Here is a 71,622-nt window from a genome sequence, read left to right as displayed (position 1 = left end):
GGATATTGTAGACTTGAACAGCCCTACTAACCTATTGGACCTGACTGACATTTTGAGAACACTCTTCCATATAGCAACAGGATGCATATTTTTTTCTAGTGCTCCTGGAACATTTACCAAGATAGACTATCTGGGCCATAAAGTGAGTCACAATAAATTTTAAATGATTCAAATTATACAAAATATATTCTCTGGTCACAAGAGAATTTAATTAGATAATAATAGAAAGATATCTGAAAAATTCCCAAGTATTTGGAAACTAAGCAACACACTTTTTAAAAAGCCGTATGTCAAAGAAAAACTCACAGGGGAAATTAGAAAATACTTTAATCTGAACAAAACATGACACATACAATTACATGGGGTATAGCTACAGTAGTGTCTAGAGGAAAATTTGTAGCATTAAACATTAATATTAGAGAGGTAATACCAGATTTATTTTCAGTGACTTCAGCTTCTACCTTGGAGAATTATGAAAATGTACAAATTAAAGTCAAAGAAAAGAAATAAAGATAAGAGCAGAAAATAATTAAACTTTTAAAAATAGAAAAAAATTAATGGACCCAAAAGTTAACTCATGGAGAAAATTAATAAAATGATAAATCTCTGGCCAGATTGATTAGGGGAAAAATAGAGAAGACACAAATGATCAATATCAATAGTGAGAAAGAAGGCAGCACCATAGATCCTACAGACCTTAAAATGGCAATAAGGGAATATTGTGACAACTTTATGGCAATAAATTCAACAATTTGGTCTTAACCAATGCAATAAGACAAGAAAAACAAACAGATGCATACAGATTGGAAAGAAGGTAGTGGTAGTAAAACTGTCTGTATTTTCAGATGACATGATCTTCTATGTAGAAAATCCTAGGGAATCTACAAAAAAGAATACTAGAGCTTTTGAGTGAGTTTAACAAGATTGCTTGATAGAAGGTAAAATCAAGTGTATTTGTATATACTAACAATAAACAACTGGACATTGAAATGTTTTAAGTACCATTTTTAACAGCATCAAAAATAGAAAATAGAATAAATTTGATAAAAGATGTGCAAGACTTTTACACTGAAAAGCATAAAACATTGTTGACAGAGCTCAAAGAGGGCCTAAACAAATGGAGAAATATTTGTGGATCTGAAGAGTCAATACTGTTTTTTGTTTTTTGTTTTTGTTTTTGTTTTTGTTTTTGAGATGGAGTCTCACTCTGTCACCCAGACTGGAGTGCCATAGCACAATCATGGCTCATGGCAAGCTCCGCCTCCCAGGTTCAAACCATTCTCCTGCCTCAGCCTCCCTAATAGCTGGGACTATAGGCGCCTGCCACCACACCCGGCTAATTTTTTGTAATTTTAGTAGAGATGGGGTTTCACCTTGTTAGCCAGGACGGTCTCAATCTCCTGACCTTGTGATCCACCCACCTTGGCCTCCCAAAATGCTGGGATTACAGGTGTGTGACACCGCACCCGGCCAAAGAGTCAATATTGTTAAGATATCATTTCTCCCCATATTGACCTACAATATTACACAATCCCAATCAAAATCCCAGTAATCTTTTTGTAGATATTTGTATGTAAAGGGAAAAGACCTAGACTAGTCAAAATAGTTGGGAAAAACAAGAACTAAGAAGACTTACACTACCTAATTTCAAGATTAATTATAAAGCCACAATAAGCAAGACAGTGTGGTATTTGCATTAAAATAGGCATATAAATCAATGGAACAGAACCCAGAAATAGAGCCATATGTACAGTCAATTGATTTTCAAAAAAGACACCTAAATGACTGAATGAGGAAAAGGAATCTTTTCAACAAATGGAGCTGGAACCATTGGAAACTAAATGAAAAAAAAATTATTTCATATCATATACAGAATCAACTCAAAATGGGTCATAGACCTTAATATAATAGCTAATATATAAACTTGTAGAAGAAAACAAAGGAGAAAATCTTAGTGACCTTAGCTTAAGCAAGCAGAAGCAGCACAAACTATAAAGGGGAAAACTTGGGTCGGGCATGGTGGCTCACACCTGTAATCTCAGCATTTTGGGAAACCAAAGTGGGAGAATTACTTGAGACTAGGAGTTCAAGACTATCCTGGGCAATATATTGAGACCCCCATATCTACACACACACACACATAACAATTAGCCAGGTGTGATGGTGCACACCTATAGTCCTGGCTACTTGGGAGGTTGAGGCGGGAGAATCTCTTGAGCCCAGGAGTTCGAGGTCACAGTGAGCTATGATCACACCACTGCACTCCAGCCTGGGTGACAGAGCGAGACCTTGTCTCTAAAAAATAAATGAATAAACATTTTTTAAAAAATTTAATTTAAAGATCAGTATATTGGACATCATTGAAATTGTATTAGTCGCCTATTGATGTCACAAATTATACAAACGTAGTGGCTTTTAAAAACCTCATAAATTTATTAACTTATAGGTCTATAGGTCAGAAGTCTGACATATAGCTCCCTGTACTAAAAGTCAAGGTGTTAGCAGGGCCAAATTCCTTTCTAGAGGCTATAGGGGAGAATCTATGCCCTCGCCTTTTCCAGTTTCTATAGGCTTCCTACATTCCTTGGCTGTGACCCTCTTCCTTCCTCTTCAAAGCCAACAATGGCTAGTTGAGCCCTTCTCATATTGCATCATTCTGACCTTCTCTTCCTCCTTCTTCTTTTGTTTTTCAGGACATTTGTGACTAGTTTGGGCCCACGCAGATCATCCAGGATAATCTCTCTATTTTAAAGTCAACAGATTAACAATCTTAATTCCATCTGCAATCTTAATTCCTCTTTGCCATGAAAGGTAATATATTCACAAGTCCCAGAGATTCGGTTGTAGAAATATTTGGGGTGGGGCATTATTCTGTTAAGAAGAAAATTTAAAATTTCTGCTCTTCAAATGACATTGTTAACAAAATTAAAAAGTAAGCTGCAGACTTGGAGAAAAGATTTGCAAAACATATATTGAAAAAAGACTTGTATCTAGAAAATACAAAGAACCCTTAAAACTCAATAAGAAGACAAACAACCCAATTAAAAGATGGGAAAAGATTTGAAGAAACAACTCACCAAAGAAGATATATGGATGGCAAATAAGCACACGAGAAGATGCTCAGTATCATCAGCCAATAGGCAAATGCATTTAAAATCACAAAGAGATACTACTACACACCCTAGAACCAGAAATACCATTTGACACAGCAATCCCATTACTGGGTATATACCCAAAAGATCATAAATCATTCTACTATAAGGACACACGCACATGTATGTTTATTGCAGCACTATTTACAATAGCAAAGACTCAGAACCAACCCAAATGCCCAACAGTGATAGACTGGATAAGGAAAATGTGGCACATATACACCATTGAATATTATGCAGCCATAAAAAAGGGTGAGTTCATGCCCTTTGCAGGGACATGGATAAAGCTGGAAGCCATCATTCTCAGCAAACTAACACAGGAACAGAAAACCAAGCACCGCATGTTCTCATTCATAAGTGGGAGCTGCACAATGAGAACACATGGATACAGGGAAGGGAACAACACACACTGGGGCCTGTCGGGGGATGGGGGCCAAGGGGAAGGAGAGCATTAAGACAAATACCTAATGCATATGGGCTTAAAACCTAGATGATGGGTTGATAGGTGCAACAAACCACCATGGCACATGTATACCTATGTAACAAACCTGCACTTTCTGCACATATATCTGGAACTTAAAGTAAAATTAATTTTTTTAAAGTAAATACTGTATGAGTCCATTTATGTAAAATTCCAGATGATTAAATTATAGTAGCAGAAAACAGACAAGCAGTTGCCTGGAGATGGAGTCGGGGGGAAAAATGTGTGGTGGATTACAAAGAGGCATAATAAAATTTTTTGGGAGTAATTTATATTGTACTGGTTTTTATTGCTGCATAACAGATTACTACAAATTTGTTTAAAACAACACACAATTGTCATCTCAAAATTACTAGGGGTCAGCAATCTAGGCATGGCTTAGCGGGGTGCTCTGCTCTAGGGTTCCTCACAAGGCTGCCGACTCATCTCAGCGCGTTCCTGGGGAAGGATCTGCTTCCAAGGTCACATGATGGTTGGCAGGGTGCAGTTCCGTGTGGGTTGTTGGACTGAGAGCCTCAGTTTCTCACTGGCTATTGGCCAGGGGCCATGCTCACTTCTTTGCCATGTGGGCATCCCCACAGGGCAGCTCACAGCATGCAGCTTGCTTCGTCAAAGCCAGCAAGGGAGAGAGTCTACTGGCAAGATGCAAACTTCACTCTTACATAACACAATCACAGCAGTGATTTATTCTTTTGGTTAGAAAAAAGCCATGGAGGCCGGGCGCGGTGACTCAAGCTTGTAATCCCAGCACTTGGGAGGCCGAGACGGGCGGATCACGAGGTCAGGAGATCGAGACCATCCTGGCTAACACGGTGAAACCCCGTCTCTACTAAAAAATACAAAAAACTAGCCGGGCGAGGTGGCGGGCGCCTGTAGTCCCAGCTACTCCGGAGGCTGAGGCAGGAGAATGGCGTAAACCCGGGAGGCGGAGCTTGCAGTGAGCTGAGATCCGGCCACTGCACTCCAGCCTGCGCGACAGAGCCAGACTCCGTCTCAAAAAAAAAAAAAAAAAAAAGCCATGGGTCCTGCCCACACAATGGGGTTCACAGGGCATGGATACCAGGTGGAGTGGGGGACAACTGGGGGTCCTCTTATAGTCTGTCTGTCAGAGGTATGGTCATTTACATGATTGTACTGATGATTTTATAGGTATATATTAACGTCAACATTTATCAAATTGTGCATGTTAAAAATGTGCAGTTTTTGTCTGTCAATTATACTTCAACACAGTTGTAAAAAGCTAAGAAACAGGACGGACATGGCGGCTCACACCTGTAATCCCAGCACTTTGGGAGGCCGAGGTGGGTGGATCACTTGAGATCACGAGTTCGAGACCAGCCTGACCAATGTATAGTGATACACCATCTCTACTAAAAAATATAAAAATTAGCTGGGCATGGTGGCGGATGCCTGTAGTCCCAGCTACTTGGGAAACTGAGGAAGGAGATTTGCTTGAACTGGGGAGGCAGAGGTTGCAGTGAGCTGAGATTGCACAATTGCACTCCAGCCTGGGTGACAGAGTGAGACTCCTAAGAAACAAAAAGCTTGACAAACTGATTATAGAATAATATGGAAACGCAAACAGCCAAAGCTAGCCATGACAGAGAAAGGGAGTTTTGCCCTATCAAATATGAAGACTTGTTATAAAACGATTTTTGTAGTTAAGAATGTGGTATTCATACAGGGGTAGACAAACAGTCAAGCAGAACAGATTAGAGAACCCAGAAACAGAGCCACACATATGTGGAAACTTGATAAACAACAGAGATGGCATTCTTAAACCAACGGGGAAAGGATGGACTTCTAAATAAATGAGGCAGCGACAATTGGGTATCCATATGGAAAAAAATAAAATTAGATATTTACCTCATAGCATTCACAAAAATAAATTTCAGGTGGAGTGGACACCTAAATGTTTCAAAAGCAAAACTTTAAACTTTTAGAAGAAAATATAGATTTATCTTTATGCCTTTTGTGTAGGGAATACATTTTTAAACAATATATGGAAAATGTAAGTTATAAAAGAGCAATCAATTTGACTGACTTAAAATTATAATCTTCTGTACAACAAATTACCATCTACTAAATGAAAAGACAAGCCACATAAGAGGGAAAATTATTTGCAACTGAATAAAAGATTTGTACTCATATAAAAAACTATTCAGAATCAGCCGGGCATGGTGGCTCACACCTGTAATCCCAGAACTTTGGGAGGCTGATGTGGGCAGATCACGAGGTCAGGAGATTGAGACCATCCTGGCTAACACGGTGAAACCCCATCTCTACTAAAAATACAAAAAAAAAAAAAAAAAAAATTATCCAGGCGTGGTGGCGGGTGCCTGTAGTCCCAGCTACTAGGGAGGCTGAGGCAGGAGAATGGCGTGAACCTGGGAGGCGGAGCTTGCAGTGAGCCAAGATCATGCCACTGCACTCCAACCTGGGCGACAGAGTGAGACTCCATCTCAAAAAAACAAAAAACAAAAAACAAAAAAAACCCACAACCTATTCAGAATCAGTAAGAAAAGCATACATCCAGTAGACAAACTGATAAATAATATAAACAAGTGATTCACAAAAGAGAAAACTCCAAATCCTGTATATTAGCAGAAAGATTCTTAAATTTACTATTAATCAGGAGCATGTAACTCAGAATATTAATGAGTCTTTATACCCATCATACTGAAAAATTTTTAAAGTCTGACAGTACTGGACACTGGGAAGAATGTGAAAAAATATGAACTCATTCACCCCTGGTTGGAATGTAAACTGGTAAAACCATTTTGGAAGAGAAATTTGGCTCTATCTAATAAAGCTGAAGATGCACATAGCTTATTCTTCTGTTAGATAGATATTTTAAAGAAAATCATACAATTGCATAAGGAGACAAAAAATGTTTATTTCAAATGCTTTTAATAGTGAAAAATTGTAAAACTAAAAGTTCACCAACAAGAATGTAATTATATTGAGGTATATTCATACAATATTATACTGTACAGCAATGTAAAAGAATAAGCTAAAGCTATACATTGAAATATGGATAAAGCGCAAAAAGAATCCAAGTCCTGGTTCCATCGCTCATGAGCTGTGTGACCTTGGACAAGTCACTAAACTTCTTTGTGCCTCAGTTTCCACACCTATGAACAGCGATTATAATTATACAACTTCCTACAGAGGCTGTGAAGATTACACAAGCTCAGTTTAAAGTGTCTACAATGCCTAGTACCTAGTAAGCACCAAGAGCATTAGCAATTATTATTTCTTAAAAAAATCTGAGTAACTATTTCAAAATACAATTTTATTTTATTTTATTTTATTTTTGAGACGGAGTCTCCCTCTATCACCCAGACTGGAGTGCATTGGCACGATCTTGGCTCACTGCAACCTCTGCCTGCTGGGTTCAATCTATTAATTATACTACCTCAGCCTCCCAAGTAGCTGGGACTACAGGCAGGTGCCACCATGCCGGGCTAATTTTTGTATTTTTAGTAGAGACAGGGTTTCACCATGTTGGCCAGGCTGGTCTGGAACGCCCAACCTCGTGATCTACCCACCTCGGCCTCCCAGGCATGAGCCACCACACCCAACCAAATTATAGAGATTTTTAAAAGTAGCCTTTCCCTGGCCGGGTGCAGTGGCTCACCCCTGTAATTCCAGCACTTTGGAAGGCTGAAGCGGGCGGATCACAAGGTAAGAAGATGGAGACCATCCTGGCTAACATGGTGAAACTCTGTCTCTACTAAAAATATAAAAAAAAAATTAGCCGGGTGTGGTGTCGGGCACCTGTAGTCTCAGCTGCTTGGGAGGCTAAGGCAGGAGAATTGCTTGAACCCAGGAGGTGGAGCTTGCAGTGAGCCGAGACTGCACCACTGCACTCCAGCCTGGGCAACAGAGCTAGACTCCGTATCAAAAAAAAAAAAAAAAAAGTAGCCTTCCCCTTCCTGAAGCCATTAGGAAGGCAGAGGAAACTTGGCATCCACAGAGAGGGATGGTTTGTAATGGTGAGTCACAGCCTGAGCAGGGCAGGGCCATTCACACAGGGGAGAGTAGATTGTCATGGAGTGTGAGATGCTAAGGCATCTACATGGGTGTAAAAGGGTGGCTTGCACCTTTTACAGAGCCTCCACGGGGAGACAAGATGTCCACATACAAGAGTGGCCCATTGGAGGATATCAGAGCCCAAGCCAGATGAGGAGGCCATCAACATGGTGCAGGGGCAGTAACAGGGATGGGAAATTGGTTACTTACAGGGGAAATAGATTGAAGAAGAAAGCATTTTTCTTTTCTTTTTCTTTTTCTTTTTCTTTTTTTTTTTTTTTTTTTTTTTGAGACAGAGTTTTGCTCTTGTTGCCCAGGCTGGAGTGCAATGGCGTGATCTCGGCTCACTGCAACTTCTGCCTCCCAGGTTCAAGCCGTTCTCCTGCCTCAGCCTCCCAAGTGGCTGGGATCACAGGTGTGCACCATCACGCCTAGCTAATTCCTTTTTTTTTTTTTTTTAGGGGGTGGTGTCTTGCTCTATCACCAGGCTGGAGTGCAGTGGCACAATCTCGGCTCACTGCAACCTCCACCTCCTGGGTTCAAGCGATTCTCCTGCCTCAGCCTCCCAAGTAGCTGGGACTACAGGCACGTACCACCACGCCCAGCTAATTTTTGTACTTTTAGTAGAGACAGGGTTTCACCATGTTGGCCAGGCTGGTCTCAAACGCCTGAGCTCAAGCAATCCACCCTGTCTTGGCCTCCCAAAATTACTGGATTACAGGCGTGAGCCACTGCACCCAGCCAAGAATGGTTTTTATGGAGGAACATTCACAATCAATTTGATAATAGGGAGCACTCCCTTTGAACCCAAATTAAGTCAAATCTTACCCTCACAAAAGAGTTCCTCTCTTATTAGTAGACCTGCATTAAAAAAAAATTTACTCGGTAATTATTACAGTTTTAATTTCATCAATAACAATTTTGCAAATTTTTTAAAATTTTTTGTTGTAAAAGTACCTATGTACTATCCTTGATTTTGCCCCCTGGACTACAAACCTAAAATATTTATTATCTGAACCTTTACACAAAACAGCTGACCCCTGGTCTCAACTAACCTAAATAAATAAATGAGTAAATTCCACGGTTGATGAGAAGTGGGATATTTGAATAGTTTTGAAGTACTGCCCTGCAAGATTCTTTTTAGTTACAAAGGGAAAAGGAAAATGTTACAGTGAGAAGCCCAGCAGACACCAGTTTAAGTAATCAAAGCAAACATCTTCAGTAATGGAACAAACTGGAATTGAGCTCCACCTGCTAAGATGCAATGGGAACCCAGACCACTCCTGTGATCGTCTTTCCAAAGAGGCACAACCTGAATCTAATCAGAAGAAAACAAACAAACCCACACCAAGGGACATCTATTATATAAAATAACCGGCTTCTAATCTAAAAGTGTCAAGGTCATGTCAAGGAAAGACTGAGGAACTGTTCCAGACATAACATGGCAACCAAACGCTATACAGAATTCCAAACTGGATACTTTTGCTATAAAGGAGATCCTTGGGACAAATGGCAAAACAGGAATGGGCTCTGGGGATTAACAGGTAATACTATACCAGTGTTAATTTCCTGATTTCCATGGTTGTATTGCAGCTATGCAGCATGCACGAGAACATCCTTGTTTGTAGGACATACACATAAAATTTTTCAGGGGTGCTGGGGCATTGGTTGGTGACTTACTCTCAGCCGTTCAGGGGGAATAAAGATTTTTGTACTATACTTGCAACTTTACTACACATTTGAGATTATCTGAAAACAAACGAAATGGAAGGCTTTGACAAAGTTAGGGAGTTTTCTATTATTCTCACTTTCCTAGACTCCCTTAGAGCTAGGGATGCACGCACAGTTCCGGTGAATGAAACACAAGCAGAAGAGTGCTGGAAATTTATGGTGGAAGCTTGTGCTTTTCTGACACAGACTCCACCCCTTCCTCTATCTTCCTTCTTTCTGCCCAGAACATGGACGTGATATTCAGAGGAAGAGCATTCTGGATTTTATAACACCAAGATGACAAGTATGGAGAGTAAAACCCTTACACCAAAGATGGCAGAGAGCGTGCTCAAAAGATGCTGGCTGCCCCCAAGCAAGACGACTGCCTACTGCAGAAAGCGCTGAGTGGGACTGCAGGGTGACTCAGGAGGACAGCAGGGAGGGGTCTGTCATTCCGCTGTGCAGTGTGGCCTCTTCCTCCTGCCATCATCCCTGCACCCACCCTTCATGCTGGCTATTACATAAACAAATCATAAAATAAAATATTAATTTTAAAAAAACAGAGGAAGAGAAGAAAAGAAAATTACAATGAAAACTTTAAAGTCAGGAAGAGGGCTGGGGGCAGTGGCTCACACCTGTAATTCCAGCACTTAGAAGGCCAAGGCAGGTGGATTGTGTGAGGTCAGGAGTTCAAGACCAGCCAGGCCAACATGGTGAAATTCCATCTCTACTAAAAATCAAAAATTAGCCAGGCGTGGTGGTGCACACTTGTAATTCCAGCTAGTCAGGAGACTGAGGCAGGACAATGGCTTGAACCCAGGAGGCAGAGGTTACAGTGAGCCAAGATCATGCCACTGCACTCCAGCCTAGGTTCAATGAGTCAGGGGTGCTGGAGGAACATTCCTAGAGAGAAGTATTTGGTGAAGAAGCCAACCAAATTTGTGGGTTGTGGAGATAGCCATGGGTGGATATGGACGTGTGAAACAAGATGCTAACACACAACTCTTTCTTTCTTCCTCAGTTTTGAAGGAGAGTCCAAAGGCTTGGCACAAAGTAATAGGTGCAAAATGAGCCCGCATTCCAGAGTTAGGGTTAAACATCTACAAAAGACACACAATTGAGATATCAAAAAACCCACTTTACAACCCTGAGCACATCTAGCACTTAAGGGTGTTAAAGGTTGAGACGGAAAGTGGGGAGTAGGTGGAGAGAGACAGAACTTGATTTCCTTGGAGAAAGATGGAGAAATGTTGTGGGGAAGAAGCCTGCCCTTCACATGAAAACAAGTGATTGGGGCTTTAAGGAACCACTTGGTCACCATAATAGAAATAAGCGACTGGAGCTGGACCCATGCCTGCAAAGGTAATGAAGGCAAGAAGCTGTGGCTGGTTGTCTGCCTGGGCACAGCCAAGTAAAGACTGCTGTGTTGGGAAGTAGCCGTAATCCCATGACAGTAGGACCAAATTGCTGATGAGAGCTCAGCAAGGGATAGTGGCCTGGGGATGCTGTTCATATAGCCTGCCTGGAGGAACAGTGGGGTCCTAAAAAGAGTCTGTATGCTGTGGACTAAAAGATGCCTAGGCGCTAAGGAGGGAGTGATGAATGGAGAGCAGGAGGAAAGGCAGGGTCAGTATCAAGGAAGTTGCCAGCAGAGGAGACCAACCCCTGTGTAAGAAACTATGTAAGACCCAAGAGAAGAAAGTCAGCTTTAAACACTGGCCACAGCCAGAAAACTCTGTACTATCCTACAACAGTACCAGCCAAGCAAGACCTTTCCTGCTCCTTGCATCTCCTCCCTCTCCCAGAGCAGCAGCCCCAGAAGACGAGAGGCAGCCTAGTGAGAAGGGGAGGAGGAAGAGATGCACACAGCCGGGAAACAGACGAAGTTCATCACCATCCATAATTCCCCACTGCAGCGCCTGGCCTGATGCAGACAAGGGCTGAGAGAGAGGAGAAGTTTAAATGTCCTAAGAAATTTGGAGTTTTGATTCAGTGGAAAGGAAATAACTGACGTTTCAAGAGGGAGAGGGGATATCAGCAGGACCAAAGGTCCTAAGTAGACAGAAATAGATGGGATCCATCCAATGTTTAAGTGGGGGTGGGGGGTGGGGGAGCTGCCTCAATAGGAGTAGGGGCTGTTCGTCCACTGTAGCTGGGGATCGAGGGTGTGGATTGACTAGGGAAGTGTAGCTGGACTTACAGGCAGTTCTGAGCCTCGTTAGAGCCTAAATCTCCCATGATACGGCCTGGGCTTCTCAAGGGAGTGATTTTAACACTTGCACATTTATTCTCTAAGTAAAATCATCTTGTATTCAGGGTAGAATCAGTCCACACGGTTGTGGTTTTCCTCTGGCCACGTTTGCTTGCCTGGAATGGTACAGAATGAGCAGAGAGCTGGATCTACATAAGGTTAGGGTTTTGCTGGGAAAGTATGTTGGAGGAAGACCAGGATATGCCCAAAAGGGTGGTTATGAAGGGCCACAGAATCTATACTGGGTTGGAAAGGAAGTGAAGACAGGAGGAAAATTTCAGGGCTAGGGCAGCAAAGGTCTTAATAAGTAGGAAGAATTGTAGGTGTGATTGTGACTATAGGCAGCAATTACAGAATAACCCTAAAATGGGAGAAACAAATCTATCAACACCATTCACTCCCACTTTCCCACCCATTGACCTCTTCATTTCTGGTTATCTGTTGTTCTGACCCTCTGGTCCCTGGTGTGTCCTGTTCATCCTTCAGCAAACTAGTACAGCCGTAAACCCTCCCCCAGTTCTTGGCATTGCAACAACACTAAGAGGGTTTCCCCTCCAAGTTTCATTTCCTATTTTCCTTTGTCCTATAAATTTCCACTTCTGGACCTGTGTGCTTTTGATAAAGCTCAGTGATTTTTCAGAAGCTCAGAGGTCAGATGCGTAACTTTCCCTGACTCCAGTTGGGTAAAATGTTCTCTCTCTCATATAAGTGTTTTTCCCATGAGAGAGTTCTGGGAGACAAGAAATATCCCAACTCCTCTAGACGGGGTGTAGGAAATAATGGAAAATCTTATGCCCACAGACCCTCTGGCACCATCCTGCTAACCTGGTCAAGAGGCTGGAGCTCAAGACCTGGAAAATGCCAGGGAACTGCAGCCAGAGAACTATCCTTAGAGCACAAGGGTCCCAGAGGAACCAAGCTAGATGCTGCCAAGTTGTTTTGACTCTATAAGCTGAAGCATATACAGTCAGGAGCTACCCAGGCAAGGCAGAACCTGCAACTTGTGTACCTTGTTGTCTTGGTCAAGTACACATGGTGGGTAGAACCAAAAAAAAAAAAAAAAAAAGTTCATGGTGTTTTTCAACCTCTGTTCTTTCCCAAGCAGGTGTCTATTCCGCCTTCTGAAGACAGAATCTCCTTAAGGAAATAGAGCCCTCACTAAATCTCTCATGATACGGCCTGGGCTTCTAAAGGGAGTGATTTTAACACTTGCACATTTATTCTCTAAGTAAAAGAGGGACTCCAACAGCAGTGCTCCAGAGCCAGCCCATCCTGTCTCGCAAGAACTGACAGTGAAATTTTCCAGAACTCTGAGAGTCAGTTGTTAGAGGCATACGTCATTTGAAAATAAATTATATAAATTTAAAATTATACCACACTAAAAATAAAGGTAATAAATACTCAAAACTCATCGCTTGCTAATTATTTTACTGTATTGATTAGTATCTTCCCTCTTGAGGTTACATACCCCCTACTGCATGTACATGGTAGAAATACTATGAAATGGGGTGCTCCTGGGCATCTCCTCCTACCCCCACACTCAGTGACTTCACTTAGGTAGTTCCAAACAGGTCATGGAAATCAGCAAACACTGCAAGGCAATGCCCCACCCCTACCTCCCAGACAGCTGATTGTTAAACCTTTACCAGCATATCACTGGACTCCAGGGGCCCAGAAGGGTCAGTTGGAATAACCACAGCTTCAGCCCACCCTAGGAGCCTGCCATTTTCCCTGTCCAGGGCATGCCCCCTCCTCTGTGCAGGGAGAGGGCAATACTACATTTACTCACTTGAAGGGCATCTTGGCCAGATGGTTTCCCTCAGACAGCAGTGCTAAGGAGCTGGCTAGGAAAATATTTTCCCAACCCTGCCTGGCTTCCTTTGAACAGGAATAAAACTGGTTCTCAGAAATGCAGCCAGTAGGTAAGTAAATAAAGCAGCTGTGCTGTGAGTTCCAGCTGAAATAAAGAAAACTTGAGTCTGGTTTGCATAAAGCGAAAGCTTATGGATTCAGATTTTCCTCCCTTCCTGCCCTCCGGTCTCTCTCCTACAACAGGACCCCATCTGTGCCTGCATCGCCCTCCCCGCTTCCCCAGGGATGTGATCAGCACCTGGTGGTTCATTGGCTCTAGTACAGGATAAACTTGCAGCTTTCTGGACACTTGTTTCCAATGGTGGAGCTATTTATTTCTCTTTTCGTAGTAGACATTGCCTAGCCTCATGGACCCTGTCAAGGGCCCATGTTCAAGGATCTCCTGTTCTGAGCTGGAATAACCCCCACCCCTGAGTCCATTTGAAGTTAGGTCATTTCACTTGAGGGCCAAGGACAGAAGAAGGAGATGGGGAACCTAGCAGGTTTAGGAATTCAGCTAGATTTCTGACATGCCCTGAAAATAGGTGTTTGTCTACCCTAAAATCTGATGGTGAATTAACCACAAGCAAGATGCACTTTGCACATGCACTTCATGTTAGTATATGCCGGGGGACACTGCGGAAATAGCTCTATTCACTAGTTTCTATTTATTCACATTATGTGTTACAGTGTGGTGTGTATGTGTATGAACGTGTTAGGGTGTGGTCCGTTGTGAACCCAGATGCAGGTATACATGTACGTGTGTAGATGGGCATACGTGAGTGTCATTTTCTAGATGCCTGGTTTTAAACGTGTATGAAATTATGTGTGAGTAGCTGTGTATGTTTCTCTGTCTGTGTCTTTGTATAGGCAGATGTGATTGTGTGCGTGCAGGACTGAGCCTCGTGACTTCTGAAAACCTGGTTGAAATGCTGGGAGAATGTCATCGTCTTCTAAAAATAGAGGAGCTGAAATATTTGAAGAGAGGATTGAACACACACACACATACACACACACCCAAACACATTTCTGTTTTGAGATTCCCTATGTTCCCTTAAGCCCTGTGTGTAATGGAAAAACACCAAATATTTGCAGTTTTCTGTCATGATAAGGATTGTTGACTTCATCCAGGGACAGAATTTTATCACTCAGTTGTCAGGGGAAGGGTGTAGGAGGGGGCCCTGAAAGGGACAGATTTAGACGAATCAAGTCTAACCTTGCTTCTCTGCAGCTGATTCCATCTGTCTTTAAAACATCTTAGCCTACTTCCCACCGTTCAAAGGGAAGGAGCTTGTCTCTAGCTGTGGATCCGTTTGGCATATAGGCGAGGGAACAGAGGGGCCGTGGTCATCTTCCTTTTGAGGACAAGAAGACACAAAGACATGAGATCCTGTTGTAGCATAATGGGATTAGAAACAACAGAAAATGTCTACTTCTTTATGGGTTGTGAGATATGATAAAGGCTTTCTGAAGTGTTTATGAAGTTTGTTCCAGGTGATTCTAAGAGAAGACTCTTAGTTTTCTGAGATGAATTAGAATCAGAATCATGGAGGTTCATACAATCATCAGAACAACCTCTGGAAGTTTGTTTGTTTATTTGTTTGTTTGAGACAGAGTCTCACTCTGTCACCCAGGCTGGAGTGCAGTGGCGCAATCTCGGCTCACTGCAATCTCTACCTCCCAGGTTCAAGCGAGTCTCCCGCCACAGCCTCCCAAGTAGCTGAGACTACAGGTGTGCGCCATCATGCCCAGCTAATTTTTGTATTTTTAGTAGAGATGGGGTTTTGTCATGTTGGCCAGGCTGGTCTTGAACTCCTGACCTCAAGTGATCCACCTGCCTCAGCCTCCCAAAGTGCTGGGATTACAGGTGTGAGCCACTGTGCCTGCCCAACCTCTGGAATTTGTAAGAATCTTATGTTTATTGGGGATTTATTATAATAGCATAGATCACTGGCTTTGTGTTCATCAACTTACTTAATTTCCACCACAATCATGTAAGGGTAATTATTATCCTATTCCACAGGTGAGAAAAATAGCACACAGAGGTGGAGACACTTGTCCAAGGCCACAAAGCTAGTAAATGATGAAATAATTTTTGAATTTTAAAACACAATAAAGAGTTTAAGTAGAAGATTAAACATAGCTGAAGAGAAAATTAGTAAACCAGAAGATAAATCTGAAGAAATTATTAAGACTAACAGTTAGAATATGTAAAGGCATGAAGCAATAATGGAGGATGGAATGAGAAATTGAATAAACATCTAATCAGAATTCCAGAAGGAGAGAAGACAGTGAATATTTGAAGATAATTTCTCAGAGGAGAAACACAAGTCCACAGATAGAGGATACAACATATACCAAGCAGAATAAACAAAACTAAATTCATTACTAGACACATTTCAGAAAACCTGAAAAATAATAGAGTCAAAGAGATCTTATAACTAGTAAGACAGAAAAGAGAAATCACCTGCAAAATAATGGCATAGATTTATTGTATAATCCCCAGTAGTAATAATGGAAGCTCGAAGAAAGTGGAACCATATTAAGAGAAAGAAAAAACAAACCTCTCAACCTGAAATTGTGTACCTAGAAAAATCTGTTCTTTCTAAAAGAGGGTGAAATAAAGATATATTCATAACTCCAGGATTCCAGAACTCATGCTTTTTCCTCTACGTTATACTGTTGCTACCAGTTCTCAGATAGTTTAGATCTGAAGTTTTATAGTCAGTCATGCCTCATTTTATTGTACTTTGCTTTATTGCACTCTGCAGACATGACTTTTTTAAAAACTTGAAGCTTGGTGACAACCCTATGTCAAACAAATGTATTGGTGCCAATTTTCCAACAGCATGTTTTCCAACTTTCTGTCTCTGTGTCACATCTTAGTAATTCTCACATGATTTCAAACATTTTTATTATTATCATACCTGTTACGGTGACCTGTGATCAGCGATCTCTGATGCTACTACTGTAATTGTTTTGTGGTGTCATGAACCGCACCCATGTAAGATGGCAAACTCAGTTGATAAATGTGTGTGTTCTGACTGCCCCCACCAGCTTTCCCCCATCTCTCTTCTTCTCCTTTGCCTCCCTATTCCCTAAGACACACAACATTGAAATTAAGCCAACCAATAACCTTACGATGGCCTCTAAGTGTTCAAGAGTCACGTTTCTCACTTTACATGGAAAGCTAGAAACTGTTAAACTTAGTGAGGAAGGTATGTCCAAAGCTGAGATAGGCCAAAAGCTAGGCCTCTTATGCCAAACAGCCAAGTTTTGAATGTAAAGGAAAAGTTCCTGAAGAAAATTAAAGGTGCTATTCCAGTGAACACATGAATGATAAGAAGGAAAACAGCCTTACTCCTGATAGAGAGAAAGTTTTAGTGGTCTGGATAGATCAAACCAGGCACAATACTCCCTTGAGCCAAAGCGTAATTCAGAGCAAGGCCCTAACTCTCTTCAACCCCATGGAAGAAGGCTGAGAGAGGTCAGAAAGCTGCAGAAGAAAAGTTTGAAGCTAGCAGAGGTTGGTTCATTACGTTTAAGGAAAGAAGTCATCTCCATAACATAGAATTACAAGATGCAGCAGCAAATGCTGATGTAGACACTGCAGCAAGTTATCTAGAAGATCTAGCTAAGATAACTTATGAAGGTGACTACACTAAACAACAGCTTTTCAATGTAGATAAAACAGCCTTCTTCTTTAAAGAAGAAGATGCCATCTAACACTTTCTTAGCTAGAGAGGAGGAGTCAATCCTGGCTTCAAAGTTTCAGAAGACAGGCTGACTCTCATGTTATGGGCTAATGCAGCTTGTGGCTTTAAGCTGCAGTCAATGCTCATTTACCATTTTGAAAACTCTAAGGAATTACGCGGCTAGGAGCAGTGGCTCACGCCTGTAATCCCGGGTCTTTGAGAAGTTGAGATGAGAGAATCACTTAAGCCCAGGAGTTCAAGACCAGCCTGGGCAATAGAGCGAGACCCCATCTCTACAAAATTAAAACAAACAAACAAACAAAAAACTTTAGCCAGGTGTTATGGTGTGTACCTGTAGTTGCAGCTATTTTGGAGGCTAAAGCAGGAGGATTGCTTGAGACCAGGAGTTCAAGGCTGTAGGGAGCTATGATTGTGCTACTGCACTCCAGCCTGGGCAGTGGAGTGAGACCCTGTATACTCTGTCTATGCTCTATAAATGGGGCAACAAAGCCTGGATGACAGCACATCCGTTTCCAATGTGGTTTATGAACTGTTTTAAGTCCACTGTTAAGACATACTGTTCAGAAAAAAAGGTTCCTTTCAAAATATTACTGCTTGTTGACAGTAAACCTGGCTACCCAAGAGCTCTGATGGAGATGCACAAGGAGGTGAATATTGTCATGCCTGCTAACACAATATCCATTCTGCAACCCATGGATTAAGGAATAATTTCAAGTCTTATGATATAAGAAATACATTTTGTAACGCTATAGCTGCCATAGATAATGATTCCTCTGATGAATCTGGGCAAAGTTAGTTGAAAACCTTCCGGAAGGGATTCACCATTCTAGATGCCATTAAGAACAATCAAGGTCAAAATATCAGCATTAATAGGAATTTGGAAGAAGTTTATTCTCACCCTCATGGATTACTTTGAGGGGTTCGAGACTTCAGTAGGGGAAGTCATTGCAGATGTGGTGGAAATAGCAAGAGAACTAGAAGCAGAGCCTGAAGATGGGACCAAACTGCTGAAATCTCATGATGAGGAGTTGCAGCTTCTGGATGAGCAAAGAAAGTGGCTTCTTAAGATAGAATCTACTCCTGGTGAAGATGCTGTGAACGTTGTTGAAGTGACAACAAAAGATTTAGAATATTCCGTAAACTTAGTTGATAAAGCAGTGGCAGAGTTTGAAGACTGACTCCAATTTTGAAACAAGTTCCACTCTGGGTAAAATGCTCTCAAACAGCATCACATGCTACAGAGAAATCTTTCATGGAAGGAAGAGTCAATCAATGTGGTAAACTTCATTATCATCTTGTTTTAAGAAATTGCCACAGCCACTTCAGTCTTCAGTGACCACCACCCTGATCAGTCAGCAGCCATCAACATTAGGCCAGACCTTCCTCTTGCAAAAAGGTTATGACTTGCTGAAGGCTCAGATGTTCATTAGCATTTTTAGCAACAAAGTGTTTTTAAATTAAGATATGTACAATGTTTTTTAGACATAATGCTATTGCACACTTAATAGACCCTAGTATAGTATAGATATAATTTTTATATGCACTAGGGAACCAAAAAATTCATGTGACTCACTTGATTGAGATATTCACTGTTGCAGCGGTCTGGAACGAAACCTGCAATATCTCCGAAGTATGCTTATATTACAAATAATTATCTTCCAGGAAATTCTTCTTGCTTCCTCTGTTTCCTCCTGCCTCCACTATTCCTTTTAAGGTCACAGCATTTCTAGGGGGAAAAAAAAATGCCATTTTCATTGGCTTGTATTTAAGGGAGCTCCAGGGTCTAATCCTTTGGAAGTTCTCCTTCATAAAAGGCTCTGGGGAGTCAAAACAGCACTGCAGACTGTCGCTGGACCCCAGTGACAGTCTACAGACAAGAGAGGTGGTGGGATCAAGCACGGAGCATACCATGAAGGCCCTGGAACCCTTTCTAGAAATCTTTTGCACTCCCTTAGAGACCATAACTTGGTAAACACTGCACCTTTAAATATCATTTTATTAGAGTGAACAGAGCCTGCAGGCATAGCATTAATCAACTCAGCGTTCCCTTCAGGCCTGGGGGCTGGCAGAGTCTTGCCTTCCCTTTGTCCCAAGGTCAGAAATTACTTTGCAGTTCACTTGGCTCAATTTCCCTTTGGATTAGCACTAAGATAGCTTTTAACTAAAGGTTTTCTCCCCCTTGAAATGCACCAAACTCTCAGCTAAGACTGCTGGCCTCAGATCACAAATTCCTCTTCTGTTCCCTCCCCTGAGAACTAACCCTGAAGGGTGATTGATTTACTTAACCTTTGTTGGTACAAATATGAAAGGCAGCTGCCTCTCTTCAGCTAACATTTGAACCAGTTTATGTTATTTTGCTCTGAGAGCTGGCATTTCTTGAAGGTCTTCTCTGACCTTACTCCAGAAAAGTGGTAAGGCCCTCGTCTTGGCAGAAAATGGGAGGAAATACAGAAGGGAAAAGGGGGCCAAAGTGGAGAGGTTGTGAAGAGGAGGAAGGGGAGTGGTCAGCAGTGTTGGCATTCAGGAGACCAGAGACGCCAGTAGAAGAGCTGCGGAGTCCCTCCTGGAGTCTGTGCCTCAGCCTCCCCAGCGGTCCCCTTTCCTTCTTCCCTTTCTCCTCCCCACTCCAGGATGGCCTATGCCTCCACTCTGCCCCCAGTCCTCTTCTTTTCCTGGACCTCAGGACAAGAGAGGACTTTCTTCCTGGGGTCTAAAACTGCCATATTGTCCCCCCTCCAACCTTAATCAAGGTCTCTCAGCCATGGGCCTCTGCAAGCCCTACCCTTCCACCTTGTATTAGTTAAGACAACACTAACTGCTATGATAAACCTAAAACTCTCTATGGATCAAATACGATAGAAATCTAGTTTTTGGCCAGGCATGGTGGTTCACGCCTGTAATCCCAACACTTTGGGAGGCTGAGATGGGAGGATCTCTCAAGCCCAGGAATTTGAGACCAGCTTAGGCAACATAGTGAGACAAAGGAAGGAAGGAAGGAAGGAAGGAAGGAAGGAAGGAAGGAAGGAAGGAAGGAAGGAAGGAAGGAAGGAGAGGAAAGAGAGAAAGAAAGAGAGAAAGAGAGAAAGAGAGAGAGAGAGAGAGAAAGAGAGAAAGAGAGAAAGAAATGCATTTATTGCTCCCATAAAGTCCAAAATGGGTTTTCCTGACTGGCAGGCAGCTATCCTCTGAACCGTGATCTGTATCTGGGTTCCTTCTATTCTATGGTTCCACCCTCTTCATCCACTGGCTCCCAGAGTGGGAGGGGAAAATGGCAAAGGACTGTGTGGGGGAGACTTATGCACCAGGCCTGGAAGAGGCTCGTGGCTTCTCCTCACATTCCATTGGCTGAAGTCCAGTCAAATGGCCACAAGGGAGGCTGGGAAATGTAGGGTAGCTGTGTTCCCAGGAAGAAGAGGAGCCAGTCTCTGCTCACCCCTGCCCCTTTCTTACTTTCCTATTTTGCCCGTGGTGAAGATATCTTCACCAGGTGTCTGTTAGGGCTGGTTTTTTACTATTTGGTGAAGTTCAGCTGCTTCACTTATTTTTCTACACAGGGATGCCCACTAAGTGTTACCTTCACATCAATCCCCAAACATGGTGGTGGCTCCCTCAGGCACTCCATTGAGAAGCATTTGCAGCTGCCCTGGGTCTTGAGTGCCAGGATTGACTGATGCAGAGTGGGTGTGGTGGCAAGGGTACCATTTTTTGGCCATCTTGCTCCAACAGCCCTTTGGGGGTTTATTTCCCCAGCAGTTGTGTGGTCCCAATGGTTGGGACCATCAGCCCAGAGGCCCATCACTTTTTTTTTTTTTTTTTTTTTGAGACGGAATCTTCATCTTGTCGCCCAGGCTGGAGTGCGATGGCGTGATCTTGGCTCACCACAACCTCCGTCTCCCAGGTTCAAGCGATTCTTTTGCCTCAGCCTCCCAAGTAGCTGGGGTTACAGGCACCAGCCACCACGCCCGGCTAATTTTTGTATTTTTAGTAGAGATGGGGTTTCACCATGTTGGCTAGGCTGGTCTCGAACTCCTGACCTCAGGTAATCCGCCTGCCTTGGCCTCCCAAAGCCTGGCCAGCTCATCACTTTTTTTTTTCCCCTCGAGACAGAATTTTGCTCTGTTGCCCAGGCTGAAGTGCAGTGGCGCGATCTCAGCTCACTGCAACCTCCGCCTCCTGGGTTCAAGCGATTCTCCTGCCTCAGCTTCACAAGTAGCTAGGATTACAGGCATGCGCCACCACGCCTGGCTAATTTTTTGTATTTTTAGTAGAGACGGGGTTTCTCCATATTGGCCAGGCTGGACTCAAACTCCTGACCTCATGATCCACACACTTTGGTCTCCCAAAGTGCTGGAATTACAGGTGTGAGCCACCATGCCTGGCCCTATCACTTTTATATCACTTCCTTTCAATGCCCCCAGGATGATACACCCTCCTTTTCATTTTGCACCTTTAACTTCTCTGGGCCAGTCTGTGTTCTAGTTAACCTCAGCCACTTGCAGAGCAGAACTGACTTGTATAAGGCTAATCGGAGAGAAGGAGCAGATTATGAAAGGCCTTCAGAGACAGCCCTGTGGCCCAGGAGACATGGAGAAATGCCGTGGATGGCATGATGCAGGAAGCCACCTGCTGGGGTGAATGAGGAAGACTGTGGACCTGTGGCAGAGGCTGAGGGCAAAGACGGCAGCCAAAGCCCTGGGCCAGAAGGTGGTGCAGGTGTTGCCAAAGTGACAAAGAAATTTGGCCCTGAGGTCCCTTCTCTATACCCTGCCCTCCCTCAGTTCCACTGTAGCTAGAGTGCTGGAAGCTGAGTTGCAGTGTCAAGCACATGTGTGCGTTTGTGCCTGTCCACCTGCTCACACCACTATGGGGATCTTCATCATTGGCACTGACCCCCTCTCCATTATACCAGATTGTCCACATCCCTTCCTGATGGCTAACAAGATGCGAATACATTCACATCCCTCCCCCAGGTGTGCTTCTCTAAGGTAACAAAGTCCCTCAATTAATCCAGCCCTGAGGGACAGGAGAGATAGGGGAAGATCTTCAAGTCCCTAAATCTGAAAAGGAAACAAATGGCCCAACATTGCAGTCCTTGGTGTTCATGAGAAAGATCCGGGGAGACTTAAAATTACAGACTCCTAGGCCCCTATGCAGAACCACTGAATGCGAATCTCCAGAGGCTGAGTCTCCTTGGCTGCCTCAGTGGCACCACAGGGAATCCAGATGCACACCAAAGTTTGGGAACTACTGGCTTCAGGAGCCAGTTCTGTAGAGTCTGAAATAAGAGATGCTCCAGAGAGAATCCGAGGTATCATAATTCTGTAACATTAGCCATCAAAATGGGATTAGTAAAGACCGCTAGCACTTACTAACCATTTCCGATATGCAAGTGCTATTCCTATGTGCTGTACATGGATTATTTCCTTCTCACAGTAAACTTACGAAGTAGGTTCTGCTGTTGTCTTCATTATACAGATTAGGAAACAGAGGCGCAGAGAGGGTGTTCTAAGATCACATAGCTAGTAAGTATGAAAGCCTAATTTGATCTCAGGAAGTCTTACTCCAAAGTCTCTGCTCTTAACCATTATGCCGCACTGTCACCCTTTTTCCTCTTTTAATAGGTGTGAGAGTTGAAAGGGGAGAGGTGGTCTAGAGAAGAACTGAGAGGAGGATAGGTTAGCTGAGCTCCATCTTTCGCACTTACCACCCATCCCCTCCACGCTAAAAGGAAGATAATGAAGGGGTTCAGAGAAGAGATTATGAGAAAGAAAGGCATCTGCCATTTGCATTTCAGTCTGGTCACTTAGTTAATAACTTCCCGTGGGTGCCTCCACGCTTCTCAGGAATGAGAAAATCTGTTCCCTTTGTCTGCCATAATTCTTTCTCTTCATTAACACCTGACAAGGTCCTACTGACCCTTCAGGTCTCCCTGGGAAGCCTTAGATAACTCTCCACCCTAACAGAGTCTATCATGACTTTTGATCTTCTTCTGCAATTATGGGTGTTCACATCTTCCTCTAGTCATCGTTCCTTGAAATCAGGGACTCCACAGCCCTTTTTGTCATTGTAGTCCCCATGCTTGGCACAGAGAGGCACTCAATAAATCTTGTGGGAAAAAATGAATGAAGGAACGAAACATTTATTGAGCACATACTGTGTGTCAGACACTACAAGATCTTATGGATCTTTGAAGATGTATGGACATAGTTCCCACTCACAACGAATGTACAATCTTGTTAGGAGGAACAGATGTACCCCCAAGAGCAGTGAGACCCAGAGGCATCACTGGCCTCCCATGTCACTGTAGGTCAGTCACTGCCCTGCTTCCCTTTTCCTCCTGGTACAAAGGGTTTATAAATCCTCTGAGGACACTCCCTATTCTCTTGTCTATTTCTACATAGAGACATCATTAAATGGACCCTGTGTACTTGTGGTTTGGAAGGTGGAGGAGCCAGGGAGAAGGACCTGGAAAGGCCACTTCTCACTGGTACTGGGACAGAATAGTGGTTGCACAGTGAGCAGGAGAGGAAAAATGACAAAGGTCCTGGGACCCTGGGGAAGAAATAAGAGGCTTCTCTGAGTGCCAGCCTGGGAAGATGAAATGCTCCTAGGGGGTTGATTTGTATGTCTTGGGCACCAGTCAAAGGTCACTTTCCACAGTCCTGTTATTTGAGGGGAGTGGGAGGGTGGAAGGGGCTGCCTCCTTATTGCTTCCTCTCCTTAGCCAGTTCTGCTCAGAGCCCCAAAACCCTAAGACCAGATTGTCAACCCCAGCCTGCTGCGCAAGATTTGTTTAGGCCTTGCATACTAATTGGCTCCACTCTGGTGCTCCAGGAACTTAATTGTGAGCCCATCACGACCTCTTCTCTCCTCAGATAGGAATGTGCACAGGCTTGTAGCAGAAACTGGGATTGCACAAGCGACGTTGGAGGGTGGGGTGGGAAATCCTGGGTGTTAAGCTTTGCCTGAGTTGATGCAAGGTCATCTTCTGAAGGATGAGATGAAGCAACAAAGTCAGGATCCCCAGCCAGGGCCACAGAGGTCAAGGAGGCAGAGGCATCCTATGAATTTCCCTAATGAAAAATCAGGTGTCAGGACACCGGGTGGAAAAGTTAATGGATCTCCCAGATCCTTGCTATTTTCTTTTTCTTCTGATTGCAGACACTTCCGAAATGACTTGTCCAGGCCTGGCCAGTCCCTCAGCAGAGGCTGGATGGAAGAGGTTAGGGGGGAGAGGTCAGCATTGCCAACAGGACTCTGGAGCCCCAAGGAACCCAATCTGTGTTCTTTCCAGAATGAGTCAGAATAGGCTGCCACAGCGGGCAGCCTTGCCTGGTCACCATTCCAGGTGACCAGGGGCCACAGCACAGTCCTTGCATCCCCATCCTGGTCCTGTGCGGGAGGGATTGAAGCTGCTCAGGCCCAGTGCTCTGGGACTGTGTGTCACATGCCCTAGCTGTTCATGCCCCTCTCACTGCAGGCCCCAGGCCTGATAACTGGCTTTTTTCTGTTTTGTTCTTGAGCCCCAGTTCCTTATCCTATCAGGACCTAGACTTCTCCACCAGCCTTATAGTGAAGGCTCCATCTGTTGAACCTGTTTCTGGAAGCTGTTTCATCTCCTGGCCCTCCTGCTCCTCCCCAGGGACAGAAAATCCCAATTAGACATCCATGATAGCCATTCTTAATTGATCACATCACTCTTTCCTATTTTCTTCTGCTAAAGCAAGTCTTAAAATCCCCCTTGACACAGAGCTCCAGACAGCCACAACCAATCCATTACACCCAGCATGGGAACTGAATCCTATTTGCCGTCTCTGCTTTTTCCATTTGGACCCCTCCCAGGCCCTGCAGCTGGGACCTCTAGCAAGGACTGCCCTCATTTTCCCTGCCCCCCACCCCTGCGCCTTGCCCCATTTCACCAGGCTGTGCCCCAAATATGGCCAGAAGCTCAAAGATGCTAATTATGATTTAAATTCATTTTTCCTTCTAATCTCAAAGACTTGCACTACTCTATCCATTTTAGGAAGAGGGAAATTTTGAGAAGCCAAGAAGGTACAGGACTCTTATTTGACTCTTGGTCCAAAGTTGGGGAAATAATCCCCTGATAGGCTGAGCAAAGTCACAGAGTATAACCAGAACCCCCAGCTACATCTCATTTCTCACCTACTAAAAAAGCAAAGCACATAATCTCCATCTACTTTAGGGGCAGTCCCAGTTTTCACTCAGCAATAAACCCTCATTTCACACTTCTTTCCTGCTGCTTGCTGCTAAGTACAGAGATGTCTCTCTATATATATAACTTCCCTTGCCCTAAATGGGCCCAAAGTCCACCTCCTGACTACCCCCTGAGTGTATCTTTGGGACACACTGACTTAATGCAGATCACAGACACTGGTTTCTTACACCTTGTGTTTCAGAATCACCCGCAAGCTTGATAACATATAGATTCCTAGGCCCCATCCAATTCAAACCAAGAATCTCCTGGATAAGGGCCTGAGACTCTGTGTAATATAACTCCCTGGATCAGTAGTCCTTAAAGTGTGATCCCCAGCAGCAGCCACACCTGCGAACTTACTAGAACTGCACTAACAACTCCTCAGGTGATTCTGATGCAATTCCAGTCTGAGAACCCGCTGTCCTCGGTGGTCCTGGGTAGATTCAAGTTTGGGAGCCATTGATCCAAGGGACCCTGTCGATTTCTGACTCCAGCTGTGGTCCCTTGGCCCCATCCAGTGCAGCCTAAATGGTAGGGAGCAAACCCTGGGACATCTTTAGTCTTCTCTAGGTGACTGGCCTGTTGAAAGGAAAAGGCTGGAACAGACAACTTCTCCAAGGCTGTTGATATACCTGGCAGCAGTTTCTGCTGGCCGCCAGAGAGCCAGCCAAGCAAAGGCCCTTCTGAAAGGCTCTATTCAAAGCTGTTAAATGAGCAAACACCACCGCTTTTTTCCTTTCCCCTGCACCTGGAGCTGTGACCAGAACTGTTGGCAACCGCAGCTGTGGCCCCATGAAAGGGCCAGGGCAAAAGAAGATCAATCCTTACCTGCTGGAGAGCTAGGCCCCTGAGAAGGAGCTGGCCAGAGGGTTCAGAAAAGGGAATGTCCCCCAGATACAGGGCCAACTCCTCAGAGTGGGAAAACCCGTTCCTCCTCTGCGTCCCTAGCACAGTGCTTACATTCAGACAGTGCCTGGGAAGTGGGCTGTGCTGCGTGCCCAGCAGAGGGAAGCTCTGGGGGTCTCTCAGACTGTAGAGGACAGGTGGACAGGCCGACCACCCACAGACAATTCAAGATGGGAACCTATTCATGCCCAGTCGGGGTCAAGGCACTGTAGGGTTGCAGCTGTGCACCACTTCAGTTGCAGAGAGAGCACAGATTTGAAACCGCCCTGTCCTTCAAGGTCCACATCACATGTCCAGAGCAGGGCTCTGTGCTGCACTGGCCACTGCCCAGAGGGAATGACATAGTCGTGCACCCTGTCTCAGGACTCTAGCAGTCTGAGCCATTTCCCCAAGGCCAGTACAAGTCTTGGTTTCTGGTTTCAACAACAGTTTATTTAATCTCCCATCTTCTGATTCACTTGCGGACCAAGAATCAACCCTCTGGTATTTTATGAAACCATAAGGCTTTCACTATGTCAAACTTGAAATCCAGATGGACTCAAACCCATCACCACTCACGTTCCAGGAAACCTTTCTTACCAGCCGTATGCTTGCGTAGCCTTTGCGCCCCTTCCTGGATCAATCTCCTTATCTGTAAAATAGAAGGATACCACCAACTTCACAATACCCTTCCATCATATTGCAGTCACTTAACAAAGCTTAATTGCCTACTTACTTTCTCCTTTAAGTTGAGAAGCCAGTACGCAAGGCCACAAAATGGTAGAAGTGGGGTCTGAGTCTGGATTTTCTGTCGTCCTACATAGAATACCATGGTAGTAAGTTGAATTGTGTGCCCCAGAAAGATAGGCTGAAGTCCTAGCCCCCTGTGAATGTGACCATAATTGGAAATAGGGTCTTTGCAGATGTAATCAAGTTAAGATGAAGTCATACTAGATTAGGGTGTGGTGTCTATAAAGAAAAAAGAGGCAGGTTTGGGTACAAAGATACACAAAGAAGGCTATGCGAAGACAGAGGCAGAGGTCGGAGTGACGCAGCCACAGGCCCAGGAATGCCAAGGATTGTTGGGAGCCACGGGATGCTAGGAAGAAGCAAGTAAGGATTCCTCTCTGGAGGCTTAGAGAAAGTGACTCTGCCCGTATCTTGATTTCAGACTTCTAGCCTCTCGAACAGTGAAAAAATAGATTTTTGCTTTAAACTACCCAGTTTGTGGTAATTTGTTCCAGCAGCTCTAGGAAACTAACACTAACGTTCTCCCCCAGACCTAAAGCACCGCTGCTGACCTTTCTGTGGCTGGCCCCATTCCCATCGGCAGCCTTTACCCTCCTGCTGATCCCCAACTTTACCTGGCTCTCCATAAAATAACATCATATTTCACATGTGAACCATGCTTTCGTTGGTTTTTTAGAGACAGAGTCTTGCTCTGTCACCCAGGCTGGAGTACAGTGGTACCATCCTAGCTCACTGCAGCCTTGAACTTCTGGGCTCAAGCAAGCCTCCCACTTCAGCCTCCCAAAGCACTAGGATTACAGGCATGAGCCATGGCACATGGTCAGAGTTTCAAGGCTTTTGATCTCATTTTATGATGTGAAAATTGAGGATCACGGAGATTAAGGTGATTATCCTGTGATACCATGACAAATAAGTGGAACAGCCAAGACTGAACCCAAATACTCTGACTCTTAAGCCAAAGTTCTTTTTCTTTAAATTTTTTATTGTGAGGTATAATAACACACATATAGCAATGCACAAACACAAATGTATAGCTCAAGCAAAGCAGCACAACCCATATAAACACCATCTATGTCAAGGAATAGAATACTGCCTGCCTCCGAGGTGCCCCCTGGCAATCACTCTCCCTTTCCTCCTCCCCAAGGTTACTGCTGCCCTATGCCAGGCCAGTGATTGGACCACGCATCCCATTTCAACCTCGGTGTCACTAAGAATCATTGGAGGCAGCAGTAAAAAGATGGAAGCCTGTATATGTACTGGGGGAAACCCCTGCGCTCCTTTCTCTAAGGCTCAGGATTTCCCTGAAGCTAAGCCTCTCTAGGGCTCTTCCCCATGGCTTTCTTTAGAGACGTCAAAACAAAACACAACACACAGCTCTTAACTGGTCTTGACACTTTCAGAATCGTAAAAGCTGGGAGTGGCTGACACATTTTTTTTTTTAAGCAGTAAAACCATAGACTTTGAACAAGAAGGGAGGGAGAAGGGGAGATCAGAAGGTACACCCAAGGGCTGGGATCATGGATGGTTAAGGAAACAAAGCAATAATTATCAAGTCCCTGAGAACAGCCTGCCCACCACATCCCCCTCCCTTCCTCCTACCAGAGACATCTCTGCTATACCAGCAGGGGTAAGCAAGACCCACAGGAGTTTAGCCTCATCTTGCCTAGAGGCAGGCACAAGCCACATGGCTTCTCGTCGCGCCTTCCTGTCTGAGTTTGTGATCCCTCTCTTCGCCAGGAGTCTGCACGCCTGCTGTCAGTATCAGAGGATAGATAGGGCAGGAACAGGGGAGAGTAAGAGAACAGGGACTAGTCAGAAGGCTCCAGCCAGGAAATTGAGCCATCATCCCCTTTCCTGACTTCTGGAAAGTCACTTAACGCCTCTGGGCTGCAGATCCTGCCCTCTGAAGCAAGGGCAATGGGTCGAGACCTTGTGGCAACACTGATGCAGACATGAGATGCTCCCCAGGCTCCCAGATGAAGACAGACAAACAGAAGGATCCTTTTGTAGTGGCGAGGCTTCAGCTCACACCGCCCAGGCTGCCGCAGGGGAGACTTGATGCAGCTACTTCTGCAGATGCACCTGCAAGGCAGGAAAGTGAGGGGCTCTGGAGGGAGGACAGGAGCTGGAGGGAGTGACAGCTCAACAGCTGTCGGTTACAATCAATGCCTCAATGCCACTCTCTATCTGCTGGCAGGCCTGCAGCGGCCAAGGCACTGGAAAAAGGCAAGATCATTACAGGACTGGATGGAAGGGCTATCTCTGCTCAGTTGTCCTGTCTGTTTTCCTTAAGCCAGAGTGGGTTAGATCTCTAAGCCCATGGGGAAATTCATACTACTAGGGCTGCTTTCTGGAAAAAAAAAAATTATGGCCTGAGTTCCAAGAAGACTGGCCTTATGGACTAGGAATTGGAAGCTTTCCATTTAGTTCTGATATCTGCTACTTAGAGTGTGCTTGAGCAAGTCACTTCCATTCTTAGTCTCAGTTTCTGCATCTGACGATAGTAACAATTTTTAATTTATTGAGCACATATTATGTGCTAGGTGATGAGCTGGATGCTTAATATGCATTCTCTGTAATATCGGTCCTTTCTACCTCATGGAGATGCTGTGAGGATCAAATAAAAAATATACTTCCTCAAAAACTTAACAGAATTACCAACGAACCAGCAATGCTACTCTGAGGTATACACCCCCAAATAATTGAAACAAAACAAGCCACTCAATAAAACACTTGTTTATGAATGCTCATAGCAACTTGATTCAAGTAGCCAAAAGGTGGAAACAACCCAAATGTCCACAACTGTAAGCAAGCCATAGTATATACACACAATGGAATATTACTCAGCCATAAAAAGGAATGGAGTACCGATACATGCTAAAACCTGCGCGTCCCTTAAAGACATTATGCTAAGTGAAAGAAGCCAGACACGGAATCCCATGTTTTATGACTTATTTTATATAAAATATTCAGAATAGGTAAACCCATAGAGACAGAATAGATTAATGATTACCAGAGAATCATGGGGTGTACTTCTGGAGTTACAAAAAAATATTGAAAATAGAGACTGGTGGTGGCTGCACAACATTGGGAATACACTAAATGCCACTGAATTGTACACTCTAAAATTGCTAATTGTATATTATGTGGATTTCACCTCAGTAAAAGATAGAAACATCTGTGTCTGTGGAAGTCTGTGCACTGTTTAAAGTCGTGGCTCAGGAGCACAGTTTCCATGTGGAGCACCCTCTGCAGGTTGTTTAGCTTTTTTGGTTTTTGATTATTTACAAATAAATAACCACCCGCTAACTCATTCCTCTAAAATGAGAAGAAATGGGGGCAGCTTGCCTTAACTTTCCCACACAAGCATATTGCAGCCATGCTCCACTACATATGGTTGAATTCAGCCTCCTGGGTCAGTGTTGTTGCCAAACTGCAGAGGCATATGTTACCCATGCATACACTGATGTGCCCACAGGCTGTGGTGCTCGGGAGCACGCATTTCCCACATGGAGCCCCCTCTACAGTAAGCAAATGTGCCTGAGAGCTCCTAATTGGCCCATCTCAGGCAATGGAGGATTATCAGTGAACATGATGAGTTTCTATTAGCACCGAGCCACTTCCTACACAGCAATGCTTCATCAGGGCTCCGATAAAGGAGAGACAGGCTCCAGAGACAATAGCAAGCAACAGGCCAGTGGAGAGTGGGAGGCTGCAGAGGCAGCCGCCATAATGCATTATGCAGGAGGGATTTGCTTTCAGCTAATTAATAGTGTGCCACACTCCCTGGCTCCTTCTCCCTAGCTGATCTCCAAGCTGATCTCCACTCCTGCCTCCCTTCAGGAGGGTCCCTGGAGAAGCAGGGATAAGAAGGGGAGCCAGGGCCCGGTAGGGATGGATATGCACCATGGGAAGAGGGGTGGCTGAATCATTGCTGCTCTCAGCACTCTGGGACTGGTGTCCAGGCCTCCTCCACTGATTGCACTGGGTTTTATACTTTACATAAAGATCCCAGCAGGGCTGAGCAGACAGGGCAGTGTTGTGGTGTTCCTGACTCATCAGGCAAAGGCTACTTTCTTAGACTGCCAAGGAGGAGGAGTCATCAGCTCTCCTACATGCATCTCCCGTCCCTCCTCAGGACACAGAGGTCTAGCAGGCACCTGGTCACCAACCTCTGGATCAGCTGCCCTGCTGCTTCTGAGGTCACAGACCCTAATGACCCTAGATAAATTGAACCAGGTGACCCCTTTGAATTGCAAAGTTGAGACAGGATATAAGTGCATGCCACTGGGCTCCTTTGCCCTGGGTTGGCGCTGCAGTTACCACATGAACTGCCAGAGGCCCTGCCAGCAGCACTCAAGGTTCCCTCGACCTGGTGGCCAAGCCTACTCAACTCCCGGATGCCATGGGCCTTAGATGATGGCTCCTTCGTGTCTCCTTGCATTTCCTCCAGGCCTGGGAGGTACTGAGGCTTCATGAGAAGCTGCTGGCAGCTGACGGCTGTGCCAAACTCAATGGCTGCCATGTGGTTGCCTCGATCATGGCACAGACAGGGGTCTGGATGAGGTTTTGTGGGAAAGGAGAGAGAGCCAGTACAAGCCGGTCAAACTGCTTGACCCATCGCCCTCCCCTACACATGTGAAAAGACACACACATACGCACGCACACACACTCATCTCTGTATACAGAATACAGAAGAGAGGAGAGGGTTTGTCAGAGGTGGTCCTCTGTAGTTGGAGTGCCATCCAGCTTAAAGCCAGGAGAGGGAAGAAGACAGGAGGAAAAAAAAAGAAGAAAGAGGAGGAGGGAGGGGAAGTAAACATGAAAGAAACAAGAAAAAATAGGAACACAATCTGACTTGCCTTTACCTACAGCCAGCTGGTGCTCCTTCCCATCCCTTCATCTATGTTACATTAGAAGAGGGTCTCACACAGCAGAGAGGCCACTAGTTAAAGCATCAGCTTTGTGCCTGCACCCCAGTCACTTCTTCCACTTACTTAAAATGCTGGCTGATGTTATCCCCACACATCTCTGAGCCTCCACAGGGTTCCAAGTCTAGGGTTGCAGACACAGGTCTCTAAGGATAACAGTATGATTAGACAAGCACATCTCCCAGCTAACCTTTCAATTCTTTATTTCCTTCCAAATAACAGCACTTGTTCATGTCAAATCCCACTAATTGGTGATGCTAGCTCCTCTCCTTCTACAAATCCACAGTAACCAGCTACAGACCAAGGCCTTTCCGACTTAGAGGACCGCCTCCTGCTCCCTGCTTCCTCCCACTCCTCACTGCCTCCTCCTCGGCTCCCTTCCTAGTCATGCCTGCGGCTCTCTTCCCTCCTGTTGAGGCAAGATGGTATGTCTGGCAGCTGTTAACTCATTGCAGTTTATCAAACTGCTATCTACAATGTCCTAGGCATGGGTGCAGAGCTGGGGGAGCTGTTCCTTCAGTAATGTCAGTACAAACCAGGACCAAAGTCAAAGAATTGGGCAAGGATACAGAAAGAAAGAAAAGGTTAAAAAGGAAAAGCCCTCCTCTTATGTACCCTCCATGTTTGGTTTTCATGGAAACCTGGTTCTGGCGGACAGAGAGGACAGGCTAAGACAGGCCCATTGCAGTAGATAGGGTGGGTCCTGGTATGGCCCACCACGATCTGGCAGGAAGCTGGACGCCACATGGAGACCCCAGGGGCAGATCTTTTGGAGTTGAGGCTTTCTGGGAGAGCTCTTTTTCAACTCGCATTCCCAGGTGGGGAGAGCTGACTCTTTCAGACAAGTATGAGTGGTAATGCAGGTCTCAGGGCAAATGCTGAGTGCCTCAGCGGCCACTCCTTTCCACCACTGGTGAGGAGGGAGCCTTGGCAGTAAGAGAAGCATGGATGGTGAGGGGTTGGCAGTGGCTGTGAGAAGCCCAGGATAATCTTTCTGTATATTTCTCTGAGAAGGATCACTGACAATAGCTCCTGGTGGCCCTCAGGCAGGTGTTGTAGTCAAAAGAACCCTGACTTTGGTCCCAATTAACTCCATCCATTCATTTGTTCATCCATTCATTCATTCATTGGTACTATATGCCAGGTACTGGGCTTATGCTGAAATCTCAGTTCATCGAAGATTCAAATGATTAATTGAGGCTGGACACAGAGGCTCACGCCTATAATACCAGCACTTTGGGAGGCCAAGGCGGGCGGATCCCTAGGTAGAGAGATTGAGAACATCCTGGCCAACATGGCGAAACCCCATCTCTACTAAAAATACAAAAAATTAGCTGGGTGTGGTGGCACACACCTGTAATCCCAGTTACTCCAGAGGGTGAGGCAGGAGGATCACTTGAACCCGGGAGGTGGAGGTTGCAGTGAGCCGAGATTGCACCACTGCACTCCATCCTGGTGACAGAGCAAGACTGCATCTCAAAATACAAAACAAAACAAAAACAAATGATGAATTGATTCAAAAGATTGAAATGATGTAGGTAGAGGACCTAGTCTAGAGTCTTAAAAAGTATTCATTCCCTCTTAGTTCTCCAGAAAGAGGGCACCTCCTTCTAATCCTACACCCCACACCCCAGTGATCTCCTTAAACCAGAACGCATTTGCTCCTAGAAGATGCTATTTCATTGAAGTTGATGAAATGGGGAGCTGGAGAAAGAGGTGCCAATGGAGAGAGGGGTAGGTCTGAAAAAATGTAACAGGCCAGATAGAAATGCCTTAAAGTAGTGAAGTTTGAGAACTTCTCATGAGGCTGGTTGCTGGCAAGCAGATGGGGGAGAAGCAAATTCTCCCATAGGGTGTGTTTCTTAAAGTGATTGGAAATTTAAGAAGTAGGAGATGGGAGAGGGAGTGAATCTTTCTGTATCTTGATTGAAGATCAAAACAATTTCTCTTCTTACAAATTCCCTTAGAAATACAGCCTCATAGGGATTGGGAAAGGAATTTATTTCTTCACAAAGCTTACCAAGCAGCCTGGCTGGGAGCCATCTGGCAGTTTTCCCAGCAGGAAAGTTATAGAAGAAGCAACAGTGCCCCCCAAGAAGCTGCAGCAAAAGACATAGGGACATAGGGAGATGGGTATGTGAGTTCCTGCCCCAAGGAACCCTATAGCCAAGGTGCTTTCCCAAGACGCAAACAGCTCTCGGAGCTCTCCCTCCAGTGGCTGAGGACCTGACCAGTCAAGGAGAATGGCCTAAAACTGTGCCACTCAAGTTGGGACAGCTAGGAGTTCATAAAACCCCAGAGAAGCATGGTGGGTCTAGAGAACCATTTTTATTCAAGGAGCTTTGGGGAGGCAGGAAAATTCTATTGAAATGAACATGAATGTTTGGTAAGATAAAACGCAAACTTTGCATGATTTGTTAACATCAAATGTGAGATTTTTGTCTTGAGTGGGCTGCTTTAGATTATGCCCCTTGATCACCAGGAGGTACACAATCATCCTTCTATCCCTTTCTGGTTATTTCTTAAAGAAAAATTTGAACAACCCCTCTTTTCAGAGCTAGACGTTTAAAGATTATTTTAGAGGTCATTGTGTCCATCCCTCACCTCTGGATAGCACTCTCAAACCTGACTACACACTAAAATCATCAAATAAAATCATCAATAAAAAGGATGCCAGGCACCGTCTGCAGAGATTCTGACCTGGAGGGGAGCCTGATGTGGGTGTTTTCCAAAGCTCCTCGGTGGTTCTGATGTGTGGCCAGGGCTAAGAACCATTCCTCCTTTATTTAACTGAGTGTGGTGGCATGAACCTATAGTCCTAGTTACTTGGGAGACTGAGGTGGGAGGATCACCTGAGCCTTGGAGGTTGAGGCTATAGTGAGCCATGATTGTGCTACTGCACTCCAACCTGGGAGATAGAGAGAGACCCTTTCTCAAAAAAATAAATAAATAAATAAAAGAGGGGGAGCGAGAGAACCATCCCTCTTAAATGAAGGGCTGTACTGTCAGAAGCTTAGAGGTTTCGGGTCTGCTAAATCCCTACTTCTGTTTTGTCTCACAAATGTCAGGTATGTCCTCTCTTTTCTTTCCAAGCTGCCACCACCAACATTCCTACTAAAATAATCTTCCCTTCGATTTTTTGATAGATTAGGACATAGTGTCCTCCTTTCTACCCACCAACTAGTCTCTGGACAAACACCCAAGACAAGCACTTTCTAAGCATCTAGCATATGCCAGATATATGCTGGATACTTACAATTGTTTCAAAACCACCCACTGAGATAGGTGTTAGTCATCCCCACTCTACACATAAGGAATCTGAGGACCAAAAAAAATTAAGGAAATGTTCTAGATTTCTAGAATTCCAAACCATTCCGTCCGACCCAAAATTCACTCCCTTTCCAAGACAACAATGATACATTGGCTTTCCGAAATAGATCCCTCTTTTTAAGGTTTTCTTTATCTTAAAAATTGTCTAACTATTGCTTTACCATAAGGACTATACACAGGCAAACAGACAATGGAAGAAACTAGAGTTAAAGAAATCTCACACATTACTAGGGGTCATTATTCTGGGTCTTCACTGAACTCTGAACTCCAATGGAACTAGAATCCAAGTTCTTAGACCTTTGGATGGGCACATGGGGCATGTCATGCTTCTCACCTTGAAGAAATGTCGCCACCTATCCCAGGTAGGAGCTACCCTGTCTCCTTTGCTCAAGGGAATTCAAAATGATGCTACTGCTTAAGTGGCATTCTTGACCAACTCTTCCCCCAACTCCAAACTTGATTCTTAAACTGCTAAGACTGAGGACATCTCTTCTGGGACGCTCTGTACTTGGCTCTTGGATGCTGACCTTTTCCATGACCCACTGTGATATGGTCTGGCTCTGTGCCCCACCCAAATCTTATTTTGAATTGTAGCTCCCACAATCCCCATGTGTTGTGGGAGGTATTTCATGGGAGGTGATTAAATCATAGGGTCAGTCCTCCCATGTTGTTCTTGTGACAGTGAGACAGTGAGTGAGTTCTCATGAGATCTGATAGTTTTATAAGGGCTTTTCCCCTTTTACTCAGGACTTCTCTCTCCTGCCACCACATGAAGAAGAACATGTTTGCTCCCTCTTTTGCCATGATTGTAAGTTTCCTGAGGCCTTCCCAGCCATGTGGAACTGTGAGCCAATTAAACTGTGAGTCTTTCCTTTATAAATTACCCAGTCTCAGGTATTTCTTCATAGCAGCATGAGAACAGACTAATATACCCTGTGTAAGTAAAATATTTTCGTATCTATCCCCTGAAGATATTTTTCCATAGCTGTAGACAGTTCTGCACCAAGCCTTCCCTGTTCTCTTGCTCTTCTTGGGGATTTGATGATTCCAGTCACCAAAAGTCCTGCTGTACCCTTGGCTAGCTTCTCTCTGGTTTAAGTTACCAAAGTAGATTTACTAGTCTTTGGTAAAATCTAACTTCTTCACCTTTCATTTAGTCAACTAAGGGTTAGAATGGGCCTACTACAGACCAGCACTTGGCCAAGCACTGTGCTAACTTTTGAAGGCACAACGTCATTGCCTCTTTCCTCAGGGAGCTTCCAATCTATTAAAATAACCAAGAGTGGCTGCTGCTGAAGGGCCATCACATGGCAGCCTCTCTACTAGGAGGCTTTATTCTTTGTCTCATTTCATCCTCCTGATGGCTAACAAGGCTATGATTATTGTCCCCATTTTATGAATGAGGACACTGCGTCTCATTGATGCTTAAGCAATTAACCCAAAGTCACAGAGCTAGTCAGTGGTAGGGCTGGAATTTGAGCATATAACTACATTCCAAGCCCATGCTTTTTCCTCTACACTGGAGATTCTACATAGCATAGTGGTTAGAAACTCAAACTCTGGGAACAGCCAGACTTAAGTTTAGAATCCCAACTTGGCTATTTAATTACTATCCAATCTTGAACAAATTAATTAACTTTCTTTCCTGAACTTCGATTTCCTCATCTGTAAAAATAAGGTATGATAATACCTATCTCAGGGTTGTGGTGAGAATCTCAGAAATGGTAGCTGGTATTTTAGCTAACTTAGAGCTAAACTATTTTAGAGCTAATATCTAGGACTGGCATGTTAGAGCTAATATCTGGGTCTGTTCTCTCCTGCAGTCATGTAATTTCCTTAATAGCATCCTGGAAGCTGGTCTGTCTTATGTTGGTTTCTTCCAACAGCCCTCAGCACAGTCTGAGGGACACCATTAGTTCTTGGCTCATTTGCAGAACAAAGGTGAACATCACGTAGAGTCACTGAATGGTCAAATCCTCCAGCCTTCAGGTTTTAGGTTATCTCCTCTGCCTCCTTCCTTATTCAAGTATCTCTCCCTGAATGATCCTCGTTTCCTGACTCAAATACACTCATACCTTCTACAAAGAGGTCTTCTGGAATCCATTATGTCATCATCATGTTAACAATATCAAGCAAGCAGTAAACACACAGTAAAAATAAGAGATGCTATCCATTAAAAGAGAGAGGTTGTTCTCTGTCTTCTTTTTAAACAGCTTATTGCTAAAAGGAAATTCTAAAACCCTCAGGTATCTTCTAGAACTGGGAAGTTGAGGTCTTTCTCCTACTGCAGTTCAAAGAAAACAAGTATTTCTCCAGCTCCAACATCTTCATGGCTCTCATCCTTCTGGAAAGAGGCCACTCTCCATGATGAGGACTTCTAATGACCCTTTGGTGCCAAGGGAATAGAGAAAAACATCTCTCTTGGAAGCTTTGGGACCCCATTGTTGGGTGCCAATGTAGCCAAGACTTTCCATTGAAACATCAGACTAGGAAAAACTCCCTCGCTGGCATCAAGAGTTTTCAGGATGGGCCAGCAGCAGGGTCTGGATTGTATAATATCGCCATGGTCATCTTTCTGCTGACCTCTGTATATTCAATTCAAGAAATCTGGTTGGGTGGATTTTCAGTCATACCCTCTTGCCCTCCACCTTCCCTAAGTTATCTGGGATCAGAGGCTGGGTCATGAAAACAACGGTTGTTGAGTCTTGTGGGGGATGAGGAGGAAGGAAGGGGTTGGTGGCCACAAGAACGTCACTGTGTCTTTGCTGGTAGGAATTTGAGTCAGAAGGGACTTCATTTCTCCCAGACAGGGTGGGTCCAGCATCAGAGGCAATGAACTTTGCCTAGTGATTGTGGCTTAACCTGTACTTTTCTGGGTAGGGAGGAAATAGCAGTGGCCTGAACCCCTGGAAAGTCTAAAGGTTTTCCTGGCCTGGTTGGTGGTGGTTTTTCCAACCAGCATTGAGTACTGAAGACAGACAGACTGTGGGGAGCCAAAAATACAATTCCTTTCATAACCCTTTACTGACTGCCTACTAAGTGCCGACACATTGTGTGCCCAGCTGGGACAAGGGCTACAGAAATGCATGATATTTTCTCTCTCTTTAGTCTAGTGACTGCATAGTGCTGGCTAGACACCCCCTAGAAGATACTGGTGTCCTCCTTCACATGTGGACTCCCTCAGCAAGCAATCTGGTGGACATCAATATCTCATTCTTGGCTTCCCATGTTGAAAACAAGCTCTGCGGGCCTAGATCCAGGAACCAGGCAAACAAAGCAGCAGTGGTCAAAATGGAGGTAAAAACCTCCACTAAAGATTAGAGAAAGGAACTTTTGAACAGTGAGTGGTTCCCTGGAACTCTGCCTCCTGAGCTGGTCCCAATCATCCCTTCCCATCCTTCCTTCATCCCAGGCCTGCCTTGAAACCAGATGGATAGCTAAAGACCTGGTGCACATCTTACCGCTTTAGAAATGGCCAAAAATCCCATGGAGATACTGCCTTTTTAGTGGTGACTGGTTGGGAAGAATCCTGTCACTATTTGGTTCCCAGACTTTACTAACTTTCATTGTTAGTAAATGCAGAATTAGTCAGCGTGCTGGAATTAAAAAAAATAAACATCTGTACCCAATGGTGAATCTGTCCAGGCTATCTAGGCTCATTTAAAAGTGTTTCCCAGGCTCGGTTGCCAAGATCAGTGTCCTCCATTGAAAAGTGACTGCTTTCTGGACTCAAAAATGACTAGAAAGTTATCCGTGCGTTATTCATAAGCATTTTCACAGTAAGGCCATTCTGCTTCACTCATGAGGGCAGAGTTTGCTGCATCCAGATCTGCTTTATTATAAGCAGGCGTTATTCTTTGTGTCTCCAACACTTAGGATCATGCTTGACACATAGTATATACTCAAATTTATTAAATGGAAATGAAATATGGGTGGGCTGAGGAAGAGAACCCCTATACCCCAGCCCCCTCTCACCTTTGAACTCCCCTGCCCCCGAATTCAGGCAGACTGGGCAACGGTAATTAATTGAGTTTCATCTTAGTTGAGGCCAGCCCAACAGCAAGGTAGTCATTGCTCCTCCACTCTGCCAATCCTCTGTGCTAGAGTCAGAGGAAAGTATGTGTGCTTTGAAGTCATGTAGACCAAGGTTCAAATCCTTGTTTTGCCACTTACCAGCTGGTCACTTTATATCACTAAAACCCTAATTCCTTGGCTGAATGCAGGGTCAAAAAAAAAAAATTAATCCTGACAGAATGAGGTGACACAACAGAGGCAGGTCGGAGTCACTGCCGTCGCCATGAGCCGTGGTAACCAGCGTGAGCTTGCCGGCTAGAAGAATAGGAAAAAGCAGAGTGACTCAGTTAAGGGAAAACGCCGAGATGACGCACTTTCTGCTGCTGCCGCAAGCAAAGGGGCTCAGATACCAAGCAGTAGAAGCAGAAAAAGGCAAAGAAGAAGAAGGAGGAACCCGAGTAGCTTTGTGGCTTCATGTCCAACCCTCCTGCCCTTCGCCTGTGTGACTGGAGCCAGTCCCACCACGGTCACGTTTCCTCCTGCAATGCCCGCAGGTCACAGCACCCATGGCCTCTTTTTGCCCTGAGTCTGCAGCGGGTCCCTTTTGTGCTTCCTTCCTCTCCAGTAGCCTCTCTCCCCTTGGCCACTCCCAGAAGTGGCGGGTGGGGGGTTACTCCTTCCCAGTGTTTTTTTATTCCTGTGGGGCTCACCCCAAAGTATTAAAAGTAGCTTTGGAAAAAAAAAAAAAAAACCTAATTCTAATGCAAAATATCTACTGTTATCATTGATAACATAAGTAAACCACCTAGTCTATATTAGGTGGTCAGAAAAGACTCATTCATTAGGTTTCATCTTTTTGAAATCTCTTCTTAAATTCTGAGAAGGGTGGGTCCCTGACAAGGTCCTTTCTGACAGCTCTCATGCTAAGTCAATAGCTCAAACCTACTGGAGAAACCAAAAGCACCATCTGCCTCGACACCTCTAAATTCTTCAAATTCAAGTCATCTCAGGGTTTCTCAGTTGGTATTTTTTTAAGATAAAGGTGTTTCTTTGGTGTTGACGTAAGCCAGTTAACATACTTGAGGAGAGAACATTTAGGACACATGAGTTTATCTAAACTACCAAGATTCTGTGTGATCCACATTATAATGGTTCTCAAATGTTTTCTTCTAGCCTCTAAAGTCCAAATTCAGATTCATATGTCCAATGGTCTACATGCATCCCCAAGGGGATGCCTGGCAGGCATCTTTAACGGCATATCCAAAACATAACTTCGGTTTTCTACCCAACTCGGTCCCACGTCACCTTTCCCATGTCAAGAAATGTTACCACCACCCACCCAGTTGCTCAAACTAAAATTCTAGGAATCATCCTTGACTTTTTCTAACTCCTCAAGCCTTGTCAGTTCTTTGTCTAAAATATAAGATTTGCTCTTTCATTGCACCAGTCCAATCTGCCATTACCTCTTCTTGAGGCTGGGCTGGAGCCTCCCTGCTTCCACCCTGGCCTCCCTTCTCCACACAGCAGCCCCTCCTACATGCTTTTAAAATGTAAATTAGATCCCACGCAAATCAGTTCCCATGGCGTCTCCTGCTTGAAACATGTTGTTTTTAAAACATTTAGAATAGGCAGGGCAGGGTGGCTCAACCCTGTAATCCCAGCACTTTGAGGGGCCAAGGTAGGTGGATCAACTGAGTTAGGAGTTCAAGACCAACCTGACCAATATGATGAAACCCTGTCTCTATTAAAAATACAAAAAATTAGCTGGGCGTGGAGGCATGGTGGTATGCTCCTGTAGTCCCAGCTACCCAGGAGGCTGAGGCAGGAGAATGGCTTGAACTTGGGAGATGGAGGTTGCAGACAGCAGAGATCGTGCCACTGCACTACAGCCTGGGCAACACAGCGAGACTCCTTTTCGATCTCCCGACCTCGTGATCCGCCCACCTTGGCCTCCCAAAGTGCTGGGATTACAGGCATGAGCCACTGCACCCGGCCAGGATTCCTTCTCAAACAAATAAACAAACAAACAACGACGACAACAAAAATTTAGAATAAAAACCAAATCATTTCCATTGCCGGAAAGTCCTTTCATGTTACAGCTCCTGCCCAGCTCTCTGACCTTGTCTTTCCCTGGCTTAGGAACGCCATGGCTGTGAAATGGGTAGGACAGAGTGAGCATCAGCTCTGTGCCAGGTCAGGAGCCTCACGCACATCACCTGATACAGTCCTTGCTACAACCCAGCAAGGTAAGTGTTATTAACTCTGAACTCGTTGTGAGCATCAAGTGGAAGTGGATGATGCTAGTGCATAAGTAGTGATCAACAAATGTTGGAGTCTCTGCCTTTCTTTTTGTTCCAGTGGTGGAGGTGGGCAGGACCTGTAGCCCAGAAAAGTCTACACTGCTTAGGGGTAGAATTGGAACCAGAGCCGGCTGTCCCTTGTCATGCATGCTCCCTTATCCACGAGCCTGATGACCTGTCTATAGGCAGAGCTGAGAAGGGTGAGTTCTGGCTCTCTGGGGGGACTTGTGGGTTGCTGAAGGAGTTAAGATGCCTCTTACCAAACCCTGGCCCTCCCCATCCCTGCATCTGCCTTTGTGGCTTTAATGAGAAATCCAGGCGCTTCATAAGAGACTGTACAAATAACTTCTAGGGCGCCACTAACTCATTCAGCAGAAAGAGACCCAGGGCTGCCAATGTTTCAGGGAAGATAAGTGAGTGGAAAAAAGGTGATTTTTATAGCGTCAGGCGGACAGAAGGATTTGCGTGGTTGAGTGTGAGCTCCGCCCCTGCAGCAGTGCTGAAAAAACCAGGATCCGGGCTCCTCAGCCCCTCTTCACAATATTTGATTAGGAATTTGGGGCGGGACCCTGGTCTGGCACAGACGCGCACACTCTCAGTAGACTCTCTCACTCCTCTCTCTCTTCCTCTCTCACACATTCTCCAACCCAAGGAGGCCAGACTGAGGGACGTGGTCACTCTCTGAAAGGTTCAACTCAAGGTAAGTATAGTCGTTTTACTTCGGATTTGTCCCTAGCATTTTCTTAAAAAGAAATAAAGGAAAAGTGGTAGAGGATAGGGGAGATGGGGAGGCAGGGAGGGATCATTCCTCCTTCTCCACATCTGGACCATGACCCCAGGGATGCTGGAGAGTGGCAAAGAGGGTGTCTAAGGGAGGAGTTCCAGCCCTGTACATTTCTCTTACAGTTCCTTTATGGGTGCTGAGGGGACCTCCAATTCTCAGGCATGAAAAAGTGAAGGACCTTCTGTCTAGGCAAGCTTCTTCCCTGCTACTCATAAATCGCACCACGCTGGGAGTGTGGGCATTTTGAAGGGTATTTCAAGACCTGGATGTCCCTGCAATCTCTCTTATAGAGGGGTTTGGTACATAAATGCTATTATGGGAGAGGGGGAAGGTTTTGTGTAGAGTGTGTGTATGTGTATGTGTGTGTGTGTGTGTGTGTGTGTGTGTGTGTGTGTGTGTGTGTTTGGAGTGGAAGGGAGAGAATAAAAAGAAGTGTTGAGAACTGGCCATGTCCAGGGAGCTGTGGATTGAGGTGGGGATGCAATCCAGGTGAGGGGATGGCCTCTGGCTTGACCTTCTCCACTGATAGGAGGGAGAGCTCTTTCTCTAGAGTGGAGATATGAAAGAACAGCAGTAGCTCCTAAGTAAACTTCCCCCAACTGATAGAGTGGCAGTCCTGGAAACTTTTGACCTTACAGAAACTCTGAGCACAGGAGGACCTCTAGCATTATGGGAAACAATGTGAGAGTATGCAACCCTGAAGCAACATTGCTAAGAGATGGGGTGGGGTAAGGAGAGGCATAAGATCCCCATCAAACCCTTTCAGCAGCCATGGCTGTAAGAAGAGGCTGAAGTGGGAAGGGTGCACAGCCCCTAGAAAGCTGAGTCTGAAGGAGAAGGTGGCTCTTGTCTGCCAAGATGCCCAGTCTGAAAGAAGGAGAAATGGAGACAGAGGCTCACTGTGCCAGCCCTCCAGACAGCCACCTTGGTCCTGCAACAGCCCAGGGCTGTGCATGGAAAAATGCTCTGTTGGCAGCGGGCCGCTCCATTCGTCTTCTCTCCTGGCCAGAGCCAGGGACCAGCCAGCTTGCCCAGGCAGTGGGCAGTTGGGTCAGCTTCTCCAAAACACTGTGGCTCTTTGTCTGAGGCCTGAGGCTGCCTGTGGGTGAGCCAGGGTGCCTGCTTCTCTGCAGCCTAGGAACTGATGGGATGAAGTGGGCCCAAGGAAACCATTTTGAGGGGACAGAGAGGTCTGGGATGGATGGTGGTCAGAAGGTAACTCTGTTGGGTATCACAGTTGGGGTCTTTCCCATCAGTTCCCTGGATCTGATGACGTTGGCTTTTATACTCCTTCCTTTCTCCTATTTACAGTTGCCAACCCCAGTAGGCCCAACAGCAACGTGAGGGCTGTATGTGACTCTTCCAGGCCAAGAAAGGTTCTAAGGTTTCTCTGTCCAAGGGTGACACTCAGGAAGATGCCCACTGCCCACAAGAGTATGTCATGCATTGGCTATAGGTAACCAGGGTAGGGTACCCAGGCCACCCCTAGTCTCTTACCTTCCATACCTTTAGCTTCCCTCTCAAATGACATCAGACCCCACATTTCCTCTTCAGTCTGCCCTGTTCCTATCTCATTAGCATAACAGGCCCAAAAGGAACAGGCTACCAGCAATGTGGGGACATAGACACGGAGCCTGGTCATCTAGGTGTCATCGCTGGGAGCAGGTAGCTTGGGAAAGGAGAGGGGAATGTCAGGATCCCACCTCAAGTCGCTTTCCCTTGAGCATACACAAGAATTTCCAATCTCTAGTTCTTCTTTTGGTGTACCTCATTCATTTCTCTTGGCCCCACATGGCTCTTGCATGATGCCCATGGTACAGCATGAGAAGTGCTAACACCTTACTAGGCACTATGAAAGAGAGAAGCAGAATAACTCAGACTCCACACACTGAGTACCTGCTTTAGAAGACAAGTGCCACACCCAGTGCCAGGGTCCCCAGTCTGGAAAGGATTTGTAACTGCTGTGTGAAGACCTTGTCCCAGCCAAGTTGCATCTGTAGCCACAAACTGCTAACCAGTGAGTTTCCTCACTCAGCAGACTGTTACAGATGATGGCATTTCGGAGGGCAACCTGAGCCTTGTGGTGGCTGCAGAGGGACCACACTCCTCCCCAGACACTCAAGACCAAAAACTCCCAGCCTGCCCAAGAGACCAAACGATTTTCCAGATATAGTTCAGCTCTTCCCCTTTGATGTGTCAAGTGGCTTCTGGAGGTCTCCCATAGACATGGAAAGGGCTTTCTCCTTGGACTCTTAGAAAAATACAATTTCCCTGGAACATCCAAACTGGATTTGGGTTCAGATCTGAAGAGCATCCCACTACTATCCTCACCACCACACTACAAACACAGGGATTGCTGTCGGCTTTTCAGCTTTCCCACAGGACTTTCAGGGTGCTAGAGGCACCTAAGAATCTGCCCCTCCAAAAAACATGCAGCCCTTCCCACTCAAAGACTCTGTCTGTGACTCTATGACCAGGGGAAAATGCACTTAACTCACCCCAAATAGCCATGGTCCGGCTGGACCAAGTGCAGAACCAGCCTGGGAGGAGGCACCAAAGAAGCAAGAGCAAGGCTCCTGCTCTCAGATGTTTGACACTGAAGTCAGCTCTGCATAGCTCAAAGCCTAAGGCTTGCCTTCTCTGCCTCACTGCCTCTGTGGAGTCTCATTCATTCTGGCTTGCTCTGTTCTCTCCCTCTTCTTGCAGAGACAAAATGCAGTGGACCTCCCTCCTGCTGCTGGCAGGGCTCTTCTCCCTCTCCCAGGCCCAGTATGATGATGACCCTCATTGGTGGTTCCACTACCTCCGCAGCCAGCAGTCCACCTACTACGATCCCTATGACCCTTACCCATATGAGACCTACGAGCCTTACCCCTATGGGGTGGACGAAGGGCCAGCATACACCTATGGCTCTCCATCCCCTCCAGATCCCCGCGACTGCCCCCAGGAGTGCGACTGCCCACCCAACTTCCCCACAGCCATGTACTGTGACAATCGCAACCTCAAGTATCTGCCCTTCGTTCCCTCCCGCATGAAGTATGTGTACTTCCAGAACAACCAGATCACCTCCATCCAGGAAGGTGTCTTTGACAATGCCACGGGGCTGCTCTGGATTGCTCTCCATGGCAACCAGATCACCAGTGATAAGGTGGGCAAGAAGGTCTTCTCCAAGCTGAGGCACCTGGAGAGGCTGTACCTGGACCACAACAACCTGACCCGGATGCCTGGTCCCCTGCCTCGATCCCTGAGAGAGCTCCATCTCGACCATAACCAGATTTCACGGGTCCCTAACAATGCTCTGGAGGGGCTGGAGAACCTCACAGCCTTGTACCTCCACCACAATGAGATCCAGGAAGTGGGCAGTTCCATGAGGGGCCTCCGGTCACTAATCTTGCTGGACCTGAGTTATAACCACCTTCGGAGGGTGCCTGATGGGCTGCCCTCAGCTCTTGAGCAGCTGTACATGGAGCACAACAATGTCTACACCGTCCCCGATAGCTACTTCCGGGGGGCGCCCAAGCTGCTGTATGTGCGGCTGTCCCACAACAGTCTAACCAACAATGGCCTGGCCTCCAACACCTTCAATTCCAGCAGCCTCCTTGAGCTAGACCTCTCCTACAACCAGCTGCAGAAGATTCCCCCAGTCAACACCAACCTGGAGAACCTCTACCTCCAAGGCAATAGGATCAATGGTGAGACCTTGGCAAAGGGAGGCGGGGACTGGCTGTCTATTTCACTTGAAAGACACTATTCTGAGTGCTAGTGGCAAAACAAAAGAAATAGAAGTAGGGGAACCAGACAACACAAATGAAGCAACCTGACAACCAAGCCACACCCCTGTACAAAAGAGAATACACTTATACTAAATAGCAGTGCTAAGACAATTCAGTGGGGAGTGGGTTGGTACAGAAGAAGACTTTCCAGGAGAGGTAAGTTTCATTCCAGGTCTTCAGAGATAAGCGGGCATGGGTTGGAGGGATGCAGGATGAAGCCATTCTGGGACGGAGGCTTGCCACAAAGGAGCCAGCCATTTTCACAAGTCACCTGTCAATGTAGGGGACAGCTGGGAAATTGCATGTGTCTGAGAGGAAGGGGTCATGTGTCGAGGAGCAGTAAGAGATGAGTCTGGAGAAGTTTAGGAGGGAATAGTTCAAAGGGAGGGAGATTTAAGTTTCTGTCTTGGGAGAATGGTGAGTTGAAGGCTGTTACTTACTCACTGTCCCAGAAGAGGATGAGCTCTCTTTTTCCACTTGATCTACTATTGTGTCTACAGCCTGGTCTTGTGTTTTGGTGTTTATTTGTTTTTTAAACATAACAGTTGGTGGACAAAAATGTGCAGCCTTTCAGAGCCGAATGCGGCACTTGTTCTGGTCAGTTCTTCCTGGAGTACAAGGAGCCCCTGGTGGCAGGGCAGAGATCCTTCCTAGGGTAACATGAGCCTGACTAACACCAAGCCTAGGACACCGGGCTTCCTGTTTCATAAGCACTTCTCTGCAATGCCCAAAGGAAAAAAAAAAAAAAGACTGCCTCCCTGACTCTAAGAAATATTCATTTCAGATGGAATTATCTAGCTGATTTTCAGCTCCCTTTCGTCTTAGGATCTTGTATTCAGAACATGCTTACATTGCCCCAGGGCCTCTGATGTCTTAATCCCAGCTGGAAGGTACTGAGCCAGCACTTAACCTCCCTTCCTCTGTCAGCAAAGTCCTCTTCCTTCTGGTGAAGGGAGGACTCATTAGCGACCACTGGCAAAGGGCTTTGAAGTGGAGCCTGCTGAGATAGAACAGCACCATCAAAGCGCTGAGAAGGACTGAGTCGTCATCCTCTCCCTCTCATTCCTTTCTCCCCCTGTGCTCAGGGAACAGATCAGTCATTGAGCAAGATGTTAACAAGCTGGACAGCCCTCTGAGTGAAAGAGGCACCAACCCCAAAGTGCAATTTGGGAGTTGACAGTTGGGTGGGCAAAGCAAAGAGGCATCTGTCTGGACCTTTAGTTTGAAGTGCCTGACACCATCATGTACAGCCTAAACTCTTTTTTATTAAAACCTCTCTTTCTTTGGGGTCTTCTTATTCCCAAGGTGGGGGTTGAGGGGTCCTCTAAGACATCTTGAATATGTTGCATGCTGCAGACGTTTGACATTTCCTTGTGGCTGTCTATCATCACACCAGCGGTTACCGCTACTTACCTGCCACACACTCTGAATCCGGGAGCAGTCACATCAGAAATGTCATGCCGTATGCTGTGCTTCATCCAAGTTTGACCTTGAAACTGTGACAGCAAAGAGCAGCTGTCATGGGAAAGAATCTATTAGCACCTACCCATACAATCAGAGAAAGTTAGGGTGGAAAAGGCTTCATCACAACCTCTTATCATCGTTCTGCCTTCATGTAGAACCACATCTGCCACTCAAATGGGAGGTGGACCACCTCTTCCAGATGCTTGTCAGAAAATAAAATCAGTGCAATTTCCTAAGATCCTGCAAAAAAATTGTCTGTTCAGTCACACAACCCCAAAATTTTCAATGTCTACTCCTAAATTAATTCTTGTGGAATTTAAGTCCAAGATCCATGACGAGGTGTTATTTAGTCTTTCTCAGCCTTCTTTTTAGACAAAATAACACCAATGCTTTGTTTTCCTTAAAGCAGTGAATTAATACATGTAAAGTGCTTTGTCCAGGGCCTGGCATAGAATTTAAAAATTAATGATAGCTATTATTATTAGCCTTTCTTCTCATTGCCACTTTAAAGTTAGACAGGCAGTTTTTGTTGTTGTTTTGGGGAAAGAGAGACGCAGAGAAGGTAAAGTCATCTCCAAAGGTCCCCCAGACAATGTAGATTAGAACCGTGACCTAAAGGGCCTAGAGCCAGGCATCTCTGACTGAGAATGGTGAGGAATATCTCTCTGGTGCAGCAGGAAAACAACTCCCCAAGCTCAGCCCTTTCTCCTACAGCAAACGTGAGGGACATCTCCCTGCAAACCAGTCAGGGACTTGGGGATGGGGGGGGTGGGTGGAGGTGGGATTGAAACACCTTCTGAGAGAGGAGCTAAAAGAAGAACAGGAGCTCAGGGGTGCACAGGGGAATCAGACGTGGTCCTCTCCTCCCCACTTCCCTCTTCCATCGGTATCTCCCTCAGTTTTTCCAGCCTGGCAAGAACACAGCTCGGAATGTTATTCGGAAGCTTTGAGATCCAGTGGAGTAGGGCGGGTGCACCAGTAGGAATTTGGAAAGACTTATGTCAGTATTTAATTTGAGCTAGAAAAATGTCCTCCAGTGCCTCCACGCAGAAGCCTGTCCTATTCATGGGATTGGGGAAGACAGTGAGAGGGGGAAAGAGGGAGGGGGTGGGGGAAAGGGGAGGGGGCAGGGAAGGGGAGGGGGAGGGGGCGGGGGGAAGGGGGCGGGGTGTGGCTCACAGTACCCAGTGTGTGGCTAGAATCCATATACACTGTGTGTCTAGCTCCCCACAAGTATGTCCCATATTTACCTATCCACAACTGGGATCCGGAATTTTAGCAGACAGTCTGAGGGCTCCAGGCTGGGAGAGAATCTATCACAGAGCCTGCAGTTCCATCCTAAATAGGGCGGGAAGTGATACTTAAGCTGGGCCACTTTGCTTCTTCTCCTCACCCCACTGCTCTGCTTGTACACAGACAACATAGACCCACCCCGGTCTAGGCTCTGCCCCCAACCTGCCCACTCAGAGGCCACTTAGTCTAGTCCTTGGGACCAGAAAGGAAACATCCAAAAGCATTCCAGAAATTCTGCCCCACCGGGAGTATTTTCCAAAGACAGGTATTTCCCAGTTTCCGCTGCTTTTCTCAGTGTCTTAATTTTCTTTGGGCCTAGATTTTCTGTGTTATGTCTGCAGTAGAAGTTAATTTGCTGCAACCTCACCTCATCTCATCTTGGTCTGTGCTTAACAGAGACTGAAAACCATTGAAAACGCTGATTTAAAAACACTTTTTTCATCAGCTTCTTAAATTCTTCATACTGTCTTTCTTGGAACTGTCTTCTTCGTAACTATAACCTCCCGCAATGGGAGCCCTCATGGTCACCCCTAAGAATAGAGTTAGAAAAGCCCCCTCCCTCTCCTGTTGCCTGGCCCCAGACTGACACACCTCCTGACCACTGCTGCAAGCCAAGGGACGCCTCTGATACAAAAACGGCATGCCCCAGCTCTGGGTCTACCCAAGTATTATAGCTGCTAGGGATGTGTCCATGGACAATCCTAACCTCAAGACCCAAAGGGTAACTTTATTCAAACCCCCTTTGCAGAGAATGACGACAGGAGCAAGTTTCCTGAAAGCCTCATTCACCATGGTAAAGACAGCCCTACAAGGCTTCCTCAGCTTTCAGTGGTGACTTTTGCTGTCTCTGCTGGAGTGTTAGCTGAGTTCTTGGCTTTTCCTTTCAAGTTACTGACCCAGTAGACTGGAGGCGGAGTGGTTGATTTGTCAAAGAGGACAACCAGAGGGAGAACAGGGTTAATAGCAACAGAAAGATTTATGCTAAAACCAAGCAAGCGGAACTGTTGTCTCTATTAGAATTCTGCAGTTTAGGGGAAAATCTTAGGGGACTTCTTCTGAGGTTTAAAAGAGGGAGTAGATTGTAATCATATTAAATGCAGGAGGCAGGGAAATTATTTATTTGACTTTTGAGGTCCCTAGCAGCCCCAGTGCTCTATGAGTGCCCAGCTTCCTTTAAACTCAGAGCCTTGCTCACTGTTCTGGCAGTATTTAGAATGGAGACGTGCAACCCCCTCAAAGCCCTGACACACAAAGACACTTGTCTCTCAGCCCAGGCTTTCTCTCTTTAATTTCCTGCCACTTTTTCTATCTGCAAAGTAGCAGGAGATATTTAAGATTTAAGTCCCTCCATTTCCCCAGTCTTCTTTCTCACAGCAATTCAGCAAATCCCTCCCTCTCCAAAAGCAATCAAGTACTTCAAGGTGTCTACAGTTGGTCTTGGCTACCCTCTGCTTCCCACCGCTGCCCACAGCTTCCCCCCCATGCCCCCCCACCCCGCCGAAAGAAAGAAAGAAAGAAAGAGAAAGAAAGAAAGAGAGAGAGAGAGAAAGAGAGAGAAAAAAGGTCCCGGAGGGAAGGACACTTAAGAACATTCCTGGGCTTGCAGAGTAAAGTTCAGGTTGGTGGTTAGGTGAGCTGCAGACGCAGGCACAGTCCTCACTCTGTCCCTAGTTCTGCCCCTAGTGGCGTCAGTCAGTATGACTACAGTCCTGGAAAACATCGGCCCTCCTCCCGCACCTTCCACTCCTTTTATCTGAACTGCTTCACAGAGGCAAATCTCACAGAGGCAAATCTCACGGTGGCTTCGGGTTCGTAATCTGGGCTTCTCTCCCCGACCTGTGCTCCTCTTGTCCCCACAGAGTTCTCCATCAGCAGCTTCTGCACCGTGGTGGACGTCGTGAACTTCTCCAAGCTGCAGGTGCTGCGCCTGGACGGGAACGAGATCAAGCGCAGCGCCATGCCTGCCGACGCGCCCCTCTGCCTGCGCCTCGCCAGCCTCATCGAGATCTGAGCAGCCCTGGCACCGGGTACTGGGCAGACAGACAGCCCCCGTGGCATTTGGCTTGATGGTTTGGTTTGGCTTTTGCTGGAAGGTCCAGGATGGACCATGGGACGGAAGTCCACGGGCTCCCTCTGTAGTCTTCTTTCCTGTAGGTGGGGTTGCGGGGGGATCAGGGACAGGCAGCCTTCTGCTGAGGACATAGGCAGAAGCTCACTCTTTTCCAGGGACAGAAGTGATGGTAGATGGAAGGATCCCTGGATGTTCCGACCCCATAAATTTCACGACTCTTAAGTTCTTCCCAATGATCTGAGGTCATGGAACTTCAAAAGTGGAATGGGCAACAGTATATAACCATACTTTTCTAACAATTCCTGGCTGGCTGTGAGCAGCGCTTGACAGTTCTCCCTCTGTGCTGGGCTGGTCATGCAGTTACTCTGGGCTCCCATTTGTTGCTTCTCAAAATATACCTCTTGCCCAGCTGCCTCTTCTGAAATTCACTTCACCCACCCCACTTTCCTCCACAGATGCCTCTTCTGTGCCTTAAGCAGAGTCAGAGACCCCAAGGCATGTGAGCATCTGCCCAGCAACCTGTGGAGACAACCCACACTTTTGTCTGAGGGTGAAAGGACACCAGGAATCACTTCTATACCTCCCTAACCTCAGCCCTGGAAAGCCACCAGATTGGAGGTCACCAGCATGATGATAATATTCATGACCTGATGTGGGAGGAGACAGCCAACCTCAGGCTTAGATCAATGTATAGGGCTATATTTTGGCAGCTGGGTAGCTCTTTGAAGGTGGATAAGACCAGAAGAGGAAAGGCCAGACTTTGCTTATCATCAGCATCTGCAATGGGGCAAACACACCTCAAACTGGCTCAGTTAAGAAAGCAGCCCCAGGAGTTCCACTCTTGCCCAGCACTTTCTGCATTCCAAACAGCACCCTACCTGGGTTTTTATCCACAAAGGTAGAGGCCACATGGTTTTTAAAGCATGAGAAACATAGTTTGTCCTCTCCTTTTATCCAAGCAGGAAGATTCTATATCCTGATAGTAGAGACAGACTCCAGGCAGCCCTGGACTTGCTAGCCCAAAGAAGGAGGATGTGGTTAATCTGTATTACCTGGTTTGTCCTAAGGCCATAGGTAAAGAGTACCAGCTCTGGCTGGGGTCCATGAAGCCCCGGCCAAGCAGCCAAATCTTGCCTGTGCTGGGCATAAAACCCTCCGCTTTCACATCTCTGAGCTATATCCCCATTAGTGAAGATGGCTTTTGCTTTAGAGTTTGGCTGGGGAGCACTTAGTTCTTCCCATTGCAAAAGGTAATGTTGCCTGGGGCTTAACCTACCTGCCCTTTTGGGCACTGTCGGGATGAAGCCATCTGGGCAGTCAGGGGCAAGGACTGGTGGAGGAGAGTTAGCCCAAGTCTGGGCTCTGCCCAGATGCCGTCACATCCCTGATACTGTGTGTGCTTTGAATCGCCTTCCCTGAGAAAGGAAGAGGGGATCTTTGGACTATGTTCTTGGCTCCAGACCTGGAATCCACAAAAGCCAAACCAGCTCATTTCAACAAAGGAGCTCTGATGTGAGGGGTAAGGCTGCCCCCTGCCCCCGGGCTCTTCAGAAAGCATCTGCATGTGAACACCATCATGCCTTTATAAAGGATCCTTTTTACAGGAAAAGCATGAGTGGTGGCTAACCTGACCAATAAAGTTATTTTATGATTGCATCTGCAAGAGTGGAGTCATTTAAAGTAGACTGCAGGAGGGTTACTTTAGGAGGACCTGGTGAGGTCGCAGGTCACATAGACCTTGGACTGATGAGCCCTCTTTCTCATCTATTCTGTTCGGGCAGATGAAGCTAAGAGGGAAAAAAAAAGAAAAAAAAAAGTCACTTATATAAAAGCTCTACTTAGCAAACTGTGTTCTGGAAGTTCTTCTTTAAGTCTAACTTCAATCCTCTCTACACATTCCCTTCCATATGGTCCCCAAGAGATACAGAATAACTGGGGTTTTTTTTGGTTTTTTTTTTTTTTTTTTTTTTCAACCCTTCCCACCATCCTCTCTTGCCAAGCCGGTAATTCTAGATCTGGCTAGTCCTGGATATTGTTGTCTTAACTGCTCCTGCCCTCTAGTGGCAACTGTGCAGATCTGAGGGCAGCCAAACCTGCCAAAGCCCACTGGCCCTGGAAGAGGAAAACAAGCCTTTACCTTCTATTTGTTTTCTCATTCATCCTCTGTTCATATCTTGAAAGCCTTTAGGTGCCCGATGTTGTGATAAGTGCTTAGCAAATGTCGCATAAGTTAGGAGGGCAGACTAGGCTTGTGCCTTCGCAACAATCCACTATTTTCTGATAGGGAAATAACAACTGATATTTATTGGGCACTAAAATCTGTACCAAGCATATTGCAAATGTCACAGCTCCATCTTAAGCCAAAGTAAACTAATTTGACTATAATTCTCTGACGTGAGAGTTAGGCAGGAATGCTAGTGTGTGAAACTACCAGAAAGAAGTCATAGCTCTAACCACAGTCCTCTCTTCAAGGAGAACAGATGAGGCCCCTCTGCCTTGGATCTCCCGTAGAGGAAGATGCCATGTGGAGGAGACAGAGACATGGCACATAGGGCAGGAATTATCCAACTATAAGGAGGAATCCTCTGCCTCTCCGTTTTTGCTTCTTAGCAGCTCCCATGAGCATCCCAACCAAGACAGAGCAGGAAGAGGAATGGGAGCCAGCCCTGCTGCAAGGCTTCCCTTGTTTCTAAACCCAGTGCTTTTCAAGAAACAGAGTAGCAAGAATAGACAGTCCCTCAGGCTCAGTTGACTCTTTTTCTTTAGGCTGCCATTTGATCAGTCTTATCATGTGCTGAGGGCTTTACTTGTTTAGTATTCTTCGCCATTCTCTACCATGGATATTATTATTTTCACTATTTTACAGAGGAGGAAACTGGAAACAAAGATGCAGAGGTCACCCAGGAAGGACACATCAAGGCCAGGATCTGACCCCTGCCGTCTGTCTCCCCAGCCTGTCAGTTTTGCAATATTATTTCCACTGTGCTGCCCTGAGGATCCCTGTATTGTTGGATTATTAGGTGTATGCGGGAGGCTTATGGGTCACTGGCTGTCATAAATGGAGAAAGATCATCTTACTTTTTTTGGAGATGGACCCAAATCCATTCTGCTAGCATTCACAGTTCCTTTATGAATTTCCTATTCAAAATTCACTTTTCATCAGTAAATGTTTAGTGAGTGCCACTGAGCAGGAACTGGCGATACTGCAGAGAACAAAAGCAAACAGCCCCTGCCCTTGGGGGCTTGTAGTCCAGTGCAGTGACAGTCCTTGAACAACAGCAACAAAAATCACACTGAGGATCATGCAGTTACAGACTGAGAAAGGGCTGTGACGATGAGCATAGGTCTGCATGAGGATTATCAAGGAGCCTGGCCTAGATACTCTGAGATACACAGGGAGAGCACAGTAATCCAGACAAAGAGATGGAAGGGCCGGTCCAGGCAAAGATAGCAGCATGCATACACACCCTAATGCACAAGGAAGCTTCTGAGACACTAGACAGCGAAAATGGCTGCAGCACAGAGAGAAAGGGAGAGAATTTCAATTGATCACGCTGAAGCAGTAGGCAGGGGTCAACCACTTACTGCCTTTATTCTCTTATTTCAGACACAAGTACAAAGAAACTTAACTACCACCGCCTCAAAACCCATGTCCCAGGGCCGGCCCTACAAGCAGGCTCACAGTTCTGCCTTGTAGCCACTAGTGGGCAGCATCTCACCTCGCACCATCAGCCTTTTCCGAAACCTTTAAATTGCAGCCCACGTTTTCCCCAACTTGCTTTTTTTTTTGAGGAGTCTGGCTGTGTCCCCCAGGCTGGAGTGCAGTGCCACAATCTCGGCTCACTGCAACCTCCGCCTCCCGGGTTCAATCGATTCTCCTGCCTCAGCCTCTTGAGTAGCTGGAATTACAGGCGCGCGCAATCACGCCCGGCTAAGTTTTATATTTTTAGTAGAGATGGGATTTCACAATGTTGGTCAGACTGGTCTCGAACTCCTGACTTCGTGATCCGCCCGCCTCGGCCTCCTAAAGTGCTGGAATTACAGGCGTGATCCACGCGCCTGGCCTTTTTTAAAAAAAAAAAACAAAAAACAAAAACAAAAAAACAAAACAAAACAAAACAGCATGTCACTCTCGCCCAGGATGGAGGGCAGCGGCACGATCTCAGATCACTGCAACCTCCACCTCCTGGGTTCAAACAATCCTCCTGCTTCAGTCTCCCAAGTAGCTGGAACTGCAGGCATGCACCACCACGCCTAACTTTTGACTTTTTTGTAGAGATGGGGTTTCATCATGTTGCCCAAGCTGGTCTCCAACTCCCCGATGTAAGCAATCCTCCCGCCTAGACCACATGCCTAGGCTCACAAAGCCTTTGTAAAGGATTACAAAGGAAACCAATTACATTGAAATACAGTTACCAAAATACAAAACATATACATTTTTGATATAATAATATATACGTTTCTTTATTAATTCGATAAATAACAAGATCTAGCAACAGGTATAATTAATTATAGTCATTTCAAAGTATTGATGCATGTAAATGGCATATCAAACTATTTTAACAACTGTAATGTGATATAAAAACATCTTGGCCAGGCAAGGTGGCTGGCCAGGCACGGTGGCTCACTCCTGTAATCCCAGTATTTTGAGAGGCCTAGGCGGGCGGATCACGAGGTCAGGAGATCGAGACCATCCTGGCTAACACGGTGAAACCCCATCTCTACTAAAAAAAAAAAAAATTAGCCGGGCGTGGTGGCGGGCGCCTGTAGTCCCAGCTACTCGGGAGGCTGAGTCAGGAGAATGGCGTGAACCCAGGAGGCGGAGCTTGCAGTGAGCCGAGGTCACTCCATTATACTCCAGCCTGAGCAACAGAGTGAGACTCCATCTCAAAAAAAAAAAAAAATCTGTGGGTCGGGCGCGCTGGCTCACACCTGTAATTCCAACACTTTGGGAGGCTCAGGAGCATGAATCACTTGAGGTCAGGAGTTCAAGACCAGCCTGGCCAACATAGTAAAACCCTGTCTCCACTAAAAATACAAAAATTAGCTGGGCATGGTGGCGCATGCCTGTAGTCCCAGCCACTCAGGAGGCTGAGGCAGGAGAATTGCTTGAACCCAGGAGGTGGAGTCTGCAGTGAGCCAAGATAGAGCCACTGTACTCCAGTCTGGGCAACAGCAAGACACCATCTCAAAAAAAAAAAAAAAAAAAAAAATTGTGATTTCAGCTGGTGACAAAGCCTCAGGTACTGCTAATAATACTATGGTTTGTTACTTTCATAATTGAAGGGAATGCTACATTTCTGTTAGATGTATGAAAAACAAAGATAGGGCTTCTCATTTCTCTCTAAGTCAAGCCAAGGAAAGACAGGCAGAAACATGGATCGTAGAGGGAAGGCAAGAAAAATAGGCAAATCATCGTCTTTTCTTTATGAACATAGCTCAATCACTCAACAAATTTTTACTGAATGCAAACCTTGAGCTAGATAATGTGTCGGTAGTTGCTGCATTTAATATATGAAAAATGAATGTAAAGTTCTCAAGGTCCTTGCCATGGCATTTGATAGAAATAATAATAAAGAACATTCGTTTTGAGTTAACCACTTAAAAAAAACACCTAGTTCATTCAAGAACCCATGAGGTAGTTTGCTGTAAGTACCAATTAAGACATAGGGACAAAATGTTCATTTTTTTTTTTTTTTCCAAGGGTGGGGAATGATGAGGGGCGGGGTAGCCAGGAATGCTGCAGAACAGCCCCAAGCTCCCTCTCACTGGGGACCGGCAAGGCACTTCTTTGTTTGTTAGCTTTGTTTGCTAGCTCAGCCATTTATTCCACTAAGCACTCAGATGCAGGGTCCACAGTTGACATATATCATCAGGAGACTCAGTATCCTGTGTAGACCTCAAACTCTCCCAGAAATTATTCTGCCTCAGACAGATGGGAGCCAGTAGACATGACTCCTGTTGCCAGCTGAGCCTCTGGGTACCTAGGCTACCAAGTTGTGCCCAGAGCAAATACATTGCTCAATCTTGTGGCAGCCCAAGTTTCCAGAGCAGGAAACTTTTCTAGAAACTAGGCCATGCCCATATGTGCTGCTAGAAGAAATGGCACAATAAATTGGACCTAATCCTTGCCTGGACCGTGTGGTCCAGTGAGCAGATGAAGGAGGAAATTAGTCCAGAAAGACTGGAATGGACAAAAGGACCAAGCAGACCCTGCCCAACCAGCAGACCAACCATGACGGGCTCCAACGGAAACTGCAAACACTAAAGATAAATGAGCTGTTTCCATTTATGTGTCCAGATTGTGAGCTACACGTAGGGTAGAAAGAACAAAATTACATTTGACCCAGTTTAAGAAATAAAAACAGGAAATGGGTCAGAGTTCCAAGAGGCAATAAGAAGACCTACCTACATAAGCAAGAACATTGGAAATCAGAGGGGTCAGTCTTGAACCTTCTTACAACCCACCAGAAACAGAGAATCAGCAGCTTTGTCCTTGTATTCTACCCCAATAATCCCCACATTTTCTCCACAGGTGTTCATCAGAGCCATGAGTCTTGGCAAAATAGGACTCTGGAGGCAGGCAGGGACAACAACAGAAGCATGCCATCGGTGCCAGGCTTAGCTGGCAGTCCCAGAGGTAGATCTGAGTCAGATACCAAGACCAACAATGGCAGTTTGCACAAGATGGTGTGGGGAAAGCTATTCCAAGGAAGGAGCCAGAAAACTCAAGTCCCAAAGAAGAAACAGATATATTCAATCAAGGTATATACACAGTCAAGGTGTCAGGGGCATAAGCAGTTCCAAGCCCTGTAGCAAGGGTAAGCCAGGAGCAGAGGGGATGTCCTTATGGCAGCAGGGGAGTGGACCCAGGATAGTCCTGATGGCTTTGGCCCAGTGCAAGTGTCAGGTGCTGTTTCCTGGCCCGTCCTCCCCTAAGGGGACTCTCAGCCCATAGGCACCTTAAAATTATGAAAAGCATTTCTCATTGGCCTCACTTATCGTGTTTTCTGAGCCAAAAATTATGACACATTTTAATAAATACTTATGTTTTCATAGAACCATAAAATCTTTTTTTTTTTTTTTTGAGATAGAGTCATGCTCTGTCGCCCAGGCTGGAGTGCAGTGGCGGGATCTCAGCTTACTGCAAGCTCCTACTCCCGGGTTCACACCATTCTCCTGACTTAGCCTCCCGTGTAGCTGGGACTACAGGCACCCAACACTATGTCCAGCTAATTTTTTGTTTTAGTGTTTTTAGTAAAGACGGAGTTTCACCTTGTTAGCCAGGATGGTCTCGATCTCCTGACCTCATGATCTGCCGGCCTTGGCCCCCTAAAGTGCTGGGATTACAGGCGTGAGCCATCGCGCATCATCGTGCCCAGCCAAAACAGAATATTTTTAAACATTCATGTCCTAGAAGTCCAAGACATAATCATCAAGGACCATTTGGGGCCAGACCACCAACTAGAGGTGGAGTTGTGTCAGTCCCAGTTATTAGTTTGCAAACAACAGAAACTGAAGTTAGCTGATTTAAACAGAACGAGAATTCATTTGTTTGTTCGTTTAAAGGGAGATGGCCTATCAGGTAGTTCTGGGAGGGCTCTAGACCAACCTTGAGGGCATGCAACCAGAAACAACACCCAAGGACCCAAGTTCATGCCCATAAAGACCCCCCACCCCACGCCGGCACAGACGCGGGAGCTCCATTTATGAGAACTGCTGCTGTTCCTGCCTATGGAATCTGGAGACCACTGCCATCACTGCCCTACCCTCACCAGAGTGGGTTCCACAGGGCCGTTGCTTTATCATGTCATTAACTTTCAATTCCAAGTCAAATTGGCAGAACCAAGTCAGGCGCTAGTGCCCTACCAGCAAGTGAGACTGGGAGGTGAGTATCTGGCAATCTCATATTTAATAACAGGAGTCAGGCTCTGTCTCACATAGTGGGGAACTTCTCAAAATAAATAAAGGGCTCAGATGCCAAAGAGCCAAAAAATAGATTTTCCTTTCAAGAAATCTGTAGAAGGGGTCTGTGAGGTGTATTCATCTTTTTTTCTTTTTTTTCCCCTTGATACAGATTATCGCTCTGTTACCCAGTCTAGAGTGCAGTGGTGCAATCACGGCTCACTGCAGCTTTGACTTCCAGACTCAGCAATCCTTCCACCTCAGCCTCCCAAGTAGCTAGGACCACGAGTGCCCACCACCATGACCGGCTAATTTGGTTTTTAATTTTTGTAGAGACAGGGTCTTGCTACGTTGCCCAGGCTGGTCTTAAGCTCTCGAGCTCAAGCCATCTTCCTGCCTCAGCCCTTTGAAGTGCTGGGATTACAGATGTGAACCTCCGTGCCTGGTCTTGCATTCATCCATATACCAGCCACCAAGACAACTCTGTGGAACTGGGTAAGAGAGACACCAACGGGGGTATAGAATGCCCTTATATAAATTAGGACTGCCACATACAAACACCTCCTTCTTCTTAATCCAGAAACATTGCATCCTGGTGAAAGCTAACACTGCTTTGAATCTGGCTTCAGATCCACATTACCCATGTCTATTTGTTCCCTAGGGCTGCCATAACTAAGTACCCACAAACTGAGTGGCTTAAAACAATTTTTAAGATGTATTTATTTTCTCATAGTTCCAGAGGCCAGAAGTCCCAAGTCAAGGGTTTGCAGAGCCATGCTTCTTCCAAAGGCTCTAGGACTCCTTCCTTGCCTCGTTCAGCTTCCGGTGGCTCCTGATGTGCCTTGGCTTGTCTTCACCTGCCTGCGTCCTCACATGGCCACCTTCTCCCTGTCTCTCTATGTCTTCTGTTTCTTATAGATACACCAGTCATAGCCAGACACGGTGGCTGACACCTGTAATCCCAGCACTTTGGGAGGCCCAGCCAGGCAGATCACCTGAGGTCAGGAGTTCGAGACCAGCCTGGCCAACATGGTGAAACCCCATCTCTACTAAAAATGCAAAATTAGCCAGCTGTCGTGTCAGGTGCCTGTAATCCCAGTTACTCGGGAGGCTGAGGCAGGAGAACCGCTTGAACCCAGGAGGTGGAAGTAGCAGTGAGCTGAGATTGTGCCATTGTACTCCAGCCTGGGCAACAAGAGTGAAACTCCATCTCAAAAAGAAAAAAAAAAGAAGACACCACTCATCAAATTTCAGGCCCACCCTAATTCATTAGGATCTCATCTTTTAAATTATTTTTATTTTTAATTATTACAGACACATAATATTTGTACATATTTATCTTATGATCTCAACTTGACCCTTAATTAATTAAAACTGCAAAGACCTTGTTTCCAAATAAGTCATATTGTAAGGTTCTGGGTGGATATGGATCCTGGGGGAACACGATTCAACGCACTGTACCATCTAACAGGGACTTCCATAAGGCAGACAAAAGAGCTTCATCTAGGATGTCAGACAGATGTTTCCAGGGCCTTGGGAATGGAATACCAGCCAAGCACTAAGGCCCAGGTACCTGAGACCCAGACCTTGGTGTATGATACCCTGACAACAGCAAAAACAGCCCAAGGAAGGCATCGTCTATTCACCAAACTAAACAACAGAGAAAAAGAAAAGGGTTGGTGTATACAGGTGACAACTCACATTTATTTTTTCTTTTGTTTTGTTTTCTTTTCTTTTCTTTTGTTTTCTTTTCTTTTCTAATAGAGATGGGGTCCTGCCATGCTGACCAGGCTGGTCTCGAACTCCTGGCCTCAAACCATCCTCCCATCTTGACCTCCCAAGATGTTGGGATTACAGTTGTGAGCCACCGTGCCCAGCTCACATTTATCCTTGAGTCTGTATCTTTCCTTACTTTGTTAATTATGAAACATTTAAAAACCTACAATGGGCCGGGCACTGTGGCTCATACTGTAATCCCAGCACTGTGGGAGGCTGAGGCGGGCAGATCATGAGGTCAGGAGTTCGAGACCAGCTTGTCCAACATGATGAAACCCCATCTCTGCTAAAAATACAAAAATTAGCCAGGTGTGGTGGAGCATGCCTGTAGTCCCAGCTACTCAGGAGGCTGAGACAGGAGAATCGCTTGAACCTCGGAGGCGAAGGTTGCAGTGAGCCAAGATCATGCCACTACACTCCAGCCTGGGCGACAGAGTGAGACTCTGTCTCAAGAGAAAAAAAAGGAAAGGAGCAGAGTCTGCTGGCCCAGCACTGGGAATCCGGAGCTGGGAGCTGCCTGCTGAGCATGCAGCAACAGAACTGGTCCTTTTGCCGACCCAGTCTAACACCCTCCACCAAGGAGGTGTGCTGTGGGAAAAGATGAGCTCCTTGCACCATTTTCTTGTTTTGTTTTGTTTTGTTTTGTTTTTGAGACAAGGTCTCACTCTCTTGCCCAGGCTGGAGTGCCGTAGCACAATCACGGCTCACTGCAGCCCAGCTAGTTTAAAATTTTTTTTGTACAGACCAGTTTTCCCTATGTTGCCCAAGCTGGTCTCAAACTCCTAGGGCTCAAGCAATCTTCTCACTTTAGCCTCCCAAAGTTCTGGGATTAAAGGCATGTGCCACTGAACCTGGCTACCTTGCATCTTTTCTTGGTGACCTGGCCTAAGGAGCAAATGCCGAGATTAGAGGGCTACACTAGCACTCTTCTTCCTCTTGTAGAAGGGGGAAGAAAGATGGCCCTTTTATCCCAGGGTGGGAGAGGCAGGGACAACAGCACCCCCAAAGTCCCATCCAGGGTCCACCCCAGAGTAGCAGCTGCAGCTACAATGGCTGCATTGGCATTTGTGAAGAGTGGCAGTGGCAGGTGCAGGCGGGAAAGCATCAGGAACAGGCACTGCGTGACTGCAGGTGAAGGGCAGCATCAAGGGTGAGGAGGAGAGCAGGCCGAGTGAATGCACTATCATCCCAAGCCTAGGACTCAACGCATCAGGCCATGGCTCATGAACACTGAAGGCAGCAGCAAGGATGGTTTGTAACACTGAAACGACAGAAAGGGAGAGGTAAGGGGCCAGCACTTGTGCTGGTTGGGGTGAGGTACATCCGCTGATTGGCTCTACTGTCACATCGCCAGATGATCCTTTCATTGCAGGACAGAACTGAATAGGTTGAGGAACCATTGTTAGAAACCATAGTAGTGCCACACATCAATGTTTCATGTGTTAGTTAAGCAACCTGGTTAGACTGTAAATTCTTTAAAGATAGGGATCATATCATATGATTCCTGCTAATACTCCCCAACAGTTAACACAGAGCTGCATTCATAAGTTTTTAATGACACCTGTGGAATCATATTATTTGGGGACCAATGAAGAGTGGCATGAAATGGATTTAACAGCCCATTACACACCCACCCTTACCACACACATTTTTTATTTTTATTTTTTATGTTTTTGAGATGGAGTCTCACTCTGTCACCCAGGCTGGAGCGCAGTGGCACAATACCTGCTCGCTGCAAGCTCCGCCTCCTGGGTTCACGCCATTCTCCTGCCTCAGCCTCCCAAGTAGCTGGGACTACCGGTGCCCACCACCACGCCCAGCTAATTTTTTGTATTTTTAGTAGAAACGGGGTTTCACCATGTTAGCCAGGATGGTCTCGATTTCCTGACCTCGTGATCTGCCCGCCTCAGCCTCCCAGAGTGCTGGGATTACAGGCGTGAGCCACCGCGCCCGGCGCCACGCCACACCTTTTTTTTTTAACCCAGAAAATATAAAGTGCTTTCACTTCTATGACATTTCTTTCCCTGACACATCTATGCAGGAAGGAGACAGGTATGAGACACCCTACTTTACAGACAGGGTAACTGGGACCCAGCAAGCTTAATTGACTTGTCTCCCTGAAGGCCCAGACTCAAGACGGAACCCCAGTCTTACTGGCTCCCCATTGAACTGTATCCCGTCTCTCTGTGTTCCTTACCCTCCTCCCTGACCCCGCCGTCAGGCGTCACTGAAATGCCCCAGACGCATCACTGCTTTTGTTCTTAACAATGTGAAACATCAACCAAGCCCAGCAGGTGATAGAACTGGACAGCAGCCAGGGGTCTGTAAGCACTGAACAGCCAGTCTCCATGTTCACTGAAGATAATGTATGTATCAGCATGTGGTATGTTTCTGGCAGGCAAGAGAATGCAGAAGGGGTGAGTCTCCAGGTGACAAGAAAATACTTCAGGAAAGAGATTTGGGGAAAACATACAAGCCCATCTTAGTGTTAATGTGCATATACGGAGAGAACATTTATGGAATGCTCTACCTAACAAAAGGAGAACGTTAAATCCTATTAAAAAGGGAGTTGTAAGTCCTTGCGTGATGCTGTTCTAAAAATTTTTGAGAGGTGGAAATTTGAAGAAAAGACCTTGAAGAAAATGGAAATTCAGTCTTGCCAAGAGATTTCTCCCTTAGCAAAAATCTAGGAGCTAAACGCAGGACCCATCCCAGGGCCTTGAAACCATACCACGTTGTATTCTGAGTCTCAAATTACTTTACTAATAGGACTTTAAATGTCCTTAGGATCTAGTGCTATCCCCAGCACCTAAATCAAGAATGGTGAGCTGAGGTAAAATATGAGAAAGAAATGCTCATTCATTTGTTATTAATACCTAAAATAATATCAGCATTTATTAGGCAATTATGAGGCATTTTGTCACAATAATGCTAGGAGATAGTGCCATTATTATCATTAGTATTTTTCATAGGAGAAAACTGAGACTCGGAGAGGTTAAGTAACTGCTCAAACTAACGCAGCCAGAAAGTGGCAGAGGCTAGGGTCGATTCATGGTCACCTGTCTCTTGAGTCTAAATCTCGCTGCTACTGTGCCGAATTCTTTGAGTTTGTAGGTGTGTGTGTGCTTCTGCGTCCTGGGGCAAGGGAACAACATCATTCAAGATTCGTTAAACGAAGTTTACAATGTACGTGCTGGGGAACTGCATGCTGTCTTAGAGGCTGAGGCTGGCGCCCGTGGCCACAGTACAATGGAGGGGGTGGTTAATCTGGTTTTAGAGGATGGCCGATTGGCGATGGCAGACAGAGATCAAGTAACTGGGCCCACAGGAGGGCGCGAGCACGCAGAGGCACGAGAAGAAAATGAAGAGGGCCTGAGCCCGAACTTGGGGAAATCAATTCCCAAAGCCTGAGGGACTCTGGAGGGAGGACGGGAAAGGGCCAGAGGTTCACCCCCGAACTTCCAGATTGCTCAAGAAGCGCCGGGCGGGGCCCTGCAGTCGCTCAAGCTGCGAGGAGGGCCTGAGAAGCGGGGACGCCTTCGAGGTTTTAGGGATCTGAGCTCCGGCGGCAGGTGGCGAGAAGGCCCAAGCCCAGCGGTCGCCACGCCTCCCCTCTTCCCCGCCTCCCACTTCTCTGAAAGGCACCATTCTCTACCGCCGCCGGGGGAGCAACTGCGCTGGGAAGCCACCTAGCGCCCGGCCCCACCTTTTTTTTTTTTCTTTCTTTCTTTTCTTTTTTTTTTTTTTCCTTAATACTTTTCGGCCAAACACCGCGGCTTCAGGCAGGGCTTGGATTGGCCCGCGCCGCCCCTGAGCCAGCCAATCAGCAGCTTGTTGCCAAGGTGGGGATTCGCCAGAGCGGGAGGAGGCTGCTGCGCGCCCGCTGTTGCCCGGCGAAGAAAGCAGACTTGTGAGGGCGTTTGGTGGCGCTTTCAGGTCCCAGCCAGCTGCTCGTGGGGATTGAGGGACGTGGGTGGGTGGCTGGGGGGTGAGAGGCCGAGGGCCCATATCCGGGAGGGAGGGAGCCAGTCACCTGCTTGCCTTCGCACGCCCAGCCGGCGCTGTCTCCCTCCTCCCCGAAGCTTCCTTGCCGGGCAGGTTTAACTCCAGGCAGCCGGTGTGGGATCGCCATGGCCGAAGCGGTCCCGGGTTGAAAGGCATTGCCGTTGTCCCCTTACCCTCACCACCAAGCATATTGAGGAAGAGGGACCTGCGAACGTGAGAAGGTGCAAAAAACACCCAACTAACTTCTGAGGCAGACCAGACTATGACCTGAAGACAGTGCTGTCTTGCAGTGTGTGCCCCAAAAGGGACCAGCTGACCTCGCAGCCCCGGAGGGGCTAATGAGAGAGTGAAAAGGGCCCCGGGAAGCCGAAGACGTAAATCGCATACCTTCTCCCCGTGTAACAATAATGCCCAAACCGCCACAAAGCAAGGGTCTGGACGGTAGGGTCTCACTTTTCCAACCATAACCCAGTTACACAAGGGAGAAAGGGCGGAGGCAAGTCTACCCCTCACACATTCTCCTTTGGCCTCATACTCAATTCCCCAATCCTGTTTCTCTCAGTTTCCATTGTGTAACCTAGATAAATGCCTCCTGTTCTAGTAATGGCCATAATAATATTTAATCACATTTATTGTGTACTAAGAGCTGGGTACCCTTCTGCGCACCTCACAAAAATCAATCCTCCCAACAATACCAACTAGGAACTACTTTTATCCGATCTTAAGGTTGAAAAAACAAGCAGTGAGAAGTTAGGTAACTTGCCTGTTGTCACAGAGCTAGCTGTACCTAGGTAGTCTGTTTCCACCTGGGAAACCCGTCTGACTTTGCTCTAGAAGATGTGGACTTTCCCGCTATATTGCCAAAGGAAAAGGCTAGGATGGTTGCCTTTTTGAAACACCACATGCCCCCCACCCAAGAGCAGGACTTTCAGTTAAGGTCCTTAGGACTCTCAAGACTTCTCCAGACTCCCGAGAGATTCCCCGTGTGGCTTCACCACTCAAAATGAACACAGATAAAATGCTGAATTTTATAGATGAATTTCACCACTATGCAAAAAAAAAAAAAATGGAGCCAGAGAAAATCCTCCCATCTGTGCAGTGCTGATCCCCTGGACCAGCCTGGAGCGTGCCTCAGAGCCAGGAGAAAGGTGAAGTATTCATCCCCCAAACTTCACAGCTTTGTTGTATGTTTTCAAAATGGATCTCGCTTAGGACAGACACCAACTTTGAAGCTGGGGAATGGTGTTAAGGGGTACAGGAAGAAGAGGCTGAGAACCTGCCCCCAGCTGGTGTTGGGAAAGGCTATTTTCAGGGCGCTGCTTGGGTCAGGGGGGCAGTCCGCTGTTTCACTTCCCATTCCCCCATGCTCTTACTCTCTGAGCCCTGCCTCTGGTTCAGTCTCCCCTACTCCCATCCTCCACCCCACCTTGCACCCTGCACCCGTTTCCCAGCTCCTGGGGCACACCATCTGCTTGTCCTCCCCCTTCCCAAGGGACTTAGCTCATAGAATAGAGACCTTTAAATAATGAAACGCCCCAAAGCCTCCCCACACTGATCCCCAGCCCCTGGCTGGGGTGTTTATTCAAAGACCAGGAGCTGGGCTGGAGGTCTGCCAACCCCACCGCCTCTATTCAGTTCCTTTCTTTTCCTGCCCAGCTGCCGGGCGGTGGCTAATGGGTCTTTTCTCTGGCTTTGGCCCCTCCGCCTGCCAGGCCTAGTGCACAGAAAAAAGCAAACATAAAGAACAGAACTGTAAGGAGGAAGCAGGACTTTGGATGTCAGCTCTTCCAGGCTAGGGGTGGGGAGGGAGGAGGACACCAGATCCAACTCACACTGGGAAAGGGACAGGGACGAGGGTGGAGAGAGAGGACCCAGAGGCTTGGCCTGCTCCTCATCCCAATGCAGGAGCCAGAGCATCTCCCTCTGACTCTGGGGAGCTGTGTGACCAAAGGAGGAGGGGGAGAGTTTGTGAAGTGGGGAGGGGGTGTCACTTGAGTGGTTTGGGGCTTGGGCAGCATCCTCATGCAAATTAACCTGGTGAGTCACTGAAAGTTTGGTCCAGACACAAAGCAGCTGCTTCTCTCACCCGCGGCCTCCCTCCACTACAGCAGCCCCCTCCCCAGCCAACCAAACAAAAGGCCCAAGCCCAGCGGTGCGTGAAGGAGTGAATGGGCGAGACCTTCCCTGGTGACGTCCCACCAGACAGATGGCAACAGTTGCCCCACACCAGTTGCAAGCTTCCTTTCATTCTTCTCCCAAGTCATAAAGGAGAAAGTCCCCAGTCCCTCTAGAGCCCATCAGCATCTCAGGGCCAACCCGAAGGCAGGATGGGGGCTAGAGGGTGGGTTGCTAGGGAGCGGGAGGTGAGAGGGGAACTGATGCTGCGTGTTTGGCTGGAAAACAAAAGTGTGTTGAAAGCACGGGCACTGCGGCCAGCCTGCCCATCTGTCCTCCTTTGGGGAAGCTCTGCCCCCATGCTCCTCCTCAGCTTCTGGCCAGCTCTGCGCAGAGCCGGGGCCCCTGGGAAGGAAGACTTCAGTTTGGGGCAGCAGCAGTAATTTGGGACTTTGTACTTTGAGACTTTCATCAGGCAAACATCCCTGACCAGCATTGTTTCACCTCTTCAGAAATGGGTCTAAGTGGAAAATCCAAGGCCTCCGGGACAGGTGGGGAATCGTGGGATCTGGGTGCTCTGCAGTTTAATGATAAAGTTTGAGTTGTTCCAGAATGGGATTGTATTAAAATCATCCACACATTCCCACTAGGAGTGGGCCAGGAGTCAGAAAACTCAGCTTCCAGTCTCAGCTCACCGTCTGCATGTTGTGTAACTCTGGGCAAGTCATCTGGGTTTTCCGAGTTCTAGTTTCCTCTCTGTAAACTGGGGAGTTAAGAACCCCCACTGCCCTACCTCCTAGTGTGGTAGAGAGCAAGCTGATGCCCAATCCAGTGCCTGGTAAACAGGAGAAGCTGCGCAAGGCTCTCAAGTTCCCCACAGCCACATCTCCCAGGAAGTGGGGTGGGCATGGCACTTTAAACGTAGTTCAAAGTACTTCACATCTATTATTTCATGAGGCAACTGAGACTAGAAAGGTCTAAGGCTGTGCAGAGATCTTTTTTTAGAGAGTAGGGGTGGAGGCTGAGCTAAGGCTAGTGTCCTCCCTGCAACCTCCTGAATCTCAGATTTTTTTTTTTTTTTTTTTTTTTTTTTTTTTTTTGAGACGGAGTCTCGCTCTGTCACCCAGGCTGGAGTGCAGTGGCGCAATCTCGGCTCACTGCAAGCTCCGCCTCCCGGGTTCACGCCATTCTCCGGCCTCAGCCTCCCGAGTAGCTGGGACTACAGGCGCCCGCCACTGCGCCCGGCTAATTTTTTTCTATTTTTAGTAGAGACGGGGTTTCACCATGGTCTCGATCTCCTGACCTTGTGATCCGCCCGCCTCGGCCTTCCAAAGTGCTGGGATTACAGGCGTGAGCCACCGCGCCCGGCCGATGAATCTCAGATTTTTGTCTCCCTTCTCCCTCTGCCTTCCATCAATCTAGCCTGACTTGGGAGGATTTAAGGGGAACTCTGGGCTAAGGTGCTAAGAGTTTATTTATTGAGGTCAATACATTCAGAATAAAAGGGAGTCATCCCTATGTCTTAATCAAAGGTTTAGTAAAGTCATGATTCTGAGGCCATAGGCATGCTTTCTTCTAGGCTAAATGCTGCTGCTGTTCTTTCTGCAGAGGGCTAAGCTGGTGATGCTGGTGTCAGGGGAGGATAGGAAGCATGGGGGAGCAAAGTGGCTACCCAGAGAACACAGGGAACAGCACTTGACCCTCTCCTAACTGGCCTCATGCCCTGCTCTTCTGCCCACCCACCTGACCTCCTGTTGTTTGTGTTGGCCAAAGTGCCAGTGCCCAGAAGTGGTTGGAATGTCTTCTCCTGGGCATAAATAAGGTAGTAAAGACATGCTAGCTGCAAAGGCATTTCTTGAAATATCTGTCTTTCCCAATCCTTGCTCACGCTAACCTCACCCATCTCTGATCATTTCCACTTGTGTACCTAACATCCGAGCACTGATGTAGGTCATTCTATGTAATTCCATTAGTTTGCATTCAATCCCATGTAGTTAGTGTTTTAGGTACTTTGATATATAATTTTCCTGTCACCTCCTTTGGACTGGCAACACTGCAGACCAATCCCTGTTCTTTCTCCTCTGCTCTCCTCTCTCCCTGTGCTTCTCGAAGGGTCCTGTCTCTGCCCATAAGAGGGCACTTACTGCAGGACACTCATTACTTGCCTGCCAGACTGATGGCTGAAACCTCAAAACCATAAAAAATGGGTTTCAAGCTGCCAGTTGCAGCTGGCCCCATGCTAGACCCAGATAACAACCTTTGGACTCCAAGGCCAGCATGGATCCACATCAATCCCTCACATTCAAATAACACCATAATCTCAACAAGTGCTTTTACATCCTGTTCCACCCTCCTGGATATCTTTGAATCTCATCCTAGGAAACAATCAGTGCTCCATTTTCTTTCCCCTGGGGAGGTGTCACAGGAGAAGCCTATTGGTCAAGCAGTAATTATGACAGCGATTATTTTCCTTTTGTGAAAACAAGAGAAGCCACTGAGACCTAAGCCTCCACCCTGAGCAGGCTCCAGTAAGAAAGGAAGTGGGTCACAATGGATACAAGGAGTTCCTGTGTTTTGTACCAGGGCTGGGAAGTCAGCAGCTGAAATTCCTGATTAGGATGACGCAACCCATGTAGCTGGCCAGTCTGTATTGAACTGGGATTTCTCCAATTGGAGTGAGGCAAAGGTAAAAGAGAGGCTTCCCTAAAAAGTCTAGACTATCTGGTCTCCTCAGTCCCTCTGGCTTCAGCTTCATTCCCAGGTACTGTGTTAGATGCAGATGCTGTGTGAATGTTGGGCAACATCAGAGGTGATCTCTAGGACCTTATATTTTAGTTGAAATATGACATATGCACAAAAAAGAAACCCATGGAATACACACAGTGGGAGGGAGCAGTGGCTTCTTGCTATAAGAACTCAGCAGGTTTTTAAAACATCACTTAACATTAGGATGAATGGCAATGATTTCACAGGGGAGAGGTGATCTGAGCTTGGTCATAAGAGATGTGTAAGATTGGGATGCCAGACTGCTCATCTTATGTAGGCTATCTGCAAAGTGAACTGTGGCTTTGTGTAAAAGTTTCTGGATTCCAGAAGACAAGAGAACTAAGTGTGACAAGAAGAAATAGAAGAAACCCTGGGTTTTTTGCTGTAATTTTTATTGTTTATTCAGTCAGTCTTGGATTCAAGCCTGACTGCCAGTTACAAGCACTGTGCCCATAGGTAATTTGCTTAACCTTCTGAGCCTGTTTCTTCATCTATAGTCTAAAGGTAATAATGTCAACACTATGGAACTGCTCTGAGGAGGCCAGGCATGGTGGCTCAAGCTTGTAATCCCAGCACTTTGGGAGGCCAAGGCAGGTGGATAGCATGAACTCAGGAGTTTAAGACCAGCCTGGGCAACATGATAAAATCCTGTCTCTATAAAGAATACAAAGATTAGCTGGGTGTGGTGGTGCATGCCTATAGTCCCAGCTATTCCGGGGGCTGAGGCAAGAGAATTGCTTGAACCCGGGAATTTGAGGCTGCAGTGAGTCAAGATCATGCCATTGTATGCCAGCCTGGGTGACAGAGTGAGACCTTGTCCGGGAAAGAGAAAAGAGGAGGGGAGAGAAGGGGAGAGGAGGGGAGGGGAGAGGAGAAGAGGGGAGAGGAGGGGAGAGGAGGGGAGGGGAGAGGAGGGGAGGAGGGGAGAGGAGAGAAGAGGAGAGGAGAAGAGGGGACAGTAGGAGAGGGAAGAGGACGGGAGAGGAGGGGAGGGGAGAGGAGGGGAGGGAAGAGGAGGGGAGAGGAGGGGAGGGGAGTGCAGGAGAAGGGAGGGGAGGGAACTGGAGGGGAGGAGACGAGGGAGGGAAGAAGAGAGGGAGGGAAGGAAAGAAGGGAAGGATCACACATACACAGACGAGTGTATCATTTCAACTGGACTGGAAAGACTGGAACCAAAAATACTGTCTTGCCTTCTTGGGAAGAGTGTCCAGGGGGAAACCCATGACAGTGTCTCTGCACCAAGCTGGCTGGATTTGGGGACCTCGGAGAAGATGGAGAATGTGTAGCTGTTTCAGGTCTCAGGTAAGGAAATGGAGGCTTTGCCAAGATCTTGCCGTCCCCTCCTGGCCTTTGCCTGGGGAGGCAGTGCCGTCCATTTCATGGCAGGTAGACAGCGGAGGTAGACCCAGTACTACCTGGGCTTCTCACGTAGGGATTAGAGTCCAGGGTGGCCCAAGGTCCTTGGGGTGACTGACACTTTAGGCCCTGACCCTACCCTTTTCCCCCTGGAAAGAATGGAGGTTGGGAGCTTATGAAATGACCTCCTCCAGCCTGACCCGACAGAAGTGTCTGCCCTGCTCAGGAGGCCTTCTTCCTCCCTGGTCCCCTAACTGTTTACATGCTCTCAGAAAGGCAGGTGTCAGGAGGCAGCTGCTGCTTGTGGTTAACTCCCCCTAGATACAGGAGCACCAGCCTTCCCCACACCCACTGCCATTGGCTAACAGGAAGCCAAAACAGACTCCCTCTCTCCGCCCTCTGCCACCCCAGCCAGTAAATAGAGAGTACAGGAAACACCTGGAGGAGCAGGCAGCTGGCAAGGGAACAGTCTGCCCACGAAGAAAGGGTTTGCAAGGGAGTAGCTAGGCTGGGGAGGAGCTGGGGGAGGGGGGTTAGGCGCTTAATTGCACTTCTCACAGCACCCACCAGCTGCTGGGAACTAACAGCTGAGTTGCTGAAATGATCCATCCCCCTCTCAGTCCCCCACTAACACATACACAGTAAAGGGATCATCCCTCTCTAGCACCAGCTTGCCTTGAGCAAGGACAAGAG

The 71,622-nt window shown here is 46.5% G+C and overlaps 1 protein-coding gene and 1 pseudogene across 3 annotated transcripts; both read left to right on the top strand.

The window, feature by feature from the left end:
• Window positions 1–39,604: 39,604 nt before the first annotated feature.
• On the top strand, window positions 39,605–39,783 carry LOC102141733 (small EDRK-rich factor 2-like; annotated as a pseudogene).
• A 2,471-nt stretch (window positions 39,784–42,254) lies between these two features.
• Window positions 42,255–52,662, top strand: FMOD (fibromodulin). 3 transcript variants are annotated; one of them, XM_045395145.2, is made up of 4 exons: window positions 42,255–42,321; window positions 45,112–46,097; window positions 50,795–50,962; window positions 51,462–52,662. In XM_045395145.2, exons 2-3 carry the CDS (start codon window positions 45,119–45,121, stop codon window positions 50,944–50,946), a joined length of 1,131 nt encoding a protein of 376 aa, XP_045251080.1. In that variant the 5' UTR covers window positions 42,255–42,321; window positions 45,112–45,118; the 3' UTR covers window positions 50,947–50,962; window positions 51,462–52,662. The 3 variants fall into 3 exon arrangements, 2 of the variants coding, with proteins under 2 accessions (XP_045251080.1, XP_005540546.1); XR_012431702.1 differs by having other exon boundaries at window positions 45,112–46,334; window positions 50,795–52,662; XM_005540489.4 differs by having other exon boundaries at window positions 50,795–52,662.
• Window positions 52,663–71,622: the final 18,960 nt, after the last annotated feature.

This window comes from Macaca fascicularis, chromosome 1 (genome assembly GCF_037993035.2).
Source record: "Macaca fascicularis isolate 582-1 chromosome 1, T2T-MFA8v1.1".
Taxonomy (NCBI): domain Eukaryota; kingdom Metazoa; phylum Chordata; class Mammalia; order Primates; family Cercopithecidae; genus Macaca; species Macaca fascicularis.
This window is presented reverse-complemented; position numbering and strand designations above follow the sequence as displayed.

Excerpts from the sequence above, each read along its gene's own strand:
- FMOD (XM_045395145.2), top strand. The coding sequence starts at position 45,119 with ATGCAGTGGACCTCCCTCCTGCTGCTGGCAGGGCTCTTCTCCCTCTCC. Across the intron at positions 46,098-50,794 it reads CCAAGGCAATAGGATCAATG|AGTTCTCCATCAGCAGCTTC; the intron begins GTGAGACCTTGG and ends TTGTCCCCACAG.